At 39.5% G+C, this 72089-nt stretch overlaps 1 long non-coding RNA gene across 2 annotated transcripts; it reads right to left on the reverse strand.

Moving 5' to 3' along the window:
* Positions 1-11211: 11211 nt before the first annotated feature.
* LOC132533863 (uncharacterized) lies at positions 11212-43020 on the reverse strand. Of its 2 annotated transcripts, none has more exons than XR_009545612.1 (3): positions 42902-43020; positions 41869-41979; positions 11212-13765 (listed from the first exon to the last, which is right to left on the reverse strand). It is a non-coding gene; the product is annotated as an uncharacterized LOC132533863 (long non-coding RNA). The 2 variants fall into 2 exon arrangements; XR_009545611.1 differs by lacking the exon at positions 42902-43020 and adding an exon at positions 42524-42857.
* Between the last annotated feature and the right edge of the window lie 29069 nt (positions 43021-72089).

A 72089-nucleotide genomic window follows, 5' to 3' on the forward strand; every position in this document is an offset into this window, starting at 1 on the left:
TTGTCGCTTACACCTAATACAAAAATCTAACATAAAATTAAACAAGGAATAAAAAATAAGTTAACTTTGGAATCATAGAAATGAACTTCGCATTGTTGTTAAAACTGATTATTTTTGTGTGTGATTTTTCAGTTAAAGCAAGGTTGAAATTACCTCATTTTGGTATCCATTCCTTTTCAATGTAAAATCTGGGTACTATTCATGTAATAATAATAATAATAATAATAATAATAGCAACAACAATAATAATCAGTAGTAGTAGTAGTATTTAGATACAGAGAAGGCAGGGAGAGAGAGTGAAAAAGACCACAGCACCAAAGCTTCCTCCATTGCAGTGTGGGCCAGGCTCAAACCTGATTCATATACATGGCAAAGGAATGCACTATCCAAGTGAGCCAGCCCACTACCCATGCAATGATTAGGAATAACCTTTGTTTAAAAGGAAGCATTTATGCTGAATACCCCAGCTTTGTTTTGTAAGGTTAGAGAAAAGTCCCGAATATTGAGAACAGCTGTTAACCCAAAACCAATTGTTCCTTGTAAATATTTCCACCTGTATCCACCCTGTGGTAACTATAAAAAGGTGGGATGAAAAATGATCGGGGTCCAGACTCTCCCCTTGCGTGGAAGGGTATCGGCGGCCCAAGCTTAAGCTTGCTAATAAAGGCTCTTGCTAGTCCATGTGATTCTGGTCTTCTTTGTGTGAGATTGGGACTCAAACCTCTGAGCATAACATGTTTCAGGATATTAAGCTGATTTGATCAGCTAAAAGAAAAATAGTGGCATCCACAGAGTCAAGTGTTATGTCCAGGAGGATCAGGTTATTACACACGTTTGTAACAACAATCCTGTTCCTTGGGGTAAATGCTACAAATCACTAAAAATGAATGCATAAATGACAGCCAGGTCCTGTTGAGTATTATTTTGTGCTAGCATTTAACAGATAGACAAGGCTGTCCCAGAGATTTGTTCCAGCCAAAAAAAAAAAAGTGCAATCATTAACAGCTTTACAAATAGGAAACAATAATATAAAACTTTGAATTGGGGAGTGGAGAAGATAACATAATAGTTATGCAAAAAAAAAAAAAAAAAAAAAAAAAAAAAAACCCTCTCCTGAGGTCTCAGGTTCAATCCCCTGAACTGCCATTAGCCAAAACTGAGCAGTGCTCTGGAAAAACAAACAAAAACAAAACCTTGGGTTGGGTGTTAGATAAATCTCATAGATCTTGATTACATCACTTACTAAGTGTATGGCTTTGTGTGGATTTGGCTAATAAGCATTCAGATTTATTTATTTGCTTATTTATTTATTTATTTTCCCTTTTGTTGCCCTTGTTGTTTTATTGTTGTAGTTATTATTGTTGTTGGATAGGACAGAGAGAAATGGAGAGAGGAGGGGAAGACAGAGAAGGGGAGAGAAAGATAGACACCTGCAGACCTGCTTCACCGCCTGTGAAGTGACTCTCCTGCAGGTGGGGAGCCGGGGTTCGAACCAGGATCCTTATGCCGGTCCTTGTGCTTTGCGCCACCTGCGCTTAACCCGCTGCGCTACAGCCCGACTCCCAGCATTCAACTTCTATTGGGTTGTTGGGACAGTCATGATGCATTTTTGCAAAGAAAACAAAAAAGTCAAGACTTCTAACAACTCAATATATCTACAAAACATAAATACTACAGCTTAAACATTTAGCAGTAATTGGCAGATAGATGTTAAGTGTTCAGTGAGGTAGATACTACTCACCCTCATTCACTTATGAGTAAAACTGAGGCTGAAGGATTTAAATATCTTTCCTGTGCACACATACAGAATAACATGGTGGGAAGATGACCTCACCAATGTGTCCTGGAACCTCTCCTCTCCAGAGCTCTGGCTCACGAGGGAAAGATAGAAACAGGCTGGGAATATGGATCGACCTGCCAACACCCACATCCAGCAGAGAAGCAATTACAGAAGCCAGAACTCTTGCCTTCTGTGCCCTAAAAATAACTTTTTTTTTTTTTGCTTCCAGGGTTATCATTGAGGCTTTGGTGCCTGCACTATGAATCCACTGCTCCTCAAGACTATCTTTTTCATTTGTTGCCCTTGTTTATCATTGTTGTTGTTGTTGGATATTACAGAGAGAAATGGGATGCACTGGATCGACCGTCTCATGGTGCATCCCGTGAGTACCCATTCACTGGGAAAACTGACGATCCTTCCTAGCTGACTGAATCCACATGGATCCCAGTCACTTTCAAAGCCAGCAACAAGCAGCTCCTGACAGCTTTCAACCTGACGCTACGGAAGAAGGGCAAATGCTAGAAGAAGAACAGAGAGAAATCGAGAGAGGAGGGGAAGACAAAGAGGGGGAGATAAAGGTAGAGGGGGAGAGAAAGATAGATGCCTGCAGACCTGCTTCACCACTTGTGAAGTGACCCCCTTACAGGTGGGAAGCAGGGGCTCAAACCAGTATCCTTAAGCCGGTCCTTGCTCTTTACGCCATGTGCGCTTAACACACTGCAATACTGCCCACCCCCACTTACACCCCCCAAAAAAAACCCTGATCCACACTCCCAACAGGAAGAAGTGATAGGAGGAAGAAGATAAGAGAGCTCTGAACTCCAGCTCCCGCAGCACTGGAGGAAAAGGAGGAAAAGGAGAGGGACATATGGAGGTAGTAATGTCATGAGTGGCTTGAAGGGGAAGAAAATATTGGATCAGGAAGAAAAAGGGGGAAATTATGTATAAATGTGGACAGATAGTTGTAGAGATGATGGCTGGCCCATGTCTACAACCTTAGGGGAATTGTGGTGGCTTGCAGTGGGGAGACTGAAGATTCAGATAACCCTGGTGGTGGGAGTACAGTGGATTTATACCCTTGTTGACATATAAATCAATATTAAGTCAGTAATAAAATTTAAAAAGAGAGAATAAAATGGCAGAATTGGGATTTGAAGTAAAACATTGTGGTTATTAATCATGTCTTGAGAATTTGTTCAGAGAAGACAATAAAAAGTGGTTAAGAAAGAGCACCAGAGTGGTTCGGGAGGTGGTGCAGTGGATAAAGCATCAGACTATCAAGCATGAGGTCCTGAGTTCAATCCCCAGCAGCACATGTACCAGGGTGATACCTGGTTCTTCTCTCTCCTCCTATGTTTCTCATTAATAAATAAATAAAATCTTAAAAAAAGAAGTAATAAAAAAAAAGAAAGAGCACCAGAGTCTAGAAATACTTGATTGTTAAATAACACACACAACCACGTTGAATTTCAGTCTTTTTTTATTTAAAATATTTAAATGTCAGAACAGTCTTTGATATCAAAAAGAATATAAAGCAGCAATATTGTATCACATTGTATACAGCATATATTTCCATACAATTTTAAATCCATTTAAGTCTGTCTGTAAATTGACTTTTTAAAAAATTTTTTATTTAAATATTTATTTTATTTATTTATTCCCTTTAGTTGCCCTTGTTGTTTTATTGTTGTAGTTATTATTGTTGTTGTCGTTGTTGGATAGGACAGAGAGAAATGGAGAGAGGAGAGGAAGACAGAGAGGAGGAGAGAAAGATAGACACCTGCAGACATGCTTCACCGCCTGTGAAGCGACTCCCCTGCAGGTGGGGAGCCGGGGTTCGAACCGGGATCCTTATGCCAGTCCTTGTGCTTTGCGCCACCTGCGCTTAACCCGCTGCGCTACAGCCCGACTCCCGTAAATTGACTTTTTTTTAACTGCCGAAAGGATTATCACTGGAGCTCAGTACCAACACTAGAAGTCCACAACTTCCTGCAGCCATTCATTCCTATTTTATTTTATAGGACAAAGAAAAATTGAGAGGGAAGGAAGAGATATAGAGAAAAAGAGGCAGAGACACCTACTTCACTGCTTATGAAGCTTCCCCCCTGCAGGTGGGGAGTGGGGGCTTGAACCTGGGTCCTTGTGTAGATCTTTGTGCATAGTACCATGTTTGCTTAACCAGGTTCGATACTGCTTGGCCCCCTCAATAAACTAACTTTCATTATTATTATTATATATTTTTTTAATTGGACAGAGGCAGAAATCGAGACAGATGGGGGAGATAGATTAGAAGAAAGACAGAGACACCTGCAGCACTACTTTACCATTCATAAAGCTTTCCCCATGAAGGTGGGGACCAGAGGCTGGAACTTGGGTCCTTGTCCATTGTAACATGTAAATTTAACCAGGTGTGCCACGACCTAGCCCCAAAATGGACTTTTTTATCCATTTAAATTTTTTTTTTTTACTGGGGGATTAGTGTTTTATACGCAACAGTAAATACAATAGTCTGTACATGCATAATATTCCCAGTTTTCCACATAACAATACAACCCCCACTGGGTCCTCTGCCATCATGGTCCAGGACAAAATTGACTTTCAATCAAATTTTTATGGTAGAATCATCCCCACCTGCAGGGGGAAAGCTTTGCAAGTGGTGAAGTAGGGCTGCAGGTATCTCTCTATCTCTCTACCTCTCCATCTCCCCCACCCCTCTCAATTTCTGGCTGTCTCTATTTAATAAATAAAGTCAATAAAAAATGTTTTAAAAAAGAAAAAAAATTATGGTAGAATCAGGAACATTCTAAAATAATGAAGGAAAATTCTATAACAACGGCAATTTGTAGAAGAAAATAATTTTTAAGAATACTCCATTACAACAGAGCTGAACCCTTCATTTGGCTGCATAATAACTCTTACATATTTTTAACAGTTCTGTATTCTTTTAGCTCATCTTTGTTTAAACATAGCTCAAGATACTGCACTTGGCTCTTCTTTTAGTTCAGCTGAGAAACTGTTGATTCCTGGGGGGAAAAATAGTATTATGAAAAACAAACCAACTTTAAAGGAATCTCCTGCATTAGAAATTAGTAGGTTTGGAGGCGGAACTACGAGCAGCAGATCGCTTTCTCTCCTCTCCTCTCCTCTCCTCTCCTCTCCTCTCCTCTCCTCTCCTCTCCTCTTCTCTCCTCTCTCAGATCAACTAGGAATACCAAAGGACACCACCCGGGACTGAAACAAGACAGGACTAGAATGACCACAGAAACCCAGTAAATCACCGGTGAGTACAAACATATGTGGCTGGTAACAGAGAGGAGAGAGGAGCCTAAGGAGAGATTAAGTGACTGCTAACAGTTCAACAGTTTATCAGTGGAGACACCACCTCCAGTCTGCTCCACCAACAAGGGGACAGCTGAAGGGAGGAGAGGACTCCCCAGAGACTCACCAAGTGCAACTCTGAGTCTCCATTGCTACTACCCTCAGAATCTGGAGCAGTGACAGGGAGGAACACCAGGGGACAGAGATCTAACCGGGAAACTCAGGAGAAGACCTATACCTCCGTGGCATAGCTGAGGGGCGTGAAAGTCTCTTTGCATAACCACTGGATTATCTCTGCCGCACCCTGCTTTATCTCTTGGTCAGGAGTCAGTGATTAAGCTAAGAAGCCTATTGATAGTTTAAAAGCCCTCAGGCTCCCATAGCCTACAGGGAAGAAAAAAAAAAGAGGCTTTTAAACCAGTGAGCTCCAACTCTGGGATTGAAACAACTGTTAACTTCCACCACTGTGAACCCTTTAATTAACTTACTTAGACACAAGTCAATCCAGACAATAGTGATCAATAATTTGAAAAGTACTGATAAAGGGAACTCATAACATAATATATAAAATGGTTAAACCGACAAGAAAAAATATTGGAGAATCGAACCAGGACAAGAGTCCAGCTAAAAGTCCTCCAGAGGGTGAAGCACAAAATAACGAGTTCAACATCCAAACATTAGCTAAGGAAATAATAACAGGAGTGAGTAAAGAATTTGAAAAAATTGTAATCAGAAATGCAGGAACAACAAATGAGAACATGGAAGAAAATACTAATTATCTCATGGTTATTAGAGAGCTGAAAGCTGAAATCGCTGAGCTAAGAATGCAACTAGCTGAACAAGCTAAAACAGTATCAGAGCAAGGCAACAAAATAGATGAACTCCAGAAAACAGTAGAGGGAAGAGAGAATAGAATCTATGAGGCTGAAAACAGAATTAGCAAGATCAAGGATGAATTAGAGACAACTAAAAAAGAAGTAAGAGATCTCAAAAAGAGATTAAGAGATGCTGAAAACAACAACAGAGTCCTATGGGATGACTTCAAAAGAAACAATATATGCATTATTGGCATACCAGAGGAAGAAAGAGAAGGAGAGGAAGAAAGCATTTTCCAGGCCATAATAGCTGAAAACTTCCCCAGTCTAGACAACATCAAAGACATAAAGATTCAAGAAGCCCAGAGGGTCCCAAACAGAATTAACCCAGACCTAAAGACACCAAGACATATCATACTTAGAATGGAAAGGAATAAGGATAAAGAAAGGATCCTCAAGGCTGCAAGAGAAAAACAAAGAGTCACCTACAAAGGAAAACCCATAAGATTAGCAGCAGACTTCTCCATACAAACACTACAGGCCAGAAGAGAATGGCAAGATATCTATCGAGTGCTCAATGAGAAAGGCTTTCAGCCAAGAATACTATATCCTGCTAGACTGTCATTCAGACTAGATGGAAGCATCAAAACCTTCTCAGACAAGCAACAGTTGAAAGAAGCAATCATCACCAAGCCTGCCCTGAAAGAAGTTCTGAAAGGTCTCCTATAAACAACCAGACCACCACAAATAGGACATATATCAAAACACTCTAAAACTCTACAAGAATGGAGTTAAAATATCTTCAATCTTTGATATCAATAAATGTCAATGGCCTGAATTCACCTATTAAAAGACACAGAGTAGGAAGATGGATCAGAAAACACAACCCAACAATATGGTTTCTACAGGAAACCCACCTAACTCAACAAGACAAACACAGACTTAAAGTGAAAGGATGGAAAACTATCATACAAGCCAATGGCCCACAAAAAAGGGCAGGAACAGCTATTCTCATATCTGACATGATAGACTTTAAAATAGATAAGATAAAAAAAGATAGGAATGGACACTACTTAATGCTCAGAGGATCAGTCAATCAAGAGGATTTAACAATTATTAACATCTATGCACCCAAGGAGAAGCTATCTAAATACATCAAACTTCTACTAAAAGAGCTACAGTAATATATTACCAGTAACACAATCATAGTAGGGGACTTCAACACCCCACTATCTCAACTTGACAGATCATCCAGGAAGAAAATCAGTAAAGACATAAGGGAGCTAAATGAAGAGATAAACTAGAACTATTGGACATTTTCAGAGTCATTCATCCCAAGAAACTGGAATACACATTTTACTTAAATCCACATGGGTCATTCTCAAGGATAGACCATATGTTAGGCCACAAAAACAGCATCAGCAAATTCAAGAGAATTGAAATCATCCCAAGCATCTTCTCAGACCACAGTGGAATTAAACTAACACTTAACAATTAAACTAACACTTACTAATCAACAAAAGATTAGTAACAGTGCCAAAATGTGGAAGCTCAACAGTACACTTCTTAACAACTTCTGGGTCAAAGAGGAAATCAAGGAAGAAATCAAAATGTTTTGAGAGTTCAATGAAAATGAAGACACAAGCTATCAAAATATTTGGGACACAGCTAAAGCAGTCCTAAGAGGGAAGTTCATAGCTACACAAGCACACATTAGGAAACAAGAAAAGACACAAATAAACAGCCTGACTGCACACCTTAAAGACCTAGAAGAAGAACAATAAAGGAACCCTAAAGCAACGAGAAGGTCAGAAATCACTAAAGTTAGGGCAGAAATAAATAACATTGAGAATAGGAAAACCATACAAAAGATCAACGAAAGTAAATGTTGGTTCCTCGAAAGAGTAAACAAAATCGACAAACCTTTAGCCAGACTCACAAAACAAAAAAGGGAGAAGACCCAAATAAATCAGATAGTAAATGAAAGAGGAGATATCACAACAGACACTGCAGAAATTCAACATATCATGCGAGGCTTCTATGAACAACCATATGCCACCAAGCTAGAGAACCTGGAAGAAATGGACGATTTCCTTGATACCTACCAACTTCCAAAACTAAGTAAAGAGGAAGTGGATAACATGAACAGGCCCATCACAGCTAATGAAATTGAAACAGTTATCAAAAATCTCCCCAAAAATAAAAGTCCTGGACCAGATGGTTTTACAAATGAATTCTACAAAACCTTCAAAGAAGAACTAATACCTCTACTTTTAAAAGTCTTCCAGAAGATTGAAGACACTGGAATACTCCCTGCCAGCTTCTACAAAGCCAACATCACCCTGATACCAAAAGCAGACAGGGACACAACCAAAAAAGAAAACTACAGACCAATATTTCTGATGAACATAGATGCAAAAATATTGAACAAAATTCTAGCCAACCGGATACAGCAGTATATCAAAAGGATTGTCCATCATGACCAAGTGGGGTTTATCCCAGGCATGCAAGGTTGGTTTAATATACGTAAATCAATCAATGTGATCCACCACATCAACAAAAGCAAGACCAAAAATCACATGGTCATATCAATAGATGCAGAGAAAGCCTTTGACAAAATACAACATCCTTTTATGATCAAAACACTACAAAAAATGGGAATAGATGGAAAATTCCTCAAGATAGTGGAGTCTATATATAGCAAACCTACAGCCAACATCAGACTCAATGGTGAAAAACTGGAAGCATTTCCCCACAGATCAGGTACTAGACAGGGCTGCCCACTATCACCATTACTATTCAACATAGTGTTGGAAGTTCTTGCCATAGCAATCAGGCAGGAGCAAGGAATTAAAGGCATACAGATTGGAAGAGAAGAAGTCAAACTCTCCTTATTTGCAGATGACATGATAGTATACATGGAAAAGCCTAAGGAATCCAGCAAGAAGCTTTTGGAAATCATCAGGCAATACAGTAAGGTGTCAGGCTACAAAATTAACATTCAAAAGTCAGTGGCATTCCTCTATGCAAACACTAAGAAGAAATTGAAATCCAGAAGTCAATTCCTTTTACTATAGCAACAAAAATAATAAAATATCTAGGAGTAAATCTAACCAAGGAAGTGAAAGACTTGTATACTGAAAATTATGAGTCACTACTCAAAGAAATTGAAAAAGACACAAAGAAGTGGAAAGATATTCCATGTTCATGGGTTGGTAGAATTAACATCATCAAAATGAATATATTACCCAGAGCCATCTACAAATTTAATGCTATCCCCATCAAGATCCCAAGCACATTTTTTAGGAGAATAGAACAAATGCTACAAATGTTTATCTGGAACCAGAAAAGACCTAGAATTGCCAAAACAATCTTGAGAAAAAAGAACAGAACCGGAGGCATCACACTCCCAGATCTCAAAGTGTATTATAGGGCCATTGTCATCAAAACTGCTTGGTACTGGAACATGAATAGACACAGTGACCAGTGGAATAGAACTGAGAGTCCAGAAATGAGGCCCCACACCTATGGACATCTAATCTTTGACAAAGGGGCCCAGTCTATTCAATGGTGAAAGCAGAATCTCTTCAACAAATGGTGTTGGAAACAATGGGTTGAAACATGCAGAAGAATGAAACTGAACCACTGTATTTCACCAAATACAAAAGTAAATTCCAAGTGGATCAAGGACTTGGATGTTAGAGCACAAACTATCAAATACTTAGAGGAAGATATTGGCAGAACTCTTTTCCGCATAAATTTTAAAGACATTTTCAATGAAACGAATCCAATTACAAAGAAGACTGTCGTATGCTTTACATTGGTTTGTTCTAGCCCTCCCCCGCCAAGAGAATTGGATCAGTCCAGTTAATTTCGCGGGCCCGCTTGGCCCCGCCCCAAGGAACCCTGAGAGAGGGTTCCTGAGTTCGAGAGTTTCTGAGTTCGAGAGTAAGAGAGAGTGCCAGAGTTCCCGATTTCAGGGGGTTCCAGAGTTCCAGAGTAAGAGAGAGTGCTTGTGCCGCCGCAAAGAGACAGCAGAGTTCTGTTTGGTGATTAGTTTGTCTTAGTTTATGAATCGTTGTTCCTGAATAAAGAAATACAGCTTCCCTGCCCAGCCGTTGTCTCTGCGTCTCTGTTACCCGCCCGTGAAGCCAACCCGGCCAGCTGGAGCTGTCCGAAATTTTAACAACAGAAGACTAAAGCAAGTATAAACCTATGGGGCTACATCAAATTAAAAAGCTTCTTCACAGCAAAAGAAACCACTACCCAAACCAAGAGACCCCTCACAGAATGGGAGAAGATCTTTACATGCCAAACATCAGACAAGAGTTTAATAACCAACATATATAAAGAGCTTGCACAAAAAGACAACAAATAACCCCATCCAAAAATGGGGGGGGGGAATTGGACAGAATATTCACCACAGAAGAGATTCAAAAGGCCGAGAAACACATGAAAAAAATGCTCCAGGTCTCTGATTGTCAGAGAAATGCAAATAGACAACAATGAGATACCACTTCACTCCTGTGAGAATGTCATACATCAGAAAAGGTAACAGCAGCAAATGCTGGAGAGGGTGTGGGGTCAAAGGAACCCTCCTGCACTGCTGGTGGGAATGTCAATGGGTCCAACCTCTGTGGAGAACAGTCTGGAGAACTCTCAGAAGGCTAGAAATGGACCTACCCTATGACCCTGCATTTCCTCTCCTGGGGATATATCCTAAGGAACCTAACACATCCATCAAAATGATCTGTGTACACATATGTTCTTGGCAGCACAATTTGTAATAGCCAAAACCTGGAAGCAACCCAGGTGTCCAACAACAGATGAGTGGCTGAGCAAGTTGTGGTATATATACACAATGGCATACTACTCAGCTGTAAAAAATGGTGACTTCACCGTTTTCAGCCGATCTTGGATGGACCTTGAAAAAATCATGTTGAGTGAAATAAGTCAGAAACAGAAGGATGAATATGGGATGATCTCACTCTCAGGCAGAAGTTGAAAAACAAGATCAGAAAAGAAAACACAAGTAGAACCTGAAATGGAATTGGCGTATTGCACCAAAGTAAAAGACTCTGGGGGGGTTCTGGGGGGGGGGGAGAATACAGATCCATGAAGGATGATAAATGACATAGTGGGGGTTGTATTGTTAAATGGGAAACTGGGGAATGTTATGCATGTATAAACTATTGTATTTACTGTTGAATGTAAAACATTAATTCCTCAATAAAGAATTTAAAAAATAAATAAATAAAAGAAAACACAAGTATAACGTGAACTGGATTTGGTGTATTGCACCAAAGTAAAAGATTCTGGGGTGGGTGGGTGGGGAGAATACAGATCCAAGAAGGATGACAGAGGACCTAGTGGGGGTTGTATTTTTATATGGAAAACTGGGAAATGTTATGCATATACAAATTATTGTATCTACTATTGAATGTAAAACATTAATTCCCCAATAAAGAAATAAACAACAACAAAAAAAGAAATTAGTAGGTTTCCCAAAAGTTAGTATTTAATTTCTTTAACAAACAATATCATCATAAGAAGTGAATTTTAGCTTGTCTTGATTACAATACTATGCTATCATTTTCTTTTTTTTTTTTCACTTTATTTTTTAAATCTTTTAATTTATTTATTATTGGATAGAGACAGAGAAATTCAGAGGCAAAGTAGGAGCTAGACAGAGAAGGAGACAGAGAGACACCTGAAGCTCTGCTTTACCACTTATGAAGCTTTTCCCCTGCAGGTGGGGATGGGGGGTTTGAACCTGGTTCCTTGCTCACTTTAGTGTGTGCACTTAACCAGGTGCACCAACGCCGGACCCTGCTATCATTTTCATGGTTTTAAATATGTATTACCCCTTTAAACATCACATTAATACCCCCATTTTCTTTTTTTTTCTGTGTAACTTTTTTTTTTAATTTTTATTTATAAAAAGTAAACACTGACAAAAACCATAGGATAAGAGGGATACAACTCCACACAATTCCCGCCACCAGAACTCTGTATCCCATCCCCTCCCCTGATAGCTTTCCTATTCTTTATCCTTCTGGGAGTATGGACCCAGGGTCATTGTGGAGTGCAGAAGGTGGAAGGTCTGGCTTCTGTAATTGCTTCCCCGCTGAACATGGGTGTTGGCAGGTGGATCCATACTCTCAGCCTGTCTCTTTCCCTAGAGGGGCAGGGCTCTTGGGAAGTGGGGCTCCAGGACATATTGGTGGGATCCTCTGCCCAAGGAAGTCCAGCTGGCATCATGTTATCATCTGGAACCTGGAGGCTGAAAAGAGAGTTAACATATAGAGCCAAACTAATTGTTGACCAATCATGAACCTAAAGGCTGGAAGAGTTGGGGAGGGGAGTTTCTTTGTTTTGTAGATAGTTAGTAGTTCTACTTTAGTTATTTTCCAAAGGACCCATGACTATAGTAGTTTTTAAAAAATATTTATTTATTTTAAATCTTCTATTTTTTATTTTATTTATTTATTATTGGATAGACAGAGATGAATTGAGAGGGGAGGGGTAGGTAGAGAGGGAGAGAAACACAGAAACACATGCAGCCTGCTTCACCACTTGTGAAGCTTTCCCCCTGGCAGGTGGGGACCAGGGGTTTGAACCTGGGTCCTTGTGCAGTGTAATGTGTGTGCTTAACCAGGTTCGCCACCACCTGGCCCCTATAGTAGTTTTTTTTTTTTCTTTTTTTTTTCCTTTTTTCCTTTCCTGAGCCTGACATCTGATACGCAAGTGTATCCAAGTTATTATCCCGGGAGATGTTATTCATTTTCTTTTTTTAAACCAGAGCACTATTCAACTCTGCTGAATGGTGGTGCAGGGGACTGAACCTGGGACTTTGGAGCCTGAGGGATGAGAGTCTCTTTGCATGACCAATATGCTATCTAACCCTGACCATACCCCCAGTTTGTCTAACAAGCTCTTTTACAAATATTTATTTGAAGGGGAAAGAAAATTAAAGGGTAAGAGGAGATAGGGAGAGACACTTGCAGCACTGTTTGACCACTAGTGAAGCTTCCCCTCAACAGCTGGGGACTGGGAGACTGAAGCCAGGTCCTTGTGCATTGTAATATCATTGTAATATGCATGCTCAACCAGGAGTGTGGCCACTGCCAAGTGCCCTCAAACAAGCTTTTTTTGTTGTTTTGTTTTAGTTTTTTATTATCTTTATTTATTTATTGCCTAGAGACAGCCAGTAATCAAGTGGGAAGGGGGAGATAAAGAGGGAGAGGGACAGAGAGACACCTTCAGCTCTGCTTCACCACTCGCAAAGGTTTCCCACTGCAGGTGGGGACCGAGGGCTCGAACCTAGGTCCTTGCTCATTGTAACAAGTGTGCTGAACCAGGTGCGCCACCACCCAGCCCCTCTAACAACTTCTTTATGAAGAACATTTACCTAAGAATCTTTCTGGTGCAGTGGGCCTGATTCTATAGAACCAAAGTTTCAGCACTAAAATTGCAAAACTGCAGGGTTTCTCCTTTTCTAATATCCGCATTGTTTTTTGGTTTTGTTTGTTTGTTTTGCCTTCAGGGTTATCACTGGGGCTCGGTGCCTACACTACGAATCCACTGCTCCTGTAGCTATTTTTTTTTTTTTTTTTTGGATAGGACAGAGAGAAATTGAGAGAGAGAGAGAGAGCTACAGACCTGTTTCACTGCTTGTGAAGCAGGACCGCCCCCCCCCAAACCCCTGCAGGTGGGAAGCCAGAGAGCTCAAACCAAGATCCTTACCTGAGTCCTTGTGCTTTATACTATATGTATTTAATCCGGTGCACCACCGCCTGGCCGCTATCACCCTCATTGTGAGAGAACTTAAAATCATACTTCATGGGAGCATCTGTAAACATAAAATGAAAGGCAGTCAAGTGACAAAAAAAAATGCACTTACAATATTTCATTCTAAGTTTGAAAAGCTTACAGAAGCATATAAAATGAAAAGATATCCCACTTCATTTCTTATTCCCATTAATGTCAGCAGTTTGAAGAGCAAAATTCCATTATCTTTTTCCAAGTGAATAAAAAAACTATATGACCTTTAGGACATAAATACATACAAATTGTTTAAAGGTAAAAGCTGATTCTACAAACATAATCCAAAAACATTCCCTGTCAATACATGCCAACATTAAAAATATAATAGTATTTGGGAGATGGGAAGGTGAGGACACAGAACTTAGGTGGTGGGTGCTGTGTGGTACTATACATTGTAATCTTAAGATATTGTAGCCCAGGGGCCAGGTGGTGGCGCACCCGGTTGAGCACACATGTTACAGGGCACAAGGACCCAGGTTTGAGCCCCCAGTCCCCACCTGCAAGGGGAAAGCTTTGCAAATGGTGAAGCAGAGCTGCAGGTGTCTCTCTGTCCTTCTCTCTCTCTCTCTTACCCCCTTCCCTCTCAATTTCTGGCTTTCTCTAGCCAGTAAGTAAATAAAGATAATAATATAAAAAATTTAAAAAAAAAGATATTGTAGTCCACTATTAACCTCAAATAAAAAAATGGAAAAAGAGAAATGAGGAAAAAGTATCATAGCAAAATCCTGACATATTACAAATAATTTGCTAATTGTACTTCTTTGTTGCAAAATCATTTATTATCTTTACAACATACCCCAATACTCTTTGACTTAAAAAAAAAAATTCCTGGTAAAGAAACCAGTTTAAAACTAGGTGAAGGGGAAGATAAGCTGATATTTTGCATCATCACATTTGCTGTCAAAAAATAACAAAACTGGGAGTCCGGCGCAACAGGTTAAGTACACGTAGTGCAAATCGCAAGGGCTAGCCTAAGGATCCCAGTTTGAGCCCCCGGCTCCCCACCTGCAGAGAAGTCGCTTCACAGGAGGTGAAGTTGGTCTGCAGGTGTCTATCTTTCTCTCCCCGTCTCTGTCTTCCCCTCTTCTCTCCATTTCTCTGTCTATCCAACAACAGTGACACCAATAACAACAACAAGGCGCAAGGGCGCAAGGGTGCAAGGGCGCAAGGATCCCTGTTCCAGCCCCTGGCTCCCCATCTGCAGGGGAGTTGCTTTACAGGCAGTGAAGCAGCTTTGCACATGTCTGTTTTTCTCTCCCCTTCTATATCTCCTCTCTCGATTTCTTTTTGTCCTATCCAACAACAACAAAAGCAATAACAGAAATGATAATAACAACAACAACAATGATAAACAATGGCAACAAAAGGGGAAAAAATAGCCTCTGGGAGCAGTGGATTTTGTAGTGCAGGCACTGAGCCCCAATGATAACCCTGGAGACAAAAAAATAAATAAATAAAAAGTTTTCTTCATCTGAATGCTTGGGCTGAAATCAAGCAATAGCCTGGGATTAGCTATTTTGTTATGTCTCTCTCTTCTGAAGTCTTTTAGGCATTTTAATTTTTATTGCTGTTGCTTAGCTCCTTTCTTTCCTTTTAAATGTTTTACTTACTTTATTTTTGAGAGAGATGCAGAGAGAGAGAGAGAGAGAAATACCAGAGCACTGCTCAGCTCTGGCTTATGGTGGTGTGGGGGGTTGAACCTGGGACTTTGGAGACTCAGGCATGAGACTCTCTTTGCATAACCATTATGCTATCTCCTTCACCCGCTCCTTTGTTTTCTAAAGACCTATTTATGGGAGAAGGGAGAGAGAGAGGTAGAAGAGGAGGAAGAGGAAGAAGAAGAGAAAGGTAGAGGGTAGGAGACTAGAAAACCACTCCAGCGCACACCCTACAGGGACGTGAACTTTGAGTCTCAGGTAAACAAGTCTTGGATTTTACCTGAGAGACACCTCCCTAGTTACTGCCTAGTTCTTTTCTTTTTTACCATCATTATATTTGCAAATAGACTTGATACAAAGAAAAAAAATACATAAAATGCAAAAGTTGGCTATAAAGCATAATATAAACACTAATGACACTACCCCAGTTCAGAAACCTAAAACGCAAGAACCCATGCCATCCCTTGCTATAGGTGAGCGCAGCCCTAAGTGTTCTGTATCACTCTACAAGTGCTTTCTGTTTAGTTTTGTTTGTTGACAAATCGGAGCTTTTGTCCCAAACCACTTTTTTCATTTAAATAGACAGCCCACAGCACAAGAACAGCCCCCAGTGTTGACACTTCATGTGGTACCAGGCGTCAAACCTGGGTTGTGTTGGACTAGTCCAGTTCTCTACCAGGTGAGCTATTCCTCCACTCCCCTAGTCTATTGTTTTTCTTTTGTTTTTAATGTCATTTTTTAAATGTTTAATTATTATCTTTATTTATTTACTGGCTAAATACAGTCAGAGATTGAAAGGGAAGGGGGAGATAGAGAGGCAGAGAGACACCTGCAGCCTTGGTTCATCACTCGCCAAGCTCTCCCCCTGCAGGTAGGGACTCAGGGCTCTAACCTGGGTCCTTGGGCATTGTAACATGTGTGCTCAATCAGGTTCACCACCACCCAGTCTCTTTAGTGTTATTTATATTATGACTTTTTTTTTTTTTTTTGCCTCCAGGGTTATTGCTGGGACTTGGTCCCTGCACTAAGAATCCACTGCTCCTGGAGGCCATTTTTCTCATTTTTGTTGCCCGTCGTTACCCTTATTGTTGTTATTGAGACAGGAGGGGAAGACAGAGAGGGGGAAAGAAAGACAGACACCTGCAAACCTGCTTCACTGCCCATGAAGCAACCCCCCCTACAGGTGGGGAGTCGGGGGGCTCCAACCTGAATCGTTAAGCCAGCCCTTGAACTTCGTGCCTTGTGCGCTTAACCCGCTGCACTGTGGTGCTACTGCCCAACCTCCTCTATTATGTCATTTTTTTTCACCAGAGCACTGTGTCAACTCTACCTTAACGTGCTGCCAGGGACTGAACTTAGGACCTCTGAGCCTCAGATATGAGAATTGGTAGCATAAACCAGTATTCTCTCTCTTCCCTCTCAATCTATTGATTTTAAGCATATATATCTTCTAGGAGTCGGGCGGTAGTGCAGCGGGTTAAGCGCAGGTGGCGCAAAGCGCAAGGATTGGCATAAGGATCCCGGTTCAAGCCCCCAGCTCCCCACCTGCAGGGGAGTCGCTTCACAGGCGGTGAAGCAGGTCTGCAGGTGTCTGTCTTTCTCTCCCCGTCTCTGTCTTCCCCTCCTCTCTCCATTTCTCTCTGTCCTATCCAACAACAACAACATCAATCATAACTACAACAATAAAACAAGGGCAACAAAAGGGAATAAATAATAAATAAAATAAAAAATAAAAAAGCATATATATCTTCTATAATACAGATACACAGGTACACACGTTAATATATAATCACAAAATTTATGTGAAATAATATATTGTTTATCTTTGGGGTGTGTGTGTGTGTGTATGTGTGTGTTGAGCTCTATGAAAAACTATAACATAAGTGGTGTCACACCTGGTAAAGCACACATTATCATGTGTGAGGACTGGGGTTCAAGTCCCTGGTCTCCACCTGCAGGGAGGAAGCTCCACAGGTGGTGGAGCGGTGCTGCACCTGTTTCTCTTTCTTTCTCTCTATGTATCTTTGTCTCTATCAGAAACAAAAGAAAAGGGGTCGGGCAGTAGCACAGTGGGTGGTACACAGGTGGTGCAAAGCGCAAGGACCAAAGTAAAGATCCCAGTTCCAGTCCCCGGCTCCCCACCTGCAGAGGCATCGATTCACAGGCGGTGAAGCAAATCTGCAGGTGTCCATCTTTTTCTCCCCCTCTGTCTTCCCCTCCTCTCTCCATTTCTCTCTGTCCTATCAAACAAAGATAACATCAATAACAACAACAATAACTACAAAAATAAAACAAGGGCAATAAAAGGGAAAATAAATTTTTTAAAAAATTAAAGAATGCTAATGATTGCGCCCCACTGCCAAAATGTAGAAAGAGATTAAGAACGATTCAAAAGGGGTCTGGCCTTACCAACACTTTGATTTGGCACTTCCACTCTCCAAAATTGTGAAAGAACACATTCTAGTTTTTTGTTTGTATTTCTTTATTGTGCTGGGGCTTTGTAGCTGTATGATTTCACTTCTCCAGATCAACTCTCTCTGTCTCTCCTTCTCATTTCCAAATAGTGAGAGAGAATGAAAGTAGTGGAAACATCACAGCATCATACCACCACTCATGAAATTTCCCAGTGCATGATACTCCCATATGATGACTGGGAGCTTGAACCTGGGTCCTCAAGCAGTTAAGTGTATGCACTCTACCAGGTTAAGTTATCTCAGCCTCCTACATTTCCTTCTGACTCTCTCCCTTCCCCTCTTTCTCTCTCTCCCCCTTCGTTCTTTAACAGAGCACTGTCCTGCTTTGATTTACAGTAGTTTCAGGGACTGAACTTAGGACTTCTGGTTGCTTCTGGCATGAAAATCTGTTGCTTAAACTGCTGTGATATCTCCTTGGTCCTAGATAAATTTTAAAATGATCTACATTTTTTATCTTTTGAATATGTATTAGTAACTGAATTATGTACAGGCACAGCTCACAACACCTGCCACCACCAAAGACCCTGGGGCCCCTGCCCCCCATAACAACTGTAAGTTTCAAAATGTCAGGAGACAGTGTAGCTACTTGTTTGGTTATGTATTTACTTACTGCATGCTCACTTGGTTTAGACATTGATATTCTACACACATGAAACCATCTGGTAGCTATCTTTTCCTTTTCTTCACCTCTTATTCCACTTCCTTTTATTTTGTCCTGAAAAATAGACACATCTATCTGTGTACATGTGTGTGTGTGTTATGCAGAATAAAAAATGGCCTCTGTCCATCAAAGAAATCCACATTCTAACCACTGATGCCTGTGATATTTGTACATGAAGACACAGTGTGATGAAAGGATTAAGTAAAGGAACTTGGCATTGGGCAGGTGATTCAAATGAGTCTACTCTAGTCATATAGGTTAAAACTGAAGAATCTAGTAGGTCAGTTCCTGGGCAGATGACCTTGCCAATGTGTCCCGAACCTCGCCTCTCCAGAGCCCTACCCAACTAGAGAAATATAGAAACAGGCTGGGGCTAAGGATCGACCTGCCAACACCCATGCCCAGTGGAGAAGGAAGAGCTCCCATCTTTTGCATCAAAAAAGGAATTTTATTTTATTTTATTTTATTTTGTCTCTAGGGTTATCGCTGGGGCTTGGTGCCTACACTACAAATCCACTACTGGTAGCCATTTTTCCACTTTGTTGCTATTGTTGCTGTTGTTGTTGGATGGGACAGAGAGAAATCGAAGTGAGGAAAACAGACACATGCAAACCTCCTTCACTGCTTGTGAGGTGACCCCCTGTGACCCCCAGAGCCGACCCCTGTGAGCCCGAGAGCCGAGGGCTCGAACTGGGATCCTTACAGTGGTCCTTGCAATTCAGGCCATTGCATTTAAGCCGCTGCATTACTGCCTGGCCCTCCTCCAAAAAATATGTATATATATTTTTTAATAATTTATTTCTTTATAGGGGAACTAATGTTTTACATTCAACAGTAAATACAGTAGTTTGTACATGCATAACATTCCCCAGATTCCCATTTAACAATACAACCCCCACTATGTCATTCATCATCTTTCATGGACCTGTATTCTACCCACCCACCCACCCACCCACCCCAGAGTCTTTTACTTTGGTGTAATACTCCAATTTCATTTCAGGTTCAACTTGTGTTTTCTTTTCTAATCTTGTTTTTCAACTTTGGCCTGAGAGTGAGGTCATCCCATATTCATCCTTCTGTTTCTGACTTATTTCACTCAACATGATTTTTTCAAGGTCCATCCAAGATCGGCTGAAAACGGTGAAGTCACCATTTTTTACAGCTGAGTAGTATGCCATTGTGTATATATACCACAACTTGCTCAGCCACTCATCTGTTGTTGGACACCTGGGTTGCTTCCAGGTTTCGGCTATTACAAATTGTGCTGCCAAGAACATATGTGTACACAGATCTTTTTGGATGGCTGTGTTGGGGTCCTTAGGATATATCCCCAGGAGAGGAAATGCAGGGTCATAGGGTAGGTCCATTTCTAGCCTTCTGAGAGTTCTCCAGACTGTTCTCCACAGAGGTTGGACCCATTGACATTCCCACCAGCAGTGCAGGAGGGTTCCTTTGACCCCACACCCTCTCCAGCATTTGCTGCTGTTACTTTTTCTGATGTATGACATTCTCACAGGAGTGAAGTGATATCTCATTGTTCTCTATATTTGCATTTCTCTGACAATCAGAGACTTGGAGCATTTTTTCATGTGTTACTCGGCCTTTTGGATCTCTTCTGTGGTGAATATTCTGTCCAAGTCCTCCCCCCATTTTTGGATGGGGTTATTTGTTGTCTTGTTGTTGAGTCTGGCAAGCTCTTTATATATGTTGGTTATTAAACTCTTATCTGATGTATGGCATGTAAAGATCTTCTCCCATTCTGTGAGCGGTCTCTTGGTTTGGGTAGTGGTTTCTTTTGCTGTGAAGAAGCTTTTTAATTTGATGTAGTCCCATAGGTTTATACTTGCCTTAGTCTTCCTTGTAATTGGATTCGTTTCATTGAAAATGTCTTTAAAATTTATGCGGAAAAAAGTTCTGCCAATATTTTCCTCTAAGTATCTGATAGTTTCTGGTCTAACATCCAAGTCCTTGATCCACTTGGAATTTACTTTTGTATTTGGTGAAATACAGTGATTCAGTTTAATTCTTCTGCATGTTTCAACCCCTTGTTTCAAACACCATTTGTTGAAGACTCTGCTTTCCCCATGTAATAGTCTGAGCCCCTTTGTCAAAGATTAGATGTCCATAGGTGTGGGGCCTCATTTCTGGACTCTCAGTTCTATTCCACTGGTCACTGTGTCTATTCATGTTCCAGTACCAAGCAGTTTTGATGACAATGGCCCTATAATACAGTTTGAGATCTGGGAGTGTGATGCCTCCGGTTCTGTTCTTTTTTCTCAAGATTGTTTTGGCAATTCTAGGTCTTTTCTGGTTCCAGATAAACATTTGTAGCATTTGTTCTATTCTCCTAAAAATGTGCTTGGGATCTTGATGGGGATAGCATTAAATTTGTAGATGGCTCTGGGTAATATATTCATTTTGATGATGTTCATTCTTCCAACCCATGAACATGGAATATCTTTCCACTTCTTTGTATCTTTTTCAATTTCTTTGAGTAGTGACTCATAATTTTCAGTATACAAGTCTTTCACTTCTTTGGTTAGGTTTACTCCTAGATATTTTATTGTTTTTGTTGCTATAGAAAAAGGAACTGATTTCTGGATTACAATTTCTTCTAACTTAGTGTTTGCGTAGAGAAATGCCACTGACTTTTGAATGTTAATTTTATAGCCTGACACATTACTGTATTGCCTGATGATTTCCAAAAGCTTCTTGCTGGATTCCTTAGGTTTTTCCATGTATACTATCATGTCATCTGCAAATAAGGAGAGTTTGACTTCTTCTCTTCCAATCTGTATGCCTTTAATTCCTTGCTCCTGCCTGATTGCTATGGCAAGAACTTCCAACACTATGTTGAATAGTAATGGTGATAGTGGGCAGCCCTGTCTAGTACCTGATCTGTGGGGAAATGCTTCCAGTTTTTCACCATTGAGTCTGATGTTGGCTGTAGGTTTGCTATATATAGACTCCACTATCTTGAGGAATTTTCCATCTATTCCCATTTTTTGTAGTGTTTTGATCATAAAGGGATGTTGTATTTTGTCAAAGGCTTTCTCTGCATCTATTAATATGACCATGTGGTTTTTGGTCTTGCTTTTGTTGATGTGGTGAATCACATTGATTGATTTACGTATATTAAACCAACCTTGCATGCCTGGGATAAACCCCACTTGGTCATGATGGACAATCTTTTTGATATACTGCTGTATCCAGTTGGCTAGAATTTTGTTCAATATTTTTGCATCTATGTTCATCAGAGATATTGGTCTGTAGTTTTCTTTTTTGGTTGTGTCCCTGTCTGCTTTTGGTATCAGAGTGATGTTGGCTTTGTAGAAGCTGGCAGGGAGTATTCCAGTGTCTTCAATCTTCTGGAAGACTTTTAAAAGTAGCGGTATTAGTTCTTCTTTGAAAGTTTTGTAGAATTCATTTGTAAAACCATCTGGTCCAGGACTTTTATTTTTTGGAAGATTTTTGATAACTGTTTCAATTTCATTAGCTGTGATGGGCCTGTTCATGTTATCCACTTCCTCTTTACTTAGTTTTGGAAGTTGGTAGGTATCTAGGAAATCATTAATTTCTTCCAGGTTCTCTAGCTTAGTGGCATATAGTTGTTCATAGAAGCCTCGCATGATATGTTGAATTTCTGCAGTGTCTGTTGTGATATCTCCTCTTTCATTTACTATCTGATTTATTTGGGTCTTCTCCCTTTTTTGTTTTGTGAGTCTGGCTAAAGGTTTGTCGATTTTGTTTACTCTTTCTAAGAACCAACATTTACTTTCATTGATCTTTTGTATAGTTTTCCTATTCTCAATGTATTTATTTCTGCCCTAACTTTAGTGATTTCTGTCCTTCTGGTTGCTTTAGGATTCCTTTGTTGTTCTTCTTCTAGGTCTTTAAGATGTTCAATCAGGCTGTTTATTTGTGCCTTTTCTTGTTTCCTAATGTGTGCTTGTATAGCTATGAACTTCCCTCTTAGGACTGCTTTAGCTGTGTCCCAAATATTTTGATAGCTTGTGTCTTCATTTTCATTGAACTCTCGAAACATTTTGATTTCTTCCTTGATTTCCTCTTTGACCCAGAAGTTGTTAAGAAGTGTACTGTTGAGCTTCCACATATTGGCACTGTTACTAATCTTTTGTTGATTGTTAAGTGTTAGTTTCATTCCACTGTGGTCTGAGAAGATGCTTGGGATGATTTCAGTGCTCTTGAATTGGCTGATGCTGTCTTTGTGGCCTAACATATGGTCTATCCTTGAGAATGATCCATGTGGATTTGAGTAAAATGTGTATTCCAGTTTCTTGGGATGAATGACTCTGAAAATGTCCAATAGTTCTAGTTTATCTATCTCTTCATTTAGCTCCCTTATGTCTTTACTGATTTTCTGCCTGGATGATCTGTCAAGTTGAGATAGTGGGGTGTTGAAGTCCCCTACTATGATTGTGTTACTGTTAATATATTACTGTAGCTCTTTCAGTAGTTTGATGTATTTAGATGGCTTCTCATTGGGTGCATAGATATTAATAATTGTTAAGTCCTCTTGATTGACTGATCCTCTGAGCATTAAGTAGTGTCCATTCCTATCTTTTTTTATCTTATCTATTTTAAAGTCTATCATGTCAGATATGAGAATAGCTGTTCCTGCCCTTTTTTGTGGGCCATTGGCTTGTATGATAGTTTTCCATCCTTTCACTTTAAGTCTGTGTTTGTCTTGTTGAGTTAGGTGGGTTTCCTGTAGAAACCATATTGTTGGGTTGTGTTTTCTGATCCATCTTCCTACTCTGTGTCTTTTAATAGGTGAATTCAGGCCATTGACATTTATTGACATCAAAGATTGAAGATATTTTAACGCCATTCTTGTACAGTTTTAGAGTGTTTTGATATATGTCCTATTTGTGGTGGTCTGGTTGTTTATAGGAGACCTTTCAGAACTTCTTTCAGGGCAGGCTTGGTGATGGTTGCTTCTTTCAACTGTTGCTTGTCTGAGGTTTTGATGCTTCCATCTAGTCTGAATGACAGTCTAGCAGGATATAGTATTCTTGGCTGAAAGCCTTTCTCATTGAGCACTCGATAGATATCTTGCCATTCTCTTCTGGCATGTAGTGTTTGTATGGAGAAGATTGCTGCTAATCTTATGGGTTTTCCTTTGTTGGTGACTCTTTGTTTTTCTCTTGCAGCCTTGAGGATCCTTTCTTTATCCTTATTCCTTTCCATTCTAAGTATGACATGTCTTGGTTTCTTAAGGTCTGGGTTAATTCTGTTTGGGACCCTCTGGGCTTCTTGAATCTTTATGTCTTTGGTTGTGGAGAGCCATGTGCCGCCCCCCAAGATGGCGCCAGCCTCCTCTACCCTCCAGACCACAGGGAGAAGTAAACAACTCCATAAATGGTCTGAGACTGAGAGCGCGCTTGCTTCCGCAATCGTGTGCCTATGAGCAGCTGCCACGTGTGCCCTTGGGATTGGCTGACCCATGAGTATATAAGTTGGAGGTTAGGTTATAGCGGGGCTTTTTGCTGTTCAAGGTTCCCGAATAAACTGCTTGAAGAAGAACTCGGCGTTGCGTGATCCTTGCAGGCAAGGGTGGACACAACAAGTGGTGGCCCGTACGGGGACATCATCCGAAACGGGGTTCAGAACTTCGGCAGACGGGGCAGTGCACTGGTAAGTTCCCAGGGTAAAGTGGGACAATAAGGCCCGCGTTGAGGCGGCTAGCAGGGCTCGTCTCTGTAGATAAAGGACGAGCGGGAGAATGTTCGTGGGTTTAGCGAATGGAAAGTAAAAGTCCCCCCGGGTAGCGAACGGGGAGTACAAAGTGGACTAGCAGCCACATAATTTTTGGGAGGAAGTTATCATGGGGACTTCCCAGTCCCATCCAATTTTTTTGGCTCTGCAGGAGCTACTTCTATCCAAGAAATTAAAAATCAAGAAGTCCACACTTGAAAGATTCTTGAGTGAGTGTGACATAGTCACCCCCTGGTTCGCAGCCTCAGGGAGCTTGACTGTCTCTTGCTGGGAGAAGTTAGGAAAGGACCTAGACTTTGCTTGGGAGCAGGATGACCTGAAAGCAGGAGTAAGGCCCGTATGGAAATTAGTGCGCAGTTGCCTTGAGGATCAGAAGTGCTGTGAGGCCGTTGAAAAGGGGCAGAACGCCTTGGAAATGCTACAGGAGGAACGCACTGAGAAAGCGGAAAGTAAGAAAGGAGGAGAGAAAGGGAAATCTTTATACCCTGATCTAGAGGAGCTGGAAACACTCCTCTCCTCCTCGGAATCAGAGGAGGAGGAGGGGGAGGACGTGCAGGCCTTAGTGGAGAGACTGGAAGAGGCTACTTTAAGAGAAAGAAGGAAAAGGAAAGAGAGGGATAAGGCACCAAAAAAAACTGGAGGACAGAGAACTGGGAGGGGGCTATGCCTCAGCCTTGCCCTCGGCTCCGCCCCCTTATCCGGAGGGCGTGACAACCGTCCAACCCTTGGGGACTGGAGGGCCAAGCCGTTCCTTTTGCCCGGGGCTATGGGCCCGGGTTAGGACGGAGATGCAACTTGTCTATCCGGTGTTTCAAGATCTCCAAGGGAACCGGTATGAGGAGCCCTTGGATTTCAAAGTAGTTAAGTCCCTGGCAGAATCTGTGAAGGCTTATGGGGTTAGTGCATCCTTCACTCTTGCTCAAGTGGAATCTCTCAATAGGCTTTGCATGACACCGGCTGATTGGCAAGCCTTAGTTCGTGCTTGTCTCAGCCCAGGACAATATCTAGATTGGAGAGCATTCTGGATTGATTTTGCAACCGAGCAAGCGGCGGTTAATGCACGCGCAGGTCAACCTGCCTGGGACCGAGACATGCTCCTAGGACTAGGCAGGTTTGTAGGCCAGCGGACTGGGTACCCTCCACAAGTATATGAGCAGGTGAATCTCTGCGCCATAAGAGCATGGAAGGCCCTTCCAAATAGGGGACAAGTTAGCGGCAACTTAACAAAAATTCTGCAGGGACCCACGGAGCCTTTTTCAGATTTTGTGGCCCGCATAGTTGAGGCGGTGGGCAGAATCTTTGGGGACCCAGACACAGCTATGCCTCTTATTAAACAGCTGGTATATGAGCAATGTATCAAAGAATGCAGAGCGGCTATCACACCACATAAGGGCAAAGGAATTGAGTGGTGGTTGAAAGTTTGAAGAGAGATTGGAGGCCCTTTGACTAATGCGGGACTTGCCGCTGTGGTTGTCCAACTTGCAGGAAGGAAAAGCGGTAACACTGGGGCTTGTTTCAAATGTGGCAAGATGGGACATATTAAGAAGCAGTGCCCTGAGAAAGGCAGAACAGGAGGAAGTGCTAGAATGAGACAGCCCGGCCTCTGCCCTAGATGTAAAAAGGGGAACCATTGGGCTAATGAATGCCGCTCCGTTAAGGACATTAACGGACAACCCCTGAGTCAGGGATATGGAGAAGCCTGTCCAAAAAATGGCCAGAGGGGCCCCTGTCCCCAGGGCCCACAAATATATGGAGCAGTAGAGAGTCGGGACAGGGAGATCAGTCAGGAAAGGTGGCCCAGCTTTCGCCCTCCGGGGAACCACGGAGAGCCACTGCGGGCTCAGCAGGATTGGACCTCTGTTCCACCTCCCGACTCGTCTTAACTCCTCAGATGGGGGTCCAGCTTGTAACAACCGACTTTACAGGACCCCTCGAGCCAGGCACAGTAGGCTTACTTTTGGGCAGATCCTCTTCAGCATTGCGAGGACTTCTTATTCACCCTGGGGTTATAGACTCCGACTTCACCGGGGTTGTTAAGATTATGGTGTCCTCCCCACGGGGAATTGTAGCCATTTCCCCGGGAGACAAGATCGCCCAATTGCTTATCTTACCCAGCCTACATGATGGCTTCGCGGCTAAGACAGTTGAACGGGGGGTCGAGGTTTTGGCTCCTCCGGCACAGACTTGACATTCCTATCTCTGGATTTAGAACAAAGACCATTGATGGTATTAGAGGTTGAAGGAAAAAACATTCAGGGGCTTCTTGATACTGGGGCTGACAGAAGTATTGTGGCTGCCAAAGACTGGCCAACAGGATGGCCTGTGCAAACTTCCTCTCAAACCCTGCAAGGCCTGGGTTATGCAAGGACTCCAGACATGAGTGCTAGACAGCTAAAATGGAAAGATAAGGAAGGCCATTGTGGCTTGATGCAGCCGTATGTTTTGGAGCTACCCATCTCGTTATGGGGGAGGGACTTGCTTAAAGAGATGGATTTTAAATTAAGTAATGAATACTCCATGGCAGCTCAAACTCAGATGAAAAGAATGGGTTGTGTCCCTGGCTTTGGCCTGGGGAAGCACCTACAGGGACTCAAGTCCCCTGTTGCGGCTTGACCACACTCAGGAAGATCAGGTCTGGGTTTTTCCTAGGGGCCACTGCAGACACAGGTATTCCCATCTCTTGGAAAACAGAGGATCCAGTGTGGGTTCCTCAGTGGCCTCTTTCCTCTGAAAAATTAGCCGCGACCAGAGAGCTGGTTGCGGGGCAACTTGCCTTGAAACATATCAAACCTTCTGTGTCCCCCTGGAATACTCCTATATTTGTGATTAAGAAAAAGTCAGGAAAATGGAGACTGTTACATGATCTGCGGGCAATCAACCGCCAAATGCAGATCATGGGGCCAGTACAGCGGGGGCTTCCATTGCTAACGGCCCTGCCTGAGAGATGGCCCATAATAGTCATAGATATCAAGGATTGTTTTTTCTCTATCCCATTAAGTGAGAGGGACACGGAAAGATTCGCCTTTACCGTACCATCCTGCAATCATGAAGAACCCGACCAGAGATTCGAATGGGTTGTGCTGCCCCAGGGCATGGCGAATAGTCCAACCATGTGCCAGCTGTTTGTTAGTGAGACGATTGCTCCCCTCAGGAAGAAATATCCTACCTTAAAATGTATTCATTATATGGATGATATTCTACTTGCTGAAAAAACTGAAACCTTACTTGATCAAGCGTATGAGGAATTAGTTCAGATTTTAAGAGGAAAAGGGCTGTATATTGCCCCTGAAAAGGTGCAGAGAGGTGAGGTGGTAAACTACTTAGGAGCATGCATTAAACCTATGGAGGTAGTGCCCCAGAAGCTGGAATTGAGGAAGGATGGCTTACGTACTCTGAATGACTTTCAAAAATTGTTAGGGAATATTAATTGGGTGAGGAGTTACTTGAAGCTTCCAAATCATGAGCTGAAACCCTTGTATGATGTCTTGATAGGGGATTCCGCCCTGAACTCCCCAAGAGTATTGATGCCAGAGGCTAGGCTGGTCCTAGAGAAGGTAGAAAGATCCCTTCAGGGAGCCTTCTTGAAACGTTGGGATGCCAACAAGCCCCTGACTTTATGCATTTTAGCTACCTTGTCACAGCCCACGGGGCTGCTGTGGCAAGAGGGTCCATTGCTTTGGATTCATTCAAGAATTTCTCCTGCTAAATCCATACAATATTATCCTTCTGCAGTGGCAGATCTGGCCCTGACCGGGATTCAGCAATGTATACAGTTTTTTGGCATCTTACCAACCACATTAGTGGTCCCTTATTCTAGCTACCAGGTACAGACCCTGTGTGGAGCTTTGGATGAGTGGGCCGTCTTGAGATGCGGCTATCCCGGAGAAATTGATAATCACTATCCCAAACATCCTCTCGTGAGCTTCTTTAAGGAGCACCCCGTGATTTTCCCTAAGATTACTGTAGTGAGGCCTCTGTCTTCAGCGCCTAACATTTTCACAGATGGCTCTAAGACAGGATGTGGAGCTTACGTAATAGAACACCAAGAACCAGTTAGGTGTCATTTCCAACCAGGCTCTCCTCAAATAGTGGAGTTGCAAATTGTGATTGAAGTTTTTAAGAGATGCCATTTTCCCTTTAATTTGACATCTGACTCTGCTTATGTGGTTAATGCAGTCAAGGTTCTAGAGGCCGCTGGACCTATAAAAAGATCCAGCACGGTGTGTGCGCTGTTAAAAGAACTACAAGATCTGATTTGGCACCGCACACAGCGCTTTTATATTCAACACATTCGAGCACACACTGGATTGCCTGGCCCCCTGAGCGAGGGTAATAACATTGTAGATAAATTGGCAAGACAGGATGTCCTCTTGATGGCTCCATCAACGGAACGGGCCAGACGTTTTCATGAACTTTTTCATGTAAATGCTAAAACCCTACAGAAAAAATTTAATTTGCCCCGTGCGGACGCTCGTCAGGTGGTTTTGGGTTGCCCTCAGTGTGTGACTTTCCAGCATCCACCAAGCGTTGGAATTAACCCTCGGGGCTTACGCCCTGGCGTCCTATGGCAAATGGATGTCACGCACTTTTCTGAATTTGGCACGCTTAAGTATCTACATGTCTCTGTAGACACCTGCTCTGGTGTTATCACGGCCACTCCATTGAGTGGCGAAAAGGCTCGCAATGTGATCACCCATTGCCTAGAGGCATGGGCTGCATGGGGTATGCCTCAAATTTTGAAAACAGACAATGGCCCTGCCTACACTGCTCGGTCTTTTGTCTCCTTCTGCCAGCAAATGGGGGTCTGCTTAACCCATGGCCTGCCCTATAATCCTCAGGGTCAAGGCATTGTGGAATGTGCTCATCGCACCCTCAAGGAATGTCTGTTAAAACAAAAAGGGGGAATAGGCCACGGCCGCACCCCTAAGGAAAGACTATCCCTAGCCTTATTTACACTTAATTTTTTAAATTTGGATATTAATGGCCACTCTGCAGCGGAAAGACATCATATGCCCCATGGCCCACAGAGAGGCATGGTAAAATGGAAGGACATATTAACAGGCACATGGCATGAGCCTGATCCCGTGCTGACATGGGCACGAGGCTCTGTTTGTGTTTTTCCACAGGACAAACCAGATCCGGTGTGGGTACCCAAACGACTGGTGAGAAAGGTCCAAGATGCCCCACCACCAAAGAATACACCAGATGCTCCTGATGACTGCGGTGGTGATGCCGGTGATGACGGAGCCTCGCTGGGGAATCCTGTCCGTGTTTCCAAGGCCGATGCCGATACGGCATGATGCCGGGCTCTTAGGAAACTGGTCTGGGAGTTTCGATACCCTGATGCGACAACTGCGAAGCGCCATCGTGGCAGTCAACTCAACGCGGGTGGATGCTTCCATGAGGGCGGGGTTGACCTCCTGGATCAATCAAGCAATGGACAGTTTGAAAGAGTGGGCGGGCTTGGGATGCTTAACTGCGCTCTTGGTTCTCGCCTCCCTGATGGGCCTGTGGTGTATTTGCAAAATTAGGATCACACAGAGGCGTGAAGTCGCGCTGATTGCACAGGCCTTCACAGCAATCGAGGATGGCCACTCCCCCCAGGCTTGGCTGGCGGCCTTCAGAGCCTGATATGAAATGCTCAGGGTGCGAGGCAAAGCACTGCACTTGAGGGCGTAATGGAGTGCACGCCCAATGCATGCAGGTTGTGCCGCTCCCTAACCCCATAATTTCCTTATCTCCTGCCCCAGAACAAAACGGCACGGGATGGGTTTAGCACTGGTGAAGCTTGATTGCTTAGGCAAGGACTATGACAATATCCCCTCCTTTCTGGGACTGGACCTCTACACTCACTTGCTGCGTTGTTAAAACAAAAAGGGGGAACTGTGGAGAGCCATGTGCCGCGCCCCAAGATGGCGCCAGCCTCCTCTACCCTCCAGACCACAGGGAGAAGTAAACAACTCCATAAATGGTCTGAGACTGAGAGTGCGCTTGCTTCCGCGATCGTGTGCCTATGAGCAGCTGCCACGTGTGCCCTTGGGATTGGCTGACCCATGAGTATATAAGTTGGAGGTTAGGTTATAGCGGGGCTTTTTGCTGTTCAAGGTTCCCGAATAAACTGCTTGAAGAACTCGGCGTTGCGTGATCCTTGCAGGCAAGGGTGGATGCGACATTTGGTGTTGTCTAGACTAGAGAAATTTTCAGCTATTATGGCCTGGAGAATGCTTTCTTCCTCTCCTTCTCTTTCTTCCTCTGGTAAGCCAATAATGCGTATATTGTTTCTTTTGAAGTCACCCCATAGGACTCTGTTGTTGTTTTCAGCATCTCTTAATCTCTTTTTGAGATCTCTTACTTCTTTTTTAGTTGTCTCTAATTCATCCTCAATCTTGCTAATTCTGTCTTCAGCTTCATAGATTCTATTCTCTCTTCCCTCTACTGTTTTCTGGAGTTCATCTATTTTGTTGCCCTGCTCTGATACTGTTTTAGCCTGTTCAGCTAGTTGCCTTCTTAGCTCAGCGATTTCAGCTTTCAGCTCTCTAATAACCATGAGATAATTAGAATTTTCCTCCATATTCTCATTTGTTGTTCCTGCATTTCTGATTACAATTTTTTCAAATTCTTTACTCACTCCTGTTATTATTTCCTTAGCTAATGTTTGGATGTTGAACTCGTTGTTTTGTGCTTCACCCTCTGGAGGACTTTTAGCTGGACTCTTGTCCTGGTTCGATTCTCCAATATTTTTTCTTGTTGTTTTAACCATTTTATATATTATGTTATGAGTTCCCTTTATCAGTACTTTTCAAATTATTGATCACTATTGCCTGGATTGACTTGTGTCTAAGTAATTTAATTAAAGGTTTTACCGTGGTGGAATTTAACAGTTTTTTCAATCCCTGAGTTGGAGCTCAGTGGTGTAAAAGCCTCTTTTTTTTTTCTTCCCTGTAGGTTATGGGAGCCTGAGGGCTTTTAAACTATCAATAGGCTTCTTAGCTTAATCACTGACTCCTGACCAAGAGATAAAGCAGGGTGTGGCAGAAATAATCCAGTGGTTATGCAAAGAGACTTTCACAGCCCCTCAGCTATGCCACCGAGGTATAGGTCTTCTCCTGAGTTTCCTGGTTAGATCTCTGTCCCCTGGTGTCCCTCCCTGTTGCTGCTCCAGATTCTGAGGGTAGTAGCAATGGAGACTCAGAGTTGCACTTGGTGAGTCTCTGGGGAGTCCTTTCCTCCCTTCAGCTGTCCCCTTGTTGGTGGAGCAGACTGGAGGTGGTGTTTCCACTGATAAACTGTTGAACTGTTAGCAGTCACTTAATCTCTCCTTAGGCCCCTTTCTCCTCTCTGTCACCAGCCACGCATGTTTGTACTCACGGGTGATTTACTGGGTTCCTGTGGTCATTCTAGTCCTGTCTTGTTTCGGTCCGGGTGGTCTCTTTTGGTATTCCTAGTTGATCCGGGAGAGGAGAGGAGATGAGAGGAGAGGAGAGAAAGTGATCTGCTGCTTGTAGCTCCGCCTCCGGAAGTTGAATCGGCCTTATAATTTTGTAAATAGTATTAAGTCACTTATATAATTAAAAAAAAACAAACCTGAAAAGGTAGAGAGTACCTAAACTAGTGTTTTCCGAATGGTAAGTGGTCACTGGAAATTCTGAAATAAATTTACTGAATAGCAAAAATAAATAAAAATAAAGCCTTGTAGTCAATAAACAAGAGGTCATTTGGCTTGTTTACATAGCAAAACCTTTGCTCTTTTAATAAGTTCTGTCTTGTTATTCATGAATTCTAAGAGATTTCTTTTTATATGAATAATGAAGAGGAATCCATGAAATACGTTGTAAGCATTTTTTTCTCCCCAGATTGGCTTTTTATTTTCCTCTTCTCCTTCTTCTTCTCTACCTCTTCCTCTTCCTCCTCCTCCTCCTTCTTTTCTTTTTCCCTCCAAGGTTATCATTGGGGCTTGGTGCCTGCACTACGAATCCGCTGCTCCTGTGGCCATTTTTTCAATTTTCTTTTTCTTTTATTAATTTTAATTTTATTTTATTAGATAGGACAGAGAGAAATTGAGAGGGGAGGGGAAGGTAAAAGAGGAAGAAAGATACTTGCAGACCTGCTTCACTGCTTGTGAGGTGACTCCTTGCAGGTGGGAAGTCATGAAGTCTTTATGCACAACCACTATGTTATCTTCCCTATTATCTGTACTTTCTTACACTTTTTTTTTTTTAACGATCTGTATACTTATGAAAGACAGAATTGAGAGAAGACTAGGGCACCAAAGTAAAGACCCTGTGGTGAAGGGGAGGGTAGACATGCAGCTTCCTGGGCCGGCAGGGGGGTGGGGAGTGGGGGGTGGGATGGGTCACAGTCTTTTGGTGGTGGGAATGGTGTTTATGTACACTCCTAGTAAAGTGTAGTCATATCAATCACTAGTTAATTAATATTAGAGGGGGGAAAATTGATTGTATGTCTCGAAGTTTTTAAAACACAGACTGAGTCTTTTTAATATATAGGCTGTATCTTTGATATGCGGACTCTCTAAAAAGCCTAGACTAAGTAGATCAGAAGCAACCAGTGGGACAGCTATATACAAGATACTGGGTATTATACAGCAAACCCTAACAAAGGGACTTTTCAAAGTTAACCCAATTACCAAATAATGTGATGATAACAATAACTATCCATTGTCTTTTTGAACCCTAATACAGCTGGAACCTTACATTTCTACTATAGAGCCTATATTTCCCCCAGTCCTGGAACCTTAGGGTGGAGCCCACTTTCCCGCATGCCTCTCCCAATTCATATCAAATAATACTGCATCTGCTGATTGCAACCTAATCAACGCAACGAGTGCCACCACAACATGCTTCAGTTCATACTGTGTCCAGAGACTTCAGGTGTGGAATGACAACCCTTCAGCTTTATTATTTGACCACCAGTTCCAGATGCCATCAGGATGCTGGCCAGGCTTGTCTGGACTGAAGACCCCACCAATGTGTCCTGGAGCTCCACTTCCCCAGAGACCCAGCCTACTAGAGAAAGAGAGAGGCAGACTGGGAGTATGGATCAACCAGTCAACATCCATGTTCAGCGGGGAAGCAATTACAGAAGCCAGACCTTCCGCCTTCTACAACCCACAATGACCCTGGGTCCATACTCCCAGAGCGATAGAGAATGGGAAAGCTATTGGGGAGGGGATGAGATATGGAGATTGGGTGGTGGGAATTGTATGGAGTTGTACCCCTCCTACCATATGGTTTTGTTAATGTCTCCTTTCTTAAATAAAAAATTAAAAAAAAAAAAAAAGAATTGAGAGAAGACACTAGACCATTCCATCACTCTGGCACATAAAATACGAGGGATTGAATTGTGATTTTAAGTCCAATGCTCTGGCCACTGCCATGACTTCCCAGGCTGCACTGGGCCACTTTTTTCAGATAGAGAGGAGACCCATCACTGAAACTTCCTCCTTTGCCATAATACCTCCCTTCACATGCATGCATTTGTGCATACACTTATACAGAAACACACCTTTTTCTTATTGGTTTATACTGGAACTTGAGTTGAAGATCACTTTATATTATTAGTGTATGCTTCTATTCTGCCCTACTGATTTACTTACCTACCATTATGTTAAAAGGACACCCTTTCAGGCTGACAAGATAGCTCAAGTGGGAACATACCTGCTTTTTCATGTGTGAAACCCAAGTCTGAGTCAAGCCCCCACCACACTGAAGGAAACTTCCCCGCTTCCTCTTTATCTGAAAAAGTTGGTTCTGAGAGGTAAAGCCCCAATTGGAGATGGGGGTAAAAATCACACTGTATTAACTTAGTTTGAAAGTAAGTGGGAAGGACAGATGGGCTTTAGTGCAGCAAGTTAAGCGCTTATGGCGCAAAGCATAAGGACCAGCTCAAGGATCCCGGTTCGAGCTCCAGGCTCCCCACCTGCAGGGGTGTCATTTTACAAGTGGTGAAGCAGGTCTATAGGTGTCTTTCTTTCTCCATCTCTGTCTTCCCCTCCTTTCTCCATTTCTCTCTGACCTATCCAGCAACAACAACATCAGTAACAACAATAATAATAACCACAACAATGATAAAAATAACAAGGGCAACAAAAAAGGAAAATAAATAAAATAGTTAAAAAAAAAAAAAAAAGAAAGTAGGCAAAATAAGTCTTTTTTTTTTTTGGCCTCCAGGGTGATTGCTGGGGCTCGGTGCCTGCACCACTGCTTCTGGAGGCTATTTGTTCCCCTTTTGTTGCCCTTGTTATACTGCCGCCCTTTTTTTGTTACTGTTGTTGGACAGAACATAAAAAAATTGAGGGGGGGGGAAGATAGGGAGGGGAGAGACACACAGAAACCTGCAGACCTTCTTTACCGCTGTGAAGTGACCCACTCCCCTGCAGGTGGGGAGCTGGGGGCTTGATCCGGGATCCTTGTGCTTTGTACTATGGCGCTTAACCCGGTTCACCACAGCTCAAACTCTGAAGTAAGTAAGTAATGGTGTCTTCCAATCAATGGATATGGCATATTATTAAAGATTAAACATTCTTTGATTTCTCATGGGAATTTTTTTTTACAGTTTTTGCATATAGGTTTGTGTATACTTCAAAATATATCCTTAAGCATTTTGCACTGTTATATTTGTTGCTAGGACATGAGCATTTATTTATTTGTTTATTTATTTATTTTTGCCTCCAGGGTTATTGCTGGGGCTCGGCGCCTGCACTACAAATCCACTGCTTCTGGAGGTTATTTCTCCCATTTTGTTGCCCTTGTTGTAGTTGTTATCATTGTCACAGTTGTTGTTGGATAGACAACAAAAATAACTACAACAACAATGAGATATCACTTCACTCCTGTGAGAATGTCATACATCAGAAAAGGTAACAGCAGCAAATTCTGGAAAGGGTGCGTCAAAGGAACCCTCCTGTACTGTTGGTGGGAATGTCAATGGGTCCAACCTCTGTGGAGAACAGTCTGGAGAACTCTCAGAAGGCTAGAAATGGACCTACCCTATGATCCAGCAATTCCTCTCCTGGGGATATATCCTAAGGAACCCAACACATCCATCCAAAAAGATCTGTGTACACATATGTTCTTGGCAGCACAATTTGTAATAGCCAAAACCTGGAAGCAACCCAGGTGTCCAACAACAGATGAGTGGCTGAGCAAGTTGTGGTATATATACACTATGGCATACTACTCAGCTGTAAAAAATGGTGACTTCACTGTTTTCAGCCGATCTTGGATGGACCTTGAAAAATTCATGCTAAGTGAAATAAGTCAGAAACGGAAGGATGAGTATGGGATGATCTCACTCTCAGGCAGAAGTTGAAAAACAAGATCAGGAAAAAAAACCCAAAAAAACACAAGTAGAACCTGAAATGGAAATGGCGTATCGCAACAAAGTAAAAGACTCTGGAGTGGGTGGGGAGAATACAGGTCCAAGAAGGATGACAGAGTGGGGGTTGTATTGTTATATGGGAAACTGGGGAATATTATGCATGTATAAACTATTGTATTTACTGTTGAATGTGAATGTAAAACATTAATTTTCCAGTAAAGAAATTAAAAAAAAAAAAAAAAAGCAGAGTAAAGAGGTAGAGAAAGAGGATTCACTTCTTTGCAGGGACAAATGCCAAGTAATCTGCAAACAGTCCATTTCCTAGCCAGCAGCTAGCTAACTGGTTTCTGGTTTGCCCATTCTCTCTCTCCCCTTTTTTTTTTTCTACTGTAACTGCTAATACTGCCTTGAGACCCCTTTACAACAAGGCTGTAGAAAGATTTATAAGTTGTAACTATTTCAAAGATTTATAATTCACCTGGAAAATAAATCTACTGCTGCTGACTTCAGATGGCTATTTTTCCTAAATATATGAATCACTGTAAAGATGAAAAAAAATAACTACAATAAAACAACAAGGGTGACAAAAAGGAATAAATAAATTAAATATTAAAAAATAAATCAATTAACAAATAAAATATTTTCTTTCAAAAAAGTTAAAAAAATAAATAAAACAACTGACTGTTAAGAGCCTTATGTTTTCCTATTGTTTTTTTTTTTTTGTAGTTATTATTGTTATTGATGAAGCCATTGTTGTCGGACAGGACAGAGAGAAATGGAGAGAGGAGGGGAAGACAGAGAGGGGGAGAGAAAGACAGACACCTGCAGACCTGCTTCACCGCCTGTGAAGCGACTCCCCTGCAGATGGGGAGCCAGGGGCTCGAACTGGTATTTTTATGCCGGTCCTTGCGCTTTGCACCACATGCGCTTAACCCGCTGTGCTACCGCCTGACTCCACCTATTGGGTTTTTTTTTGGTTTCTATTTAACCTGGATAGTCCTTCTTTAATTATACGTAATAGTTCCTTGCTACACTTAGACAAATATAGTTTTCCTACGCTGTCATCCATTATAAATTATGAAATATTTTTTCCCAGTGTTAGTTTACTATCTATTGTAAATGCACACAGCCTCAAACTCGAGAAACTTAAAATCATCACTTGGGGGGTGGGCAAGTAGTGCACCAGGTTAAACAAACATATTACCAAATGCAAGGACTTTTTACTTCTTCTTCTTCTAGCGTTTGCCCTTCTTCCGTAGCCAGTCAACAGCGTCAGGTTGAGCCTGATGTAAAGTTTCGAGACCTCCTTTGAATCTGGAGAGGTGGCAGTCGGTGACTATGTGGGTCATAGTCTGTCTGTAGACTTTTTACTAAGGACATATTACCAAGTTCAAGCCCCATGCCCCACCTGCAGGGAGTATATCTTTCTCTTTCTCTCTTTATCTCCCTGTCCTCTCTCACTTTCTCTCTGTTCCGGCAAATTAAAAAAAAGTAGAAAGAGGAAAAATAAAATGGCTGCTGGGAGCAGTGGACTCATTGTGCCAGCACAGAGCCCTAGCCATAACCCTGGTTGCAATAAAAAAACTAAATAAATTAAAAAACTAAATTACCACTTCTCTTGGCTGAAAAGATTACGTGTCAAAAATTGGAAAGGACCCCACAGGGTGACCTAACTGATTTATATAGCAATAGTGAGGGCAGCTGGGGTTGAAGAATCTATTTCTAAGTGGTTTCTTCCCTTATGGGTCTAGTGCATGACGCAGCATGGCTTCTCCTACTAGGTAGATTCCTGATCTTTCAGGGTCTCTGTACAGAACTCTGACTTCTCACAACACATTCAGGATAACTGCATACCCTACATAATAGCTGGCATCCAAGAGGCACTGGAAGGGCAGGTAAGAGCAATACTTGGAAATGACACACCAGCATTTCTTCTTTATTCTCTTAGTTGAAATAGTCAAAGGAGGTGAACTGGCATCACCTTTTGAAGACAATAACCACACCACACTATAGATGCATGAGCTAAAAGATACTGCTGGATGTTGTCATTTTTAGGGAAAAAAAAACACTCTGCCACATTACTTTTTCTTGTGTGTGGTCAAATCATGGCACAGCCCTTCCATTTTTTCCTACTACTTATAAAGTTCTTTACAAATCACTTACTTCAAGTGTTTTGCATTTATAAAAAAATTAGTTTTCGTGGTCCGGAAGGTGGCGCAGTGGATAAAGCGTTGGACTCTGAAGCTTGAGGTCCTGAGTTTAACCCCAGCAGCATATGTACCAGAGTGATGTCTGGTTCTTTCTCTCTCTTCTCCTACTTTCTCATTAATAAATAAAAACCTTAAAAAAATTTTTTTTTCCAAGTTCTCATCTTTAGGTAGAAGAATGGAAGAGGTCAGTATCATTTGCTATTAGTTTCCTCTTCGAGGTCTTTTGTTAGGGCGAAGTAATCAGGTTAAACTATATGACACAAGTAATAGTAGTGGTCTATCATACTGATAAAGCCATTTCACAGCTATCTTCAAATTAATTCCATTATATGCTTAATTAAAAACTAAAATAATGATACCAGATAGAAGAGAAAAAGTTTGCATTTGTGTTATTTTTGAAAAAGAGATGTATTTATTTACAATGAGGAGATGAGAAATAGAGCATCACTCTGGCACATGTGATGCTGGGGATCAAACTCAGGACCGTATACTTCCTTATGCTTAAAGAATTCAACCCTTTCTAAACTATTCTATTTAAAAATTTTTATTAATGAGATGGGAGTGGGGGAGGGGAATCAAAGCATCACGCGGATGTATGTAACACCAGGGATTGATTTTGGGTATTCGTGCATGAAAGTCCAACACTTTATCTGTTGCACAACCTCCCAGGCCACATTATCTTTTAATCTCAATAAAGATTAGCTATGTCTTAATCATAAAAATCAAGTATGTTTACCACTTCTTGGCTGTCTAGCTAAGATCAAATGTAATTATCTGTTCTTATTACTTTAAAAATCATGATTGGGAGTCGGGCTGTAGCGCAGCAGGTTAAGCGCAGGTGGCGCAAAGCACAAGGACCGGCATAAGGATCCCGGTTCGAATCCCGGCTCCCCACCTGCAGGGGAGTCGCTTCACAGGCGGTGAAGCAGGTCTGCAGGTGTCTGTCTTTCTCTCCCCCTCTCTGTCTTCCCCTCCTCTCTCCATCTCTCTCTGTCCTATCCAACAACGACGACAACAACAATAATAACTACAACAATAAAACAACAAGGGCAACAAAAGGGAATAAATAAAATAAAATATTTTTTAAAAATCATGATTAATCATCTTTAAAAAATTAAGAGGGGCCAGGCAGTGGTACACCTGCTTAAGTGCGCACATTACAATGCACAAGGCTTCAAATTCGAGCCTCTGATTCCCACCTTCAAGGGGAAGGTTTCACAAGTGGTGAATTAGGGCTGCAGGTGTCTCTGTGTCTCTTTCCCTCTCTACCTTCTCCTCTCCACTCAATTTCTCTGTCTCTATCCAATAAAAAAATAAATATATTTTAAAACACATTTAAAAAAATCTTCTTTAAAAAATTAAGAGCCCAGAAGAGCAAAGATAATGTGTTCTCTTTTGGGAATACATGTAGGAAGAATTACAAAATAAAATTAATCACTGGTAGGCATAGTAAAAATTAAAATATTTTTCCTGGGAGATGCTGTGCAGATGTCCCCTCAGGCTAGTGCCAGTTCCTCCAAGAGTTAATATGATATTCTTGAAGTGCTCTTCCCAACCAATCCTATCCCCGCTCGTCACTCCCGGTTTTTGCCCTATAAAGCCCTTCTTCTTCAGCCCCTCTCTCTCTCTAGCCCGCTCTCTTGCCCGCTTTTCACTTCGGTGATTAGACGCAGGGAAGGTTGCTGCACCAGGCGACCATTTTGGCTAGCTCCACGTGGGCCGAACCATTGCGCTCTCACCCAACTCTGAGGTGCCAGCGCTAATAAAGAACTGTGTTCCCTCTCGGCTCCGGATCTCCTCTCTCTATATCTCCTCCGCGTTACAGCCCACACACACCTGCACAGTGGCAGCCAGCTACGGCCCTGTGGTCCAGCTCTGGGCCTTCAGGATACAGGCAGGCACAGATCTCACTGTCTCCCAAGATATTTTAATTTATTTTGGTGATTTCACAAAACTAGTAATTTTAAAGAAGACACAAAGCAAGCAAGAACAAGAGACACTGCAGCACCATTCCACCACTTGTGAAGCCCCCCTACCCCCGACACAAACACAGGGGCTCTCATTTGCTGACCCAAGCCTCAAACCTGGGCCCTGGAGCATGGTTAACATGTGGATTCTACCAGGTGCACTCTACCTTCCCACTCTTTCAGACTCTTCTCATCTTAAGGTTGGTTTATTGGATAGAGACAGTCAGAAACTAAAATGGAAGGAGGAGGCAGAAGGGGAAAGAGAAAAGAGAGACACCCGCAGCCCTGCTTCACCACTTGTGAAGCTTCCCCCCTACAAGTGGAAATTGGGGGCTTGACTCCAGGCCCTTGCATATGGTAATGTGCACTCAATCGGGTGTGCCACCACCCACCCCCCTCAGACTCTTCTTATAACATTAAGATTCAAACTTTACCCCATTATGGAAAGACAGAAACAGACTGGGGGTACTGATCAACCTGTCAATCTCCCATGTTCAACAGAGAAGCAATTACAGAAGTCAGAACCTCCAGCTTCTGCATCCCATAAAGAATTTTGGTCCATAATTCTAGAGGGATAAAGAATTGGGAAGCTTCCAATGGAGGGGATGGGACACAGAACTCTGGTGGTGTGAACTATATGGAATTGTACCCCTGTTATTTTACAACCTTGTTAATCCTTATTAAATCACTAATATTTTTTTTTTTGAGAATACAACTTTTTTTTTTAAAAAAACTTTTTTTAAAATTTTATTTATTTTATTTTTGAGAGAGATTCAGAGAGAGAAAGACACAGAGAGAAACATCAGAGCACTGCACAGCTCTGGCTTATTGTGGTGCAGGGGATTGAACCTGGCACTTTGGAGCCTCAGGCATGAGAGCCTCTTTGAATAACCATTATGCTATCTACCCCCGCCCCACTAATAAATTTTTTAATATTCAAACTTTAAAAAAAATTAAAATATTTTTCCTAGGAACCTTATTATTCACCAGCAAAGTGTAGATGAGGGGGGTGGGGCTGGCTGGTGGCACACCTAGTTGAGTGCACATGTTACAATGTGCAAGGATGCGAGTTTGAGCCCCCAGCCCCCACCTGCAGGGGAAAAGCTTTGCGAGTGGTAAAGAAGTGTTGTAGGTGTCTCTCTGTCTATCACCCCTCTCCCTTGATTTCTGGCTGTTTCTATCCAATAAATAAATAAAGATAACTAAATAATAATAATAAAGATGGAATGCTATTGCACTTAGTAGGTTACATACAGTTTCATGTAAATATTATTTTTACTCATACTAGGTAAATAGAAAATTCCCATGACTAACTTTATTGTAGGTATGGACCTTGATTAAATGTGACACAGAACACAACGTATTTCCCGATCCTTTTCCAATTGGCAAATTCATACTCTAAGACTCACTGAGGTCAGGTCAGAAAGGAGCTATTTCCCTGAGGCCTTACTAGCAAGTTAACAAAATTCATTTATGAATCCCACTCACATTCAATAGAAAAATACAAAAAACGAATTCAGCTCTGTTCTTCTCTTCCATTATAGTCTCAAGTGGTCAAATACTAAGGAAATAAAGGGTAGTTATGAAAACTCAGTTCATCACAAAACATGAAACAACTCTGTAAAGATACTTCAAAGTGGTCCAACATAGCAGCAGCAGCATGCTCAGTGTACACTTAAATACCAAGACAAAACAGAACACTCCCTCTATGAACCATTCCCACCCTAGATGTTGATAGCTAGTTTCCAATAAGGTACTGCTGTACCTTATTTTGAATCCCCTACTTCATCAAACCTTCGTGAAAGAAATCTAGAAAGAAGTTTTACTTGTAGAAAAGTTGTAAGATAATATTGCTGTAGCCAGAAGAGGTAGCACAGTGGATAATGAACTGGACTCTGAAGCATGAGGTCCTGAGTACTACAGCTGGCATTGCATATGCCCTCTCCCCTCCTTGCTCTCATGAATAAACATTCTAAAGCTAACATAATATTGCCTGTAAGAAAACGATTACACTTTGGTAGAAATTGTGGCAGAAATGGCAAGATCTGTGTCTGTGCTGGCAGATGGCAGGTATTGACTTACTTGTGTAACTGGGGTGAATCTGAGGTTCTGCTACTTGCAGCTACATGTCAGTATCCAATGTCCCAACTTATCACATTGCCAAAGATCAAACTGTTGTAACTTGTAGCCAAACTGTGTGAACCAAGATTAAAAGAACAAAGTTAAAGGCAAATCTGACAACCACTAAAGAAACTAAGCAATTTCACATCAGATTAGCCCACGGGCCTTGCTCCTGAGAACTAAAGTACTTGCAGCATTATTGCACGTGATAGCTGTCTACAGACAATTACACAACAGTCTCTGGAGGATCCTAAAGACCTAAGAGCACGTCCAAGTTAATAGGGAACATTTCGTGGGCCGGGAGGTGGCCCGTTGGCTAAAGTATTGGATTCTCAAGCTTGAGGTCCCAAGTTCAATCCCCGGCAGCACATGTACCAGGAGTGATGTCTGGTTCTTTCTCTCTCTTCCTATCTTTCTCATTAATAAATAATTTCAAAAAAAAAAAATAGGGAACATTTCATAGGAAGTAACGACCAGAGACAGTGTCAGGAAACAAGAACAAAGTTCTTCAAGTGCAAACAAAAGCAAAGGGGCACACTGACGGACACACTCACAAAGCATGCGATTTTACACACAAATCCTAGACAGGCAACACCCAGGATATGGCTGTGCTTACTTTCAAACGTCTCAATACTTGTATAAATCACTCCAGACCCAAGAAAAAGAGGTCAACCTAACCATATACCGGATTGTGAGCACCAGCGACTACAAGAACAGAGTCCAACACTTTAAGAAAAGGGGGGAGGGGCACGCGATACAAACTACAGCCAATTATGCGCACCCCGAAACATTTAGGCGCCGGGGCACCCAGACATTTAGAGATCGGAAGGCCAGACCACCAGGGTCCTGCAAGCTGAGGCCCCTCCCGGAGTCTGCAGCCCTAAGAGGCACCCTGGGCCCATCTAGAGACAATAGGCTCCGACATTATCCCTTCAGAGCACACGTGCACACCTCCCACCCCACCCCAGGCACACAATTTACAGCCCTTGACAACCTGGGGGCTGTTGGTGCCCTTGTGACCGTACAAAGAGCCCCCTAAATCATCCGAAAGAACAGAGAGCCCAACTACAGCCTCGGAGGCAGCCATCATTCGGCGAAAACAGGCATTTTACGACAACTCCCACAATGCCCTTGGCCTACAACTCCCAGAGTGCACCGGGCGGGGCTGCAGTTAACCCTGTCGTGGCGAAGGGACAGGCGAACCCTGCTCCCCTCCCCCTCCCAACTCCCAATTGTTGCACTTTCCTCCTCACAATCAAACTTTAGGGATTCTTTCAAGCAGTTATAGTAGCGTTATCCCACCGCTTTATTTTATCACACAAACAACTTCAGCTGTCCAGAAAAATTTCTATGACCGAATGCTGTTTGTTTTGTCCTGAGCCACTCCTCATAATGCCAAATGTTTATCACTTAAAGGGCACGTTTAGTTTCACTTAATCTCCTCTTTTTATACTTTCTCTAGCATTTTTCTAAATTATTACAGTCCATACATTTTGGTGTTCAATAAAATTCACTGAAAATCTGTTTCCTAAGTTGTAGGAATCAACCAGAAAGGCTATCCTACAACTGACCACAATATTCTATATCTCCCCATTTTATTAGATAAATTTGGTCAATTATTTTGTCTTAGAAAATTCATTCAAACCCGAATAAATCCTAATAAGAAAAGTTCGCAATGGAAATATATCTTTTGAATTTTTAGTTAATTTTTTTCAAGAGGAAAACCCCTGTCGTACCAACATATTCCACTTTCTCTTTCTCACTATTCATACAAAAAAAAATCAGAAATACTGTATACTAATGTTCTATTCTTTATGACCTTAAAATATCAGTAAATAACAAGTAAAAAAACATTTTAATATAATTTTAAAAATAAGCAGACCTCATTCTTTCAGAGAGCTGCACAACCATATATTTACTCTCAAAGAACTCCTTCAAGACCTTTCTCATTTTAATTAAAAATAGGTTTTAAAATGCACCTCTTTTTAGTATATTGGCCATAATTTCGGTAATGATGATAATTATATTTAAAGATCACTGTATCAGTAATATAAGTTAAGTGTTTAAGTTGTATTTACACAATCAGTAACTTGCTCAGATGTTGCTCAGATGTTGCTCAGATGTTGCTCAGATGCAATAGATAAAATAATTGTTTGGTATTTGGTGTGCACTCTTAACAACAACTAGTTTTCCAAAAGTACCTGCTATTTTCCTTATGCCCAAATATAGAATAAAATTAACACAGTGCCCGATTATCCATAGGAACATTTTGCCATTTGAAAAATCACTCAAAAGATATCATGAATTTGAAAGCACAAATCTCTGAAATACCAATACACACACAAAACCTAAACTCTTACTGAAAGATACACCTTCAGCAAGAGTCTACAAAATTTCATTTTAAACATATCCATTAATAATACCTTTAGCTTATTGGTAATTTTTGTGATTCAGTAAGCTACAATGAGAAAACTGAAACTTCTCCATCATTTTGTTTTTCACTTCATGCAGTATGTAGTTTCACTAACAACTAAGAGAAATGTATACACTAACACATATATTTACATCTCCATATTTTAAATTTTAGTTCATTATGTTATTTTAATCTTCTGTATTTTTCCAATTTTCATTTACCACTTTAGTTAGCATTTATCTAGGCAAAGCTACATTTTCCCTCTATTTTTAATAGCTGCCAGACCATAAAACCATAATGCATATGTCATATATTATTTTCCTGATACTAAAATATGTGAGTCATAGGAAAGGCTAAAAAACGAAAACAAAAACATACACACACACAAAAAAAATAAAAAATAACACTTGTTTTATGCAGTAATTACATGCTTATAACGCTTTCCTCAATTTTGTCAGATTATATTTTCCTACAGGAAGGTTATCTTTTTTCTTTTCTATTATTGCATCTTTCAAAATATGATTTAAAAACCTATATATTAAAGGGTCTTGTTTAAAGATTACAGTGGAGATAATATTATCATTTTCTCAGGTTGCTATAATTCTTTTAAAAATAGCTTAGACGTTTAGTATATCCTACTTAAATAATTTGAATAAGTCTTAACTTACAAATTTATTAATGTGAGTATCTTTATAGGGAAAAACCAATTTCTTCCAGAAATTAACTCTTTAATGTCAAAATATTTAGGTTTTTTTTTTTGTCCTGAAAATTTTAGGTTCATCATAGTGCTTGTATTTTGTAAAAACCTAAACTTTTATAGTACAATTTAATAATATGTGCATTTGTAAGCGTATTGATGTAATTAAAATGAGACGTTTTGCTACTTTTAAGAACATATATTAAAAGAAAATAAAAATTGTAATTCTAGTCCTTTTTACTAATATGGTATTGGTGACAAACCTAGATGTCCAAATGTATATATCTTACAACAGATTCTACATTTATTTGTTGTTAATACTTCTTTCATTCTCTTAAAAAAAAATACCTCAAGGCATTTCTAAATGTTTAAATGCTTTAAATTTCTTTTTAATTTATTTACTTGGAAAAATTTGATTTTTGAATAAGTAAGCTAGACTTTTTATGCAAGTAACAGCACTAATAGAATTACTATCAAATGTAGAATACATTGCTAATATTCTAATATGCTCAAAAAGTTATTCTGTCTTTTCTTTGTCACCGGTATGACATAAACAATAACTGAAAAGAAGTTATACACAAAGGACAGATTCTTGCCTGATTAAGCAAATTGCTTATATTTACATTAAGACTTACAAAGCAGTATTTTCCTAGCATGTGAATATATCCCAGAGTTTAAGTTATTTTTTTTTTCTTGTTTTTGTAGTTACTACCCAAAATTTAATTAACTTTAATTCATGGCCTGTTTTTTAAAGCAGTGGCCAGTCTTTCATATCCATCAGAACAATCTATTTTTTATTATCAGATCTATTTACATTTAGGTTTAGAAATATATGTGTCTGAAAAATGTTTAGTTTTAAATTTTTCTAAATGCAATTAAAAATTTTTAACTTACAGATGCTTCAAAAGGTGGATAGCTGGCATCCCCTATCATGTCAGTCTATGAGAAGTGCAGAAACAAGTCTTTTTTTTTTCCTAACAAATTGATATTTTTATATAAAGTTTTTCCCAATAATTTGTTTTCTTATACTTAAAAATCCTACTTTCCATGACTTTCAGATATTTTATTTCAGCTAACATAAGTAAATCCTAAATGTATACTGCTTCTTTAATTAGAATATTCTCTTTTCAATAGATCGAAAAACAAAAGAAAGCGTTTCCTTACCTAAAGATGAAGTTTTCCCTTTTAAAGACTCTTCAAGGATATTCATGAGATAAAACTTTTGACATTTTCCTATAAAAATGAAAAAGATAAAGTGAATGATTATGATCACTTCTATTTTCTGAAAAACCATAATAGAATGATGGATATATATATGTATATATTTCTGATTTAGCCCTAATTTTAAACATCAAGACCTAAATATAATTAAATTAACACTTCCAGTTAAATAAGCATTCTGTTTTAAATGCCACCACAGAATCATCATAAAACAGTAGTTTCTTATATTTAGTTCTACATTTTATTTTGCCATCGATATACTAACAGATTTTTATTTATGATTTGGTAGTTTTAATACTCCTTTAATGCATTTCAGTAATCCTTTAGTCTTATCTTCTTAAAGATGCTTTTGAACAAATAATAATGTCTGTTTTATAATAGTTTCTATAATTTCAATTTCAAATGAATATGTGAAGGGGAAAAAAAATCCAAACCTTAAGCTCTCTTTCAAAAGAACTCCTAAATTCAAATCAGTTACAGAACAAAATATACAATCAGCATATTCTAAGAGGGAAACAGTAATTATTTTTAAAGAGTCAGATTTAGTCTGCAGAAAAAAATAATAAATGACCCTGCTTCTCTCTCGCTCACTTTTTTTCTCTCTCTGCTTATTTCTCCTCTCGACTTTAATACGAGTTTACATTCATAGACTCACATATATATATGGTACAATTATTGTTTGTTTAGAAAAATTGCAGATCCCTTGTATTTCCCCTTAATTTTATATAAAGACCCAATATTTTAAACTCTAGAAGGGGGAAATGATTTTTGTTTGTTAATTTTTGTTTGTCCCCCCTTTTTTTTTAAACCCTTCAGGTCTGTTTCTAACTCTTCCCTCTATAATGTCACACCTTACTAAATTTTTTTTAAAACAAACTGTCAAGATTTGTCTAATGTTCTTCTCCTCAACAACTGAGGGCATGTTCTGATTTTGTATTTGTGTTTTGACTTTCCACACTGACAAATGTAACTTCTCCATACTCCCAGTAGAATTAAATAGACCCTTGAAACTCCTCTCTATTCTTCACCAGTACATTCCATTGGGGTTCTCAAATGAATCGATAAAACTGGATCACCTAGTTGAATAATAACAATAAGAATGCAAGCCAACATCATTGAACATACTTTGCTAGTAACTAATTTTGATGCTTCGAGTAATGTAGAACATATAAGAGCCGTATGAATGAACACTAAAACAATCCTTTTCTATATACCACTCCCACACCCAAATGTTTTTTGCAAGCTACATACACCCTCCTTATGTCATTCTATTTCATAGCCATTTATCCAAAAGATGTGACCTTTGTAGTTCAAACTAGCTATCAAGTGCAAAACGTAGGTCTCTTTAGAGAGTAGAAGAGTTGGCCAATCCCAGATCCAACCAATTTCTAGAACAGAAACAAGAATGGACCTACTAGGTGTCCATCCAGGCTGAAAACTTGAACTCTCCCTTTCATTTTGCCCTTGTTCTATGCTCCTGGACGAGAGAATAGAAAATATGACCGAGGGAGTAGGGCTATAGTGCAGCGGGATAAGCGCACATGGCACAAAGCACAAGAACCAGTGTAAGCATCCTGGTTCGAGCCCCCGGCTCCCCACCTGCAGGGGAGTCAGGATCCTGGTTCAAGCCCCCAGCTCCCCACCTGCAGGGGAGTCGCTTCACAAGTGGTGAAGCAGGTCTGCAGGTGTCTTTCTCTTCTCTCTCTTTTGTCTTCCCCTCCTCTCTCCATTTTTCTCTGTCCTATCCAACAACGACAACAACAATAATAGCTACAACAATAAAACAACAAGGGCAACAAAAAGGGAATAAATAAATAAATATAAAAAAAAAAAAAAGAAAGAAAATAATGACCCCATGCTTGAGTTTTTCCAACAGTTTCTTAAATCCATCTCCAAACTGATTCCCAACAAAAGAAGTAAATGCAGAAGTGGGAGCTGCCAAGAAACAAAATTAAAAAGGCAACAAAGAGAGTGAGCATGGCTTTTGTTTATTAGTCTGTCCATTTTCTTGAAGCCTTTCTTTCTGCTATGGAGCACAACTGTAGGATTGGGAAGGGTGGTTGAAGGCTTCCATAGGGAGAGCCTTCTTTCCCAACCCTACCATAGTGCAAACAATCATCTGGTCAGCAATAATGACAAAGCCCAACTAAAAAGGTCTTTCTAAAGTACAGAGATCTGATTTACATAAACTTGCCCCCCCCAAAAAAAATCCAAACAAAACAGAAGCAAGCAAACTCTAAGACTTACAAGAAATATGGTGGTTATCTTCAGGAGGTGAGTGAGTGGGGATACAGAATTTTGGTGGTGGGTGTGGTTTGGAATTATAAATTGTAATCTTACAATCTTGTAACAAACTATTACCAACAAATAAAAAATAAAAAATATTAAAAAAATAGACAAGATAGGCAAATGTTTTGTGAAAGAATAATACCCAAGTGAGTTCAGACCCATAAAAGTTGTATCATTGCTTTAGTCTCAGTTATTGTCTTCTTTTTCTGCCTGTAAGCAAACTAGTCCACAATCAGCAAGTGGATGCTATAGTTAGCTGGGGAGCAAGTACAGTGGAGGAACCTAGAGAAATTCCCTCAGACACAACCCTCAGCAAAGTATTTTCAGTGTTTGAAAGAGCAGTCCTGCTCCTTTCTTGCTCAGAACTTCAGGCCAAATTAAGTTGACGCATTAGTTCCTACTCACTCTATTATTAAAAAAAAAAATTAAGCCAAACTTAGTTAAAAGTGACTTTTAAAAAAGTCAAGATCTTACCAGTAACAGATGAACAAATTAACATGAACTGCTTAACAGTTTCAACACCAGCTGCAAATGGACTGGTTCTGCTTTTGCTGGGACCCGTCAACCAAATTCTTCCCCAAACTTCCTTTTCCATTTTAGGAAATCAAGTTCCTAGAAATAATAAAATCAGAACCTTCCTATCACAGACTTTTAAAAAATTTCCTTTTGTTCCCCTTGTTGTTTTATTGTTGTAGTTATTATTGTTATTGTTATTGATGTTGTTATTGTTGGATAGGATAGACAGAAATGGAGAGAGGAGGGAAGACGGAGGGGGGGAGAAAAAGAGAGACACCTGCAGACCTGCTTAACCACCTGTGAAGTGACTCCCCTGCAGGTAGGGAGCTGGGGGCTCTAACTGGGATCCTTACCAAGGTCCTTGTGCTTTGCGCCACCCGCGCTTAACCCGCTGCGCAACTGCCTGACTCCCGATCACGGATTTTTTAACAACTACAAATCTAATCTACAAGCCCCCATGCACCACCACTTCCCCCTAACACACAGAATTTTTCTCTCTGCTTCCTTCTTCCTCGACCCCCCACTTTCAATTAGGATAAAAATTCACCACCTCAAGTGAATTGTGAATTTACTCAAGTACGAATCTGCATTCGTACTTGAGTAAACTAAAGGTACTTCTTTCCTCTCTGCCTTTAGCCTCATTTGAAATCTCTTTTTTAAGTGACCCCCAATTTCTCTGGCTTTACTATGTGGCAATCTTGGTAAAAAGTTCACAAAACTCTTCCCTTGGAGAATATGTAAAATGAGAGAAATGCACCATCACTGAAGCCCTACTCAGCTCTAACACATTTTAAAACATTTCGGATAGTAGGCTGTTCTGTCATGTGTACCATCCAGGTTCAAGTCCAGCCCCCACTACATTGAAGGAAGCTTTGGTGCTGTGCAATCTCTCTCTCTCCCATCTCTATCTAAAAACAAGCAAACACAACCATATTTGTGGGGGTGAGGTCAGAGCACCAGTCTAGCCATATGCAATGCTGGGGATGCAATGCTGATGGATGAGGCCTTGGGTTTGCAAAGCATACACTCTACCCACTGGGCAATTTCCTCAGAGACCCTAACATACACATATTCTCATTCTCTCTCTCCCTCTCTCCTTTCTTTTACAGATTTTATTTATTCATTAATGAGAGAAAGAGAAGAGAGTGAGAAAGCCAGAGCATCACTCTGGCACATGTGCTACGCTGGGGACACAACTCAGAACCTCATACTTTTAAAACCAATATGGAGGGCAAGGTGGTGGTGCACTTGGTTAAGCACACACATTACAGTCCTTAAGCCCCTGGTCTCCACCTGCAGGGGGAAAGCTTCATGAATGGTGAAGCAAGGCTGCAGCTGTCTCTGTTTCTTTCCCTCTCTATCTACTCCTCCCATCTCAATTTGTTTCTATTTAATAATAAGTACATTTTTTTTTAAGAAAAGGATTTAAAAATAAATAAAACCAATCTGGCAGTCACTGTGCCACCTCCAGGATCCTGACTCCTTTTTCCTTGTATATTTATTTATTTGTTTTTCTCTCTCCTTTTTTTTTGTTGCCCTTGTTTTTTATTGTTGTTGTAGTTATTATTGTTGTTGTTATTGATGTCGTTTTTAGATAGGACAGAAAGAAATGGAGATAGGAGGGGAAGAGAAAGATAGACATCTGCAGACCTGCTTCACCGACTGTGAAGCGATTCTCCTGAAAGTGGGGAGCTGGGTTCCTTCCCTACACGGGTCCTTGTGCTTTGTGCCACGTGCACTTAACCCGCTGTGCTACCGCCTGACTCCCAGGATCCTGACTTTTAATATTCTTTATTTGTCTGTGATGATCCAAGAAAACGAGTATATTCCTGCATATTTGGAGTAATTTTTAGTGTATGTTAGTTCTATCATTGTGTTTCTGTAAACTTAAAAAAATTTTTTTTTAATGGGCCAACAAAGAGCTTATGTGAGAGGATGACTGCTTTGCCATCAGTGTGATCCAGCCCTACCATCACCACCAACACTACAAACAGACACATATACACTGTAGGAAGCTTCAGTGCTGTAGTCTGCCCCCCTCTCTCTAACTCTATTTTTTCCTCTTTCACTCCTCTATCTGAAAATGTCACCCCAGAGCAGTGAGGCCTGGGGAGTGACACACACCCCCAAAGTCTGCTCTGATTTCTTTGAAATGTGAAATTATTAGCAGGTTGAAAGGGCAAGATTAGAGCCCTGCTCAACTCTGGCATATTCTGTGCCAAGAATCAAACCTGTGGCCTCGAGCGTGCACATTCCATCCTCTAGCTGCTACCACACCCTGGCTCTCTACAATTTTTTTTTTTCCAAATTAAATACAACACATATTTGCGTCTCTTTCTTTCTATCTTTCTTTCTTTTTTTTTTCTTTTTTCTTTTTTCTTTTTTTTACCAGAGCACTGCTCAGCTCTGGCTTATGGTGGTGCAGGGGATTGAACCTGGGACTTTGGAGCCTCAGGCACGAGAGTCTCTGCATAACCATTAAGCTATCTGCCCTCCACCCCACATATTTGCTTTTCTAAACTAAAAGTCCACTCTTTGATCTGTTTCTTTAGCCTGTTTTTTTTTTTTTCCTTTTAAGAAACTACTCTCTTATCCAATGGAGTTGTTGATCATAATTAAATCAATACAAAAGAGAGAAAAAAAAAAGAAACTGTTTTAGACCACCAATAATGATCATTCCTTTTTCCCATCAAGACCATCATTATCATCTTTGTTTCTAATTTAAGAGAGGATGTCAAGATTGTAAGACAAATTCTTCGAAGTGAAGAAGTGGCATCTGTCTATCTATTTACCAATCCCTAATATCATTGCCTTCATCCTCATCCTCATCCTCTTCACCTACAACATTTCATTACAGGGGGTTTTGATGATGACGCTGTTCTAAGAATTGCACATTTAATCGTAACAACTCTATAATAAAGATTCTTCTATCAGCTGTTCTACAGATGAGAAAATTGAGGTAAACAAAAATTAAGTCATTTGTCCAAAGTGTACTCCTAATGTGTGAAAGATCTGAAGTTTGAAAGTCACACACTTGTGTGAAAAGTTCACGTACCCTGAAGCACCAGAGAACAGTGCGCACTCCCTGCCTCTTTGGTTACATTATGATACTCCCACCTATGACACGCTCTGATTACCCCACACTTGACTGTCTCAGAACATCTAGCCTCCTACTAGATGAATTAAGCATATACAGAGTATTTACTTTGTAGAGTTATGATATTTAAATACATGTATTTTTATTTTTAAAAATTTTATTGTCTTTATTTATTTATTGTATAGAGACAGCTGGAAATCGAGAGGAAGGGCCACTGAGACACCTGCAATACTGCTTTACCACTCACAAAGCTTTCCCTCTGCAGGTGGAGACCGGGGGCTCGAACCTGGGTCCTTGCACATTTTAACATGTGCACTCAACCAGGTGCGCCACCACCCGGCCTGACAATTAAAGAAATTTAATGTAAAGCCGTCAGAAGTGCCTGGCACAGAGCAAATAAATGGAAGGAATGTCATCAATTATAGAATGAGGGAGGGAACTTTTAAAAATCGCAGATGGAGACCTTGAGGTTAGTAGTTAGTGGAAAAAAACTCAGGCTGGAGCCCAGAGGTAATAAACCCCACTTATTTAAAAAGAAATTATTGTGGGGGTCGGGCGGTGGCGCAGTGGGTTAAGCGCAGGTGGCGCAAAGCGCAGGGACAGGCATAAGCATCCCGGTTCGAGCCCCCGGCTCCCCATCTGCAGAGGAGTCGCTTCACAGGCGGTGAAGCAGGTATGCAGGTGTCTTTCTCTCCTCTTCTCTGTCTTCCCCTCCTCTCTCCATTTCTCTCTGTCCTATCCGACAACGAATTGCGTCAACAAGGGCAATAATAATAACCACAACGAAGCTACAACAAGGGCAACAAAAGGGGGAAAAACAAATGGCCTCCAGGAGCGGTGGATTCATGGTGCAGGCACCGAGCCCAGCAATAACCCTGGAGGAGGGAAAAAAAAAAAAAATTATTGTGTAAGGATGCTGGTTCAAGCCCCCGGCTCCCCACCTACAGAGAAGTCACTTCACAAGAGGTGAGGCAGGTCTGCAGGTGTCTATCTTTCTCTCCCCTGTCTTCCCCACCTCTCTCCATTTCTCTCTGTCCTATCCAACAATAACAACAACAATAAAACAACAAGGGCAACAAAAGGGGATAAATAAATATTTAAAAAAGAAATTATTTACTAATACAGTTCTAACTTCAAAGGCATACTTTAAAATATTCCCATCTTAAACCAAGGTTAAATCAATTAAAAAATAATATCTCTGTCTTGCTTGTCTTAGTGCAGGGTTTTCCTTATTGTGTCACACTTCTCTTGTTAAAAGGCAAATTCCAAGGAGTCAAGTACTCTGAATTTGGTTGCTTTCTGTTCGTAGAGCATAGGTAGGTTTTGTTACCAGTAAACTAAAAACATTTAACTGTTTCTGGAAGAGTAAACTTCCCAGAGACCTCATACCTATCAGTGAAAATCATCGCCATGTTGAGTATAAATTTAAAATATTTTCAAATGGTGAAATGGTTTTTTCCATACACACTTGAAAATGAGCCCATTTTGTATTTACTAATAGACAAATAAATGTCCTGAAGGTCTCCTTCCATGTATATACAAAACTGGGATTTAGAAAGGTTGAACAGGTAATATTTATATATTCAAATATATGTAATCTATGAAATGAGGTAACCTAGATTTGGGGATATATTTATGTATAGCAAAGAATTTAAGGAGCTAAGCTCAATACATTTGAAGATGGGCTCTGGACTCCAAAAGTTTACAGAGAAATAATTCCTTAACTATCAGAGGCATGTTTTCTTTCTATGTTCTCTATGCTCTCATGGCAATAAAGACATAGATGCAAAAAAAAATACATAGGCTCACACATATTGTGACAAGCAAATATTATATTAGCATATCAGAAAGCATTTCCACTATTTAGGTAGAACTCAACTACTATAGTAATAATTTAAAAAATTAAAAAATAGGGCTGGGGAGATAGCATAATAGTTATACAAATGGGTTTCATGTTTCAGACCCCTGTGGTCCCAGGTTCAATCACCAGCACCACCTTATGCCAGAGTTGAACAGTGCCCTGGTTTTTCTCGCTCTGTATCTTTCTCTCTGTACCTCTTGTGAAAAATGAGTAAAATATGATTTGTTGATTTATTTTTAAATGTTATTATCTTTATTATTGGATAGAGATAGCCAGAAATTGAGAGGGGTGGAGGTGATAGAGAGGGAGAGGAACAGAGAGACACCTGCAGCACAGCTTCACCACTCGAAAAGCTTTCCCCCTGTAGGTGGGGCTTGGGGACTTGAACCCAGGCCCTTGTGCATTGTAACATGTGCACTCAATCAGGTGCACCACCGCCCAATCCCTAAAATATGTATATTTTTAAAAAGCATTTTTTAAGAAGCACATTTCTGGCAATTCCAAAGCTGATTAAAATCAATATTCACTGTAGAGTTTATATATTCACAACTGGATAGTTTCAGAGTTTCAGTTAGTTTTTACAATGCTACTGGCTAGTCTAACTTCCTCTCAGATTCTTACTTGTGAACCCAAAGCTGTCAAGTCTCTTAATTTCTGGGAATTCCTTCAAGGGATATTCTACCTTACTCTGAGGTGAGAACTCCAAACTTTTCAGCGTTTAGCCCAGTTAAGTAAAACTCTTTGTTTAAAACTGTCTACTATATTTTTCTTATAACTGTATTTCTACTTTTTAAAATGCATTAAAAGTGGTCCGGGAGGTGGCACAGTGGATAAAGCATTGAACTCTCAAGCATGAGGTCCTGAGTTCAATCCCCAGCAGCACATGTACCAGAGTGATGGCTGGTTCTTTTACTCTCTCCTCCTATCCTTCTCATGAGTAAATAAATAAAAGTAAAAAAATAAAAAGAAACTCTCAGTTTAAAAAATGCATTAAAAGTAAATAGAATTCTGTTTAAGATTTTCATTTTACATATGTTTATATGCTACTAACCGTATTCTAAGAATTGAACACCCATCCTAGGACAACAATTTGCCTACCAGTCCAGAGACATTCAGAATCCATGTTTTCTTCTTGTGTATGCATATAAAATATTATCAAGAAGGACTAGGAAGACAGCATGATAGTTATGCAAATGTCTTTCATGCTTAAGACTGAAGTTTAAGATTCAGTCCCTAGTACTACCATAAGCCAGAGCTGAGTAGTGCTCTGGTCTCTGTCTCTCTCATTAAAATAAAGATAAAAAAATTTTAAAATATATCATCAATAAGATTTTATCTTATTAACATGTGTGGTATTTTTAATATCAAAGTATTGCATCCTAATTTTTTTTTTACTACTTCTCATGGAGTTTTTCAAAGAAAAATAGAAAAAGCATAACAAACATTCACGCACACATCATCTTTGTTTAGTCACTAACATTTGATCATGTTTGCTTCTTCTCTTTTCCTTTATTTAAATATCCTAAAAGGACCTGACATTATATCATTTCACTCCTAAATACTTCGTGTGCACATCTAAAAAAAATAGAGAGAGATGTATACATAAGCAGAATGCTATTAATCTTCTCACAGAATAAGCACTAATTCCTCACTACTCAGGGCATAGTCTCATTTCTCTACTTGGTATCTACTTCTCTGACAATATCCTTCAATCTACTGACAGTGTCACTATACATGTGTTCTTAAATAAGAACCTCTTCTAAAGTGATTAATTCCCATCCATTCTGCTGAGGAAGTAATATCCTCCCTGAACTGATCAAGGTTATTATTATTCATTATGATCCAAAGACAGACCATCAGAAATCACCAAGTCTGTCCCTTATGGTGTTGGGGACATCATGTTAAGTCAAACACTTACTGAAAACAGGATCAAAGATCATAAGGAATTTTAAACAGAAATTTCCCTTCAATAGCTGCTGTGCATTAGGGAGCAAAGAGAGTGGGATAAAAGGACTGTAAAGTCCTAAATACAGCCACATAGTCTAAACACGGCTTTGTATTGGGTAACCATTCAGTACATGTCTACACAGCCCAGTCTATACAAGATGCAAAAGTTGCAATTTATCAGAGAGTCAGATTTATTGAAACTCAGGGGGAAAAATTACTTTCCCTCAGTTTTTGGTTAATTCAGTAAAAGTAAGATCATATTAGTACTGTATATAGAACAAGAGTTTTCTAACAGTGGGGAAAATTTTGTTGGTTGAGGGAGAGACTTGAAAAAAAACTGAAATAAATATAATCCATGCTCAATCAGAAAGACTAGAGTGAAAGCTTCTTTTGGACAAGAAATCAGAACAGAGAAAACAGGTAATTTTTTTTTTTTTTTTGAGAGAGAGAGAGTCCAGGACCACAGTACCAAAACCTTTTTTATTTATGCAGTGGAGCCAGTCTCAAACCTAAGCAAAGCAGGATACTATCCAAGCAAGCTATTTTGTCAGTTCAAGAATACAAGTACTTGTTTTTATTAAAATGATAAGGTTTCCTCTAGATGAGTGTTAAAAACTGAAGCAAACAGGGAAAGTTTTGGTCAAGGGTTTTACAGGCTCTGATTCTTAAAGCTATCTTAAGGGCCATTTCCCCATGCCATTTGGAAAGAGAGCATTGCATGGAACAGCTAAACAATATTCTGTTTCAACCTTTACCTTCTTTCCTTCCCTTCCCTTCCTTCTCCTTTTCCATGAACCCACAAAACCACCTTAAAAATGTATATTCTTGGGAGTGGGGGGGGGGTAGCACAGCGGACTAAGCGCAGGTGGTGCAAAGCACAAAGACTGGCATAAGGATCCCGCCCGGCTCCCCACCTGTAGGAGAGCCACTTCAGAAATAGTGAAGCAGGTCTGTAGGTGTCTATCTTTCTCTCCCTTCTGTCTTCCCCTCCTCTCTCCATTTCTCTCTGTCCTATCCAACAACAATGACATCAGTAACAACAACAATAACTACAACAACAATAAAACAACAATGGCAACAAAAGGGAATAATTTTTTTAAATGTATATTCTGTTGTTATTCTTAATTGTTATTTTTATAGGTTTACAAATAACTGAACCAATTAAGGAAATGTAAATTTTTTTTTTTTTACTAAGGTGAAATTGCACAAAGAAAAAATAAAATTTTGTTTCCATTGTAACCAAAGCATATCATATATATTCCCTCTCTATTTTTCTTTTCTTTCTCTTTTTTTAATAAGGGACTGTAGCAAAAACAGAAAGAAAATATTTACTGATAGCCGAGTTGAATGAAGCCTGCCACTCCCAATGATCCCTGTTCAAACATACCCACATGTACACTTACAAAAATATAGGTGTAAAAAATACTTATATTTGAGGAGACAAGCTAGTTTATGTCAAGGAAGTCAGTGTTTCCTGCTTCCAGAAGGGTCCTAAAGGACAGCATGGATGGCTAGAATCCAAAGACAGTTCTCAGTCTTTTCCTCTTGTCAAGAAATCTTTCCAAAATAATTAAAAGGACCTAATTTTGGGGATAGAGTGTCTTGCAGACAATTATTATGGGGAGACGAGAAATTGTACCCATGTCAATAACTGTATTACAAATCATTATCACCCCACCCCACCATAAAGTGGAGGGAAAAACTTGGTTGTTGGTCAACTCCCCTTAGTTCCTTTCTTGAATAGGACCTTTAAAGAAAGATAACAAATAGATAAAAAGTAGAGTCAGAAATGATTTATGCTGATCCAAAACCAAGGAAATCCCTTTCTCAACAATAATATTGGTGACACTCACTCATTATAAGTTCAGATAAGCAATGCCATGCCCTTGTCATGTGGTCAACTTTACTGATGCCTTTCTACCTTTACTCAACAGGATGCTACAGAAAACAACCTTAGAGCTGGGGAGACAGCATAGTGCTTCTGCAAAAGTCTCTCATGCCTGAGACTCCAAAGTCCCAGGTTCAATTTCTAGCACCACCATGAGCCAGAGCTGAGCTCTGGTGTTTCTCTCTGTTGTCTTTCTCTGTCTCTCTTCTTAAAAACAAACACCAGAAAACAACCTTAAAATATCTTCCCCCACTCTTTCTCAGTCTCTCTCTCTCTAAATCTCTCTCTCTCCAGAAAACTTGAAAATATCTCACAGGAATTTTCCCCCTCTAAAAAGTTCCTTTCTTGTGGTTCAAAGCATAAGTAAGCAGTGTTGTGTATTAATTCCTCTCTCGTAGTCATTCCACAGAATGTCAGAGATATTAACTCATCTAATTCGATTACCTCTATATTCCTAGTAATAGAAACACTGGTCTTTAAAGTTGGAAGGGTCCTCAGAGATCATCATTAATTCAACTACTCACTCTAGAATGAGAAGCAAAATGACTTATCAAGGCACAGGGCTTGCCGAAATGTTTTCCTCCTGAAATAGATGACAAGGAGTTCAAAAGTTGGAACTTCCAAATAGTAAGCAAGGAACATGACAGAGAATAACTACTCCAACCAAAAGATGAAGAATTGCATTTTGGGGGTAACTTCAGAAGAAGAAAAAGGTTTTGGCTATTTACTCTATTCCCCTCCATCTCCCTTCACTTCACAGATACATCGTACTAGGTAAGGGGTAGCATAACTGCCTTCTGGAATCCTCTCTGATGTCAGGATGGTCCCAAGCATCAGGGACACTGGCTATAGGACGTCTAGGTCACCTTATACACAGCTCAAACCACAACTGAGAAAAAGTGACTGGATTCCTTCAGAATCAACTCATTGCATGCCAGCCAGGACAGCTAATTTTTAAATACTAATCTTATTTACTACATGTGAGTTTCACCTGAGACAGCGAGAAGAGAGAGAGAGAGAGAGAATTCAGAGTACCACCCCAGTACATGTAGTGCCAGGGAACTACATGAACTGGAAACTTCAGGCATGAATCTGATATTTTACCATTTGAGCTATTTCCCCAGCCACATTGCTAAGAGTTTAATAGAGAATGGTTCTTACAGAGAAAGAAGTTAAGGAAAAAGAAAATTTTTTTTTTCAGAGCACTGATCATAAGCTCTGGCTTATGATGGTGCGGGGAAACTGAACCTGGGACTTGGGAGCCTCAGGCATGAGGGTCGTTTTGCATATTGGATCGACCTTCTCGTGGTGCATCCCGTGAGTACCCATTCATTGGGGAAACTGACGATCCTTCCTAGCCGACTGAATCCACATGGATCCCAGTCACTTTCAAAGCCAGCAACAAGCAGCTTTCAACCTGATGCTGTTGACTGGCTACGGAAGAAGGGCAAAAGCTAGAAGAAGAAGAAGGACCATTATGCTATCTTCCCCACCCTCCATGATCTTCCTTTGTTTATTCACCTCCAATATGATATCTACTGTATACCAACATCAACTATCAGTATAATTATTTCCTTTCACCAAGTGGCTTAGCTGGTGCTTATTGGATAGACCACACTCTTAACAAATTAGGACCTGCCTTTAGAAAATTGGAAGGAAAAGTTTGGAAGACTCTTTTAAAATAGTGATGTCATATCTGTTTGCATGTATACATTCTTCATAATATTAAATATCTATATTCTGATCTTTTTAAATCGTTGCCAGCAACAACATAAGTTTGACATGTGAGTTGTGTGTATGTTTAAAGTGTGTTTTAGAACTTTTTCTGTGAGAAGTGAAGCAGTGCTGCAGGTGTCATCTCACTTTATTTCTCCATCTCTAGCTCTCCTTTGTCTCTCAGTTTTTCTCTGTCCTATCACTGAAAAAAATATATTTAAAAATAAAAATTGGTGGTCCGGGAAGTGGTGCAATGGCTAAGGAACTAGACTCTCAAGCATGAGGGCCGGAGTTCAATCCCCGGCAGCACATGTACCAGAGTGATGTCTGATTCTTTCTCTCTCTCTTCCTATCTTTCCCATTAATAAATAAAATCTTTAATAATAATAAATAAATAAATAAAAATAAAAATTGAGGGAGTTGGGTGGTAGAAGTGGGTTAAACGCACGTGGTGCAAAGCACAAGGACCGGTGTGAAGATCCTGGTTCGAGCCCCCCGGATCTCCACCTGCAGAGGAGTTGCTTCACAGGCCGTGAAGCAGGTCTGCAGGTGTCTATCTTTCTCTCCCTGTCTCTGTCTTCCCCTCCTCTCTCTATTCTTCTCTGTCCTATCTAACAATGATGACATCATCATCATCAACAACAATAATAACTACAATAACAATAAAAAAAAAGGACAGCAAAAGGAAAAATAAATAAATAAATAAATAAATAAAAAATAAAAAAAGAATAGTCTTTCTTCTAAAAAAAATTGGGGGGAAGCTTCACAAGCTCTGAAGTAGTGCTGTGTGTTTCTCTCTTTCTGGCCCCTTCTCTATCACCCTCTTCTCTCTCAATTTCTCTCTGCCTTTATCTGACAAATTGAAAAGAAAGCAAGAAAAATAAAGTCTTTTTTAAAAAAAGATACTTTTTCTGCTATTGAAACCATTCCCCATCTGTTTTCTTGCAGTAACAAACAAATCTCCTTTGTCATCTTAGGTGTCTACACAAATATCCACCCAACTTATGAAAGACAAATGCATTTTTTAAAAGAAAAGAAACCTGCTACACTATTACAAAATTTCACCTAGGATCACCATGGAGAATGCTACAGAAGCTCTGATATACCACACAGGTGACACATTCGGTCAGTCAGTACTCAATCACCGTTACACCCATCCAGAAAAGTAAAACTTCATAGAATTGCAAGAGTCACGGTAGTCAATGTCGGCTTTTCCACTTAGCATAATTGAGGCACGCTATCCCCCTCCCAAACTTTTAAGACAAAATGTTTCTAGCTTTGAGAAATAAGAACAGAGAGGGAAACGCAAAGCAGAACTTGGACTGGGTTTGGTGCATTGCACCAAAATAAAGGACTCTGGACAGAAGGGGGCATTCATGTCCTGGTGCATGATGGTGGAGGAGGACTTAGGCTGGGGGTCAAAGTGTTTTGCAGAAAATTGAGAAATTTCGCACATGTACCAACAACTGTATTTATTGTAAACCATTACTCCCCCCACCCCCCAATAAAATGTTTCTGGCTATCAGAGATTACTGGATGCACATGGGCTTGTTACGCTTTGGAGTACCCTCAGGGTAATAGTTGCCAAAAAAATAAAAATAAAAAACAGAGTCCTGAGATGTCAACAGAAATAAAGGGCACTGACCAGAATTCAGAGAAAATAAAAGCACAAACCCTGACTTTGGGTATAACTCAAAGCATTGCTATTTGGTCAACAGAGACCTGCCCTGATGTTAATCATTATGCCAAAAGATGTCAAACCAACAAAAGGACTGAGACATCACCTTGTCCAATTTTCAAATTCTGTAGATAAGGAGATTGGAAGTGATTTTCCCAAATTTGTGCAACCAAAGGTTTAAAAATCCAAAATTTCTGCCTCCCATCCAGTTCTCTTTTCTCTACACCAAAATTTCATCTATAAACAGTTTAACTACGTTATCTCATTTAATCCTATCTATGTGTCAGATAGAGTGCTATTTTTATTTTCCCGACCCCCCCCCATAAAAAAATTGGCATAGCACTTTATACCAAAAGTCACTGTGAGACAAGGAATCAAATTCAGGTCTTCTGACAATGAATCTGATACTCTCCTAATTGGTGTCTGAAAGCAGTTGCTGTCGTTTATTTAGTCCTGCAAGGAGGGCAATATTTCCTAAAAATATCTGTATAGTGCATACTAAGATTTTTCTTTAGTACCTTAATTAAAAATAAAATGGACAAACCATATCCTGTTTAAACTGGAGATCAGACTTAATGCAAGTGGTTACCTTGAAAAAAGAATCCCAAAATGTATCTGCCCTTTTAAACAGTTATGGAGAATGTGGTGGTTTGTCATTTTTTTTTTTTTTCTGGACCTGACATCCCAGTTTATTATGGTTGAGAGGTCTAACCCTGTGGGCTTTTCTGTTTCATGTGACCATTTAATACAAGCAAAGAAGCTGTATTCACTAGGAATTCACCAAACAAAAATGGTGCTAAAGCCCACTGAACCTCTGACGTAGGTAGTATGGATTTCATGTAGACCCAGAGAGTAGTGATACCTGAAAAGGGAACTTTCACTAGGCGGACTCAGCAAACTCCATGAATGGGACCACCAAGAGGTTTGTACTAACTGCCACTGAGTACTTTTAGACTAGAGACAGCATAACCTGCATTGGTTAGAGTTAGTCAGTATATTAAAGCTTAGCAGAAGGAAAATTGAACAATTACCAGAGACAAACAAAAACAACTTTCTCAAAGTACATTTAGAGATAATGAGCCGGACTTAACTTCTGTTGCAGCAACAACAACAACAACAAAATGCTACAGGCAACACCAATTTGAATAGCAAGACACGATGACCCCATTAGAATCATTTGACACTGATCACTGGGCAATCGCACTATTATAAACAGTATTATATTTTGTCTAGAAGTCTGAGTACTTGGTTCAATGCAAAAAGAGATTGAAAATAGGCTTTGTCAAAATCAGCAATCAACCAGTAATATTGCTCATTCCTCCTCTCCCTTCCACCACCTTTTCTACAATGCCCTAGAAAAAAATCCCATGAGCCAATCAACTTCCAAATCCATCAACATGGAGAAATTCAGTAAGGATGGGATCATGTCTGGCCAAGCAACTGCTTTATATCAATTATAAAAGTAGACCCAGACAATGCATGAGATGTGGTTATGAGACTGATGGTATGGATTATGAATAAAATTGAGTGGCATTCTTAAATACTCACGTTGTGTAGCCCCCAATACTTTCCATTAAATTAGTCAAATGGTTCTACAAAAGTCAATGCTTATTTGAAAAGTACTCAAATGAATCTCAGATTAAAAAAAATATTATCTTCATTTACTTATTGGATAAAGGTAGCCAGAAATTGAGAGGAAGGGGAAGGGAAAGAGACAGAGAGAAACCCTCAGCCCTACTTCACCACTTGTGAAGCTTTTCCCCTGCAGGTGGAGACAGGCAGGGGAGGAGGAGGTTTGATCCCCGGTCCTTCCACATTGTACTATGTACACTTAGCAAGTGGGCCACCACCTGGTCCCAATCTCAGAGTTTTTAAAGAAGTTTGAAATAGTTTTACCAGTAGTATAGCCTAGTATCACCATTAAATTGGAATAATATATACATAAAATGTATAAACTTGGATTTATATAAATATTTATGTCCATACATTTATTGCTCATTTCCTTTGGAATATTAAAAACAAAGTTTATAGAATTAACATAGCTCTGGAGACTAACCCCCGCTCAGCCAAGTCTGTATCAGAACACACTCATTTTAGGTCAAAGTAGCCTAAAAATAAAAATTGCTAAGGGATGAAGTGGTCTTTTAGTTCATTTTGATTAGCATTTCTATTTGCTCAACATCTTCTTTTTGGGCAATTTCTTTTCCCTCTGCTGTGAGCTAGTACTCATCTGAATGCCTGACCAATCTCAAGATTTAAAAATGCTTTGAAAAATTCTAGCAACAGTGATAGTGACAAATGATCAAGGTGGGGTGGGGGTTGTTTGTTGTTTTTCAGTAACACATGGCTAGCAAAATATATGGTCAATAGTTGCCAAGCACGGAGCAAAAATGCTGTCATTGAGAATACTTAAATCTTTTCTATTTGGAGTCATTTTCATATAGAAAGATCTTCAAAAAAATGAGATATCACAAATAGAAACAGGGCACAAGGAACTGACAAATAGGAAAAGTTAAAATGCATTGTTTATAGGAGGACAGAATGCCTTCAGATAGGGTCCAAATTGTTTAGCAATTAAAACAATAATTACTTTGCAATATTCATTTTATATGGCATAAACATTTAAACTCAAATTTTTATGTTAATTTTTGTATGCTATTTCATTTTTTAAAAAAGGTATTATCATGAATATGAAAACTTCTGGATCAACACTGAGAATTTTTAACTGTTGTTCTGTTTATAAATAAATAGAAATAACTAATAGTAAAAATCAGAAGTTTCCAATAATTCCTTGTAGGAAGAACAATCATTTATTTATTTTTTTTGAAGAATACCATATATTAATTATCAGGTCAAATTTGTTTATTTTGTTTTTAAGAGACATTTTGTGAATTACAAAAGACAGATATCAAGGCTAGACTGACAGTGAATTTCTATGGTTATCAGTTTGCCTTCATCAAAGGTTTCCCACTCAGCAAACATTTGAACAATGTGCGCTGTAGGAACAGCATCCTTCTTCTACAATTGGGTTGTTTTTCTTTTAAAATTAGCAAAAAAGAAAATGTTACCAGTACTTTTCAATTTTTCTAGCAGTATTTTTCAAGTACAGCTATGCCACATAGCCTGCTTCTTGCTACTAGTTTACTTCTCTGTATAGATCACAAAAATAGATTATTTTGTATGATTTAAAAACTAATAAATGAATATTAACTACTTCTAGAATGCATAGGTTAAAATTTATAAGCAAACTGAGATAATAAGGTTTATATGCCCACTAGAGGGTACAAAACTGAGCAATAGAATGCTGATTTGCTTTAAAAATTAACATTTGAAAAAATTAAAACTACTGTAAGATTTATCATGATCACGAATTTTCAAGATTTCATTATGTAAGATTTTTAAACTAAAAACTAAAGAAAAGTTATACAATTAGAATATGGTTTGTGAAAGTATGTTTTAGAAACAAGTGCAATTTACTTATGTTTTTATTGGTTTTTGCAACTACTTTAAGAGATCAAGAAATCGATTTTTAATTCTATGAAATTTAAGAGAAAGTTAATTAAAACTACATGTTAACAGATATATCACTTTCTAAAAGAGCTTTAAAATAGTAAATACATAGTAGCAAGTAATAGTAAGAGCAAAATGTAATTTTAGTTTTTAGTCTATGGTTCATACTTAGTAAAAAAATTATATTAATTTTTTTGTTAAATCAATTTTAACTCAATTTTTTTTTCTTAAATGGATGTCATTATGATTAGTTTTTTTAAATCAAGGATTATTACTTAGAACATTTAGACAACAAGTTCAGGACATATAACAGCTTATCTCTCTAACATTTAACATTGGTATTATTTCCATATACTCACTATATAATTACTTACTGTGTTTTTTATGATGCCAATATATCTGTGTGAAGGCAAAAAAAAAACCCCAAAAAACCCACAAACAAAAAAAAAACCCTGCACAGGACTGTATTACCTGACTGATTGATGCCTGACAAGTAGATGAATCAGACAGTAAGAACTGAGACATGAAATCTTTAGCATCCACTAAAATCAAGTCACCCCTCTTCTTCACCTCTTAAAATTGTAAAATTAATACTTAATAAAATTAAATAAGAAAGATGCAGTTGGCTAGCTACAAATCTGAGAATTCAAAAACTATCAAAATGTTCTGCTTTATAGTCTTTCTATAGTAGTTCCTATCTCCTGTGCAATGTTTTCTATAATTATAATTATAATTACTATTTATCCTGTATGTATCATATATCTATATCAATGGAAACGCTTAAGTTAGCAATATATGATTAGGAACCATGTTTTTAGTTGCATTTTGAGACAAAATATTGTTTTCTGCTGCTGTTGTTTCATTTAAGTATAAGACCTAGCAAAATGAAAAGATTTTGAAAAATATTATTATCTTCCTTTAAAAATATTACTTTATGTTACTACAGGTCTCAAATAAAGTAAAAATGCCCTTTTCCTGAGATAATTGTTTTAGCTAAAAAACTGAAAGAAAAAAAAAATCCTAAGATAAAATTCAAGAAAAGTATTTGATATATACTTTGTTTCTTGCTCTTGTTCATTTAGTTGTATGTAAAAAGCAAAATTGCTTTAAATTCATTTTTAAACAAATAAGTGAATAGCATCTAATTCTAGAACGTATACCTTATCTTGAGAATTTTAAGCAAACTGAAGTAAATAGTCATATTTCAACAGAAATATATACAAAGATCGAAGATTGACCAGCTTAAATGGTTGGCATTCAAATTTCAATTTTCCTATTCTGTATAAATCTAAAAAGGGCTTAACAAAACCAATTTAATTTTACATATTTAGTTAAGGTTGCTTTTAGTTTTAACCAAATGTTTTAAAATAAAATTTCTATACACATGTATGCTTTTGCATTGATTTGTAAATAAATATAATGTAGCTTTCAAATTCAATTTTTCAAAATTTAAATTCTAAAGTAGTTAACACTTTCTTAGTGATTCCTTGCTTTAAATGGAAATTAAAAACATGAACTAATAAAGCAAATTAGCTCATTTTCTTTTTAGAATTTCAAGTACCAGCATTTCAAATATGAATTTATGCTGTCTTAAAAAGAATATAAAGTTTTAAATATTTACAATAGTTTTATTACTAAGTAAAAATATTTATCAGTAGAAAGAAATCATATTAAAATCAGAAATTGCCAAAAAAAAAAAATCAGAAGTTGCCAATGATTCCTTATGGGAAAAATAAAGAATCATTGTTTTTTAAACAGTAACATATGTTAATTATTAGACCAAATTTGCTAATTTTGACTTTTTAAATATCTTTACAAATTATTAAAGACAGATATCAGGACTAAATTGACAGTGAAATTTTATAGTTATCAATTTGACTCCATCAAAATGTTTCCATGTGGCAAAAATTTAAAAAATATAGTTTATAGGGATAACATCTTCCTTCTATAATTTGGTTGCTTTTCTTTTAAATAGTGTTCACATGCAAATGTGATAAAATGTCTTGCATGTTGATAAAATATTTAGGAACTATAGAAACATGTTAGTAATATCTGCTGTTTAAACTATAATTCAGTTGTCAAATTATACTTGCTAGTAATCACAATTTAGTTTTTTCAGATTATTTTTAAATTGTTTTTTTTTTACCTCAATTCTTAAAATAGTTAAATGTATAATCTTGTCATTTTTAGCAGTCTGTTAGTTTGACATTTAGTGATTTAGATCAATATTCTCCTATGGACATTATAAAAACTATATGCTGAGTTTAAAATCCTTCAGTCATCTTGAAAAAAAAAAAAAAACTCCAAATACTACAAAACTGTAATAGAAGATTTTAAAGTTAAATTTTGGAGAAATTTTAATTTTTGATTTTACTTACATCTTGTCAATTTATTTTCATAAGGTTTAGGCTTTCAAAAAATGGATGACCATTTGTCTCATATTTAGAGATATTATTTTGCCAGTATTTTCTTTTGTAAAAAAAAACCCTGTCTTTAATTTTGTGTGTATCTGAACCTTCTTTTAAAAAATAATACTACAATTAATGACATTCTATTGAATGTATTTCACAAGGCTATTATTTGAAGCAAAATTAGGTAAGTAATAAGATTCCTTCTTATATTCATTTAACTCTTCCTGGTTTAAATACTGTGCTTCTGATTTTCTGGTAGGAGACATCACAGGTCTAAGCAGTATTAATTTCTGGCATGAATGGGTTTCAAATTTTGTTTTAATTTATATATCTGATATATGTCACAGACTATTAATCTACCTAATTTTTACTTTGAAATTTGCAACCTAGTTCTATTTTATGTGACTATTTTCTTCTTTAACAATCTAATATTTTTATAATTGGTTTTTAAATTTTTTTTTAAAGATTATCTATCTTTAGCTGACCAGATTAATGTTATTACCTTTGAACTTCTAAATCTTCATGATTTCTTACTTGGCTATTCCCTTAGCATCTATCAATAACTACCCTAATCTAATATATGCTAGCCACACAGGTAACAATTCTTTCCCCTATTTAGGTTAAGTCACGAGAACATACAAATACCAAGCGAACCTAGTTACCAGTCTTCATATCCACGTGAGAGTTTAATGAGTCTCTTAGCTTCTGTTAATCCTTGTCATCTCAGCTGCAAAGTTCGTCCTTTTAAAAGTTAGTCTTCAGAAAATTTTTATGAGAGAGAGGGGAACCAAATTTGTCACTCAAACATATCTTTGTATTTTCCTGAAAGAGGATTCTCCAAGAGTCTTAGTTTCTTTTCTTTTAAAGTCATCCACATTTCATTCAGCTTTGACTACATGAGAAGAGGTGTGTGTGGGGGGGGTTTAAAAGAGAGACAGACAGACAGACAGAGACAGAGAAATGTTCTTGAAATTTCTTTTTCCTGACTCAAATCATATCTATGATTCCCTTCAAACTTAGGAAAAACTGCAATTATCTGGTAAATTGATCAGTGAGAACAAGCAATCCACATGATTCAGATTGCTTAAATCAGCCTTTTTCAGGGGGTTGGGCAGTAGAGCAGTGGGTTAAGTGCACGTGGTGCAAAGTGCAAGGACCAGTTAGGATCCAGGTTTGAGCCCCCGGTTCCCCACCTGCAGGGGAGTCCCTTCACAGGTCTGCAGGCTATCTCCCCCTTCTCTCTCAGTTTTTCTCTGTCTTTATCCAATAATAAATTTTTTAAAAACTCCCTTTTTCAGTGAGATTGTTTTCCTCTTTGAATTATCTGAATAATTACTTCAACTTTTCAGTTCAATTTGCATGTCTAGACAAGAAACAAACTAAGACTTCGAAGGACTGTGATTTTTGAAACTGCTGATTTTTCTGTTAATTGTATTTTGAGTTCAGTCTCTGGCATCACATATGCTAGAGTGTTGCTCTGGTTCTTGGTCTCTCTCTTGTGTTAATAAAAAAATAAAGCACGCATTAAAATGTTTTTAAGTTCTGATGACTTCATATAACAAAAGATAGCTACTTCAAATCATGCTGAGGAACATGCAAAAAAAGTTAAATGTTACTATCATTCTTTCAAATGGAGACTCTAGACAGATAAAATATGACTGAATCATAAGATCTAGAAAGTGTCCAACAACTGCTATTGCTATATTGCTATATGGCATAATGGTTATGAAAAAAAGATTTTCATGTCTGGGGCTCTGCAGTCCCAGGTTCATTTCCCAGCATCCCTATACACCCAAGCTGAGTTATGCTCTGGTAAGAATAAATAAATAAATAAATGAATAAATAAATAAATAAATTTCTATTGGACCCTTTCTCTTCCACTCCAGGTTAATAAAACTAAGAAAGTAAAATTTTAGTCACAAATCTAAAAACCATACAGTTGTTTTTTAATCAGTTGAATTTTCTTTCTTTTTTTCTTTCTCCCTCCCCCCCTCCCCCCCCCCACCCCCTGCCCTTTTTTTTTTTTTTCTTCTTGTTCCAGAGCACTGCTCAGCTCTGGCTTATGGTAGTAAGGGGGACTGAACCTGGGACTTTGGAGCCTCAGGCATGAGTCTGTTCACATAACAATTATGCTATCTATCCTCCACCCCAGCTGAATTTTCTTAATCAGTTGTGCTTAAAACAATACCCAAACAGGAGCATTATCTTTCCATTTTGTTGTATTACTTTTATTGTTAATGAGGACCACAAAATGGTCAGTAGGAAACAGACTCTTTAAAAAACAAACAAAAATCAGACTCTTTGGCACTGCAAAAGGAATCTGTTCAAGCTGGGCAACCAAAAAAAAATTATTTTCTTCAAATAAAAGTTTTGAACATAAAACATAAATCTTATGGAACTGTAAAACACATTGATAATAAAATGCATCATCCGGTAGGGGTAGATAGCATAATGGTTATGCAAAGAGACTCTCATGACTGAGGCTCCAGAGTCCCAGATTCAATCCCCTGCACCACTATAAACCAGAGCTGATCAGTGCTCTGGCTGAAAAAACAAAATTAAATTAAAATGCAGCATGTTTGACTCTTGAAAACTCCCTTTTTAAAATTTATTGGACAGTGTCAGGAAGAAGTTGAAAATGAAAGAGAGTGAGAGAGAGAGAAGGAGAGGGAGACAGAGAGAGAGAGAGAGGGAGACAGAGAGAGAGACCTACAGCACTGTTTCACTACTTGTGAAGCTTTTTCCTTGCAGGTGGGGACTGGGGGGTGGGGGTGGGACTTGAACCTGAGTCCTTTTGCATTGTAACATGTGTGCTCCACCAAATGTGCAACCACCCAGCACTGAAAATAGCCCTTTCTCCCATCCAAGTACTAACCAGGCCCGACCCTGCTTAGCTTCCGAGATCAGACGAGATCGGGCGTGTTCAGGGTGGTATGGCCGTAGACTGAAAATAGCCCTTTCAAAAGCCAATTTGATTTTGAATCACTTGGACACAGTCTTTATGTTTTTGTTTTTTAGTGTATTTTAGTTGTATCTTTATTGGATAGAGACAGAAATTGAGAACAGGGGAACAGAATGCTTCTGCAAAAAGACTCATGCCTGAGGCTCTGAGCTCCCAGGTTCAATACCCGGCACTACCATAAACCAGAGCTGAGTTTTGGTATAAAATATAAAAATTAAAAAGAAAGAAAGAAAGAGAGAGAGAAAGAAAAGAATTTGAGAGGGAAGGGGAGAATAGAGAGAGGAAGAGAGACAGAGAGATACCTTCAGAACTACTTGACCATTTATGAAACTTTCCCCTGCAGGTGGGGACCAGGAGGCTTTGTAACATGTGCACTCAACCAGTTGTGCCAGATAGTCTCTTTCTAAAAAAAAAAAAAAAAAAATTACAAATGTATTTAGTGAGAGAGAGACAGAGATAGATACAGTTTTTTTTCTTTGTGAATAGAGACAAAAGTTGAGAAGGAAAAAGATTTTTTAAAAAGAGAGAAGAGAGAGAGAGAACACAAATGAGGACTGCAACACTACTTCACCACTTGTGAAGCTTTTGCCCTACAAGTGGGGACTGGGGGCTTCAAGCTGGGTCCTTAGCACTGTCATCTATGCACTCAGCCAACCAGGTAGGCCACCATGTCATCTATGCACTCAGCCAACCAGGTAGGCCACCATGTCATCTATGCACTCAGCCAACCAGGTAGGCCACCATCCAGTGGCCTCTTCCTGGATCTAGACTTTCCATATATTTCTCCAAAGAGATTGGTTTCTTTATTTTTTAAAAAATATTTTAGATCTTATGACTCAACCAAACCTTTAGCTGGAGGCAACTTCCATTTTCCAGAGAGAAGCCATTACAATTCAACAGGTGAAGATGGGCTAAGATAACCCAGAAGAATGGAAGACATTCAGTGTGGATTTTACAGTGCTGGCTTGATTTCAGAAACTGTTATTCTTTGTTAATAATAACAATTTGTTAAGCATGTGCTAAATATATTATAACGTATAACTTTTTTTTTTTTTTTTTGCCTCCAAGGTTATTGCTGGGGCTCCGTACCTGCACTATGAATCCACTGCTCCTGGAAGCCATCATTTTCCATTGTTGTTGTTGGAAAGGACAGAGAGAAAGTGAGAGAGAAGACAGAGGAGGAGAGAAAGATAGACACCTGCAGATCTGCTTCACCGATTGTGAAGCAGCCGCCTGCAGGTGGGGAGTGGGGGGTTTGAACCGTGATCCTTGCTCCAGTCCTTGCTTTGCACTATGCGCACTTAATCCAGTGTGTACCGCCTGACCCCTGTAAGACTTTTTTTATTTTTTTTGCCTCCAGGGTTATTGCTGGGGCTCAGAGCCTGCACCATGAATTCACTGCTCCTGGAGGCCATTTTCTCCCCTTTTTGTTGCCCTTGTTGTGGTAGCCTTGTTGTGGTTATTATTGTTATCGTTGATGTTGTTCATTGTTGGAAAGGACAGAGAGAAATGGGGAGAGTAGGGGGAGACAGACAGGGGGAGAGAAAGATAGACACCTGGAAACCTGCTTCACTGCCTGTGAAGCGACTCCCCTGCAGGTGGGGAGCTGGAGGCTCGAATCGGGATCCCTACTCCTGTCCTTGAGCTTTGTGCAATGTTTGCTTAACCCGCTGCGCTACCGCCCGCCCCCCCCCCACCCCTGTAAGACTTTTTTTATAACACAAATAGATACAAATTGGGATAAAAGATACCTGTCACCAAATATCTCCATTTCTAATTAGTGGGTTATTTTCACCTGTAAGCTTAAGGATTTGGGAAACAATTCTTTAGAATCGTTTGGACAATGGACAATATAATGAATCCTAAATATTTAGTCTTTAAGAGACCCAAAGGTACAACATCTGGTAACCAAAGAGTGGGCTATCATTTTCATGTTGAGGCATCCCAAATGACCACAGTCCCTTTACTTTTGGCAT

This window comes from Erinaceus europaeus, chromosome 17 (assembly GCF_950295315.1).
Source record: "Erinaceus europaeus chromosome 17, mEriEur2.1, whole genome shotgun sequence".
Lineage (NCBI taxonomy): Eukaryota > Metazoa > Chordata > Mammalia > Eulipotyphla > Erinaceidae > Erinaceus > Erinaceus europaeus.